The sequence below is a fragment of the Apium graveolens genome, unplaced genomic scaffold (genome assembly GCF_009905375.1).
Source record: "Apium graveolens cultivar Ventura unplaced genomic scaffold, ASM990537v1 ctg6595, whole genome shotgun sequence".
In the NCBI taxonomy this organism is placed as follows: domain Eukaryota; kingdom Viridiplantae; phylum Streptophyta; class Magnoliopsida; order Apiales; family Apiaceae; genus Apium; species Apium graveolens.
Genome location: NW_027419619.1, coordinates 71,782 through 132,757, shown reverse-complemented (window position 1 = coordinate 132,757; position 60,976 = coordinate 71,782). Strand labels below are relative to the sequence as shown.

The 60,976-nt window shown below is 33.0% G+C and overlaps 4 protein-coding genes across 4 annotated transcripts; 2 read left to right on the top strand and 2 right to left on the bottom strand.

Annotated features, from left to right (window-relative positions):
- Positions 1-12,787: 12,787 nt before the first annotated feature.
- Positions 12,788-14,260, bottom strand: LOC141703385 (uncharacterized). The gene has a single exon (XM_074506915.1). The coding sequence runs from the start codon at positions 14,258-14,260 to the stop codon at positions 12,788-12,790; it is 1,473 nt and encodes a 490-aa protein (XP_074363016.1).
- A 4,076-nt stretch (positions 14,261-18,336) lies between these two features.
- Positions 18,337-20,642, bottom strand: LOC141703384 (uncharacterized). Its single transcript, XM_074506914.1, has 5 exons — positions 20,184-20,642; positions 19,842-20,076; positions 19,351-19,652; positions 18,665-19,243; positions 18,337-18,525 (listed from the first exon to the last, which is right to left on the bottom strand). Exons 1-5 carry the CDS (start codon positions 20,640-20,642, stop codon positions 18,337-18,339), a joined length of 1,764 nt encoding a protein of 587 aa, XP_074363015.1.
- Positions 20,643-28,777: 8,135 nt separating this feature from the next.
- Positions 28,778-29,242, top strand: LOC141703383 (F-box protein PP2-B15-like). The gene has a single exon (XM_074506913.1). It carries the CDS (start codon positions 28,778-28,780, stop codon positions 29,240-29,242), a length of 465 nt encoding a protein of 154 aa, XP_074363014.1.
- A 5,256-nt stretch (positions 29,243-34,498) lies between these two features.
- LOC141703382 (putative F-box protein PP2-B12) lies at positions 34,499-38,108 on the top strand. The gene is made up of 3 exons (XM_074506912.1): positions 34,499-34,750; positions 35,800-35,906; positions 37,664-38,108. Exons 1-3 carry the CDS (start codon positions 34,499-34,501, stop codon positions 38,106-38,108), a joined length of 804 nt encoding a protein of 267 aa, XP_074363013.1.
- Positions 38,109-60,976: the final 22,868 nt, after the last annotated feature.

The window sequence follows — 60,976 nt, the reverse complement described above, 5'->3', positions numbered from 1 at the left end:
TCTCCTCACTTTGGCAAAAAATTATGTTTTTTGGTTCTTCTACTAAAAATATCTCAGTCTTTACGAAAATTTTAGGATTAAATTTATGAGTGAGCTCACTTTAAATGTTAATGTGCAAAACTTAACAAAAAAATCCCTTAATTGGCAGTAGAAATATGGACCATGGAAGTCTCTTCACTTCATAGTTACAAATTTCAGAAAACCTCCCTGTTATTCTATGCAGGGCACCATTCTTTTATCCATGTCTGTGTATAATAACTCGAGACTCTCTTGATGTCCTTTCGTGATACACACCCAACCCAGATCATTCATTTTCAAGATAACAAGGGAATTAGCATCCACTTCTTTAAGACACCATGGGTTCATTAATAAACCTGCAGTCGGAAAACTTGTACTTATTAACGCCTCTCGAAACATGGCATTATTCAAATTTAATGAAATAATCCTACTGCCCTGCCCATTTTCCACCAGCCAGTACAATGTTCCTTTAGCATACACTACATTGTGTTCCCTTATCGTAAAAGGTGCACTACATTGTGTTCCCTTATCGTAAAAGGGGCACCTGGACAAGAATCGCTGATAATTTTCCAAGAATTACTTCTCAGGCTATACAAATCAACACAATATGCCACTTTGGTATGACTAAGTTTCACAACCTCGTAGTCGTTTTTCTCTTTATCAAACCAAAATCCAATAGTTTCGTAGGCATCTTCACGATAACACTTCTCTCGAAACTTAGGAAGAATTTTCCATTTCCTAACAAAAGGATTCCAGGGATAGATATTTCCACGACTTTCACGAAACTCAGTACAGCTAATCACTCCACTGCAGCGGCCATGCACAGTGACATGTTCTAGTTCACGGGAAAGACTAATGTTACACAATTCCTAGATGGTTTAGTATCAGAATATAGTGAATAATTACTAAAGGATTCACAAGGTGAAGTGTGCTGGCATAACAAGTACTTGGTGTTATTTGGATTAGAGAGGTGAGTGTTGATAAATTGAGATTATTTAATTAAAAAGTACTACCATAGTTTACAAATTAAGGTGCATCTTAATATTGATTTTGTGTATGGTAATTTTACAAGAATCTATTCTGTGATTTCTTCTGGTATGTAATGGCATAAAGGTTTTGTAGCCATTAGCAAAACAGAGGTTTAGTGAAAAATTAACTGAATCCTAAAACCCTAAGCCTAAAATTAACATGTAATAACCTTATTTAACATTCAATCAACAGAACAAAATGCAGTAGTCCATCCATATATCAAAATTAAAATGCAAAACTTTAAATTTTAACTCATTTATTTTAGAAAAGATTGGAAGATTACTGGATCACAATTAAAAGATCGAAACTCCAACTGGACATGTAAAAATTGTAATCGAACCTGAATCAGTAAAACTAAATTTAGGTTTTTAAACTGAAGCCGAACCAATTATACAATTACAGTCTTCAATTTATATAACCGAAAATATACAATTTTGATTCCAATTTCATTCAAAAACCGATCCGAACTAGTTCGCGCTCCCCCCAATGCATAACATATCGAGAGGTGGAGCCTTTTAGAAAATGGGATCCAATACTTACTCATCTCTCATCTCCAAAAATCTAGCAAAATGTTAAATCCAGGAAAAGTACAATGTTCCTTTAGCATACACTACATCGTGTTCCCTTATCGTAAAAGGGGCTCCTGGACAAGAATCGCTGATAATTTTCCAAGAAAAAGTTATCGGGAAAAAAAATTCCGAGAAAAGTTTCTCAGAAAAAATTTCCCTCCCGATCCCGAGAAAATTTCCCGGAAAAAAAATTCTAGAAAAAATTTTCTTGGGAAAAAATTTCCGTCCCAATCTCGATAAAATTTTCTGGGGAAAAAAATTCGTGAAAGAAATTTCAGCAAAACTTTCATTTGAAGTGACAAGTATTTAGTTAGTATTTCAAATTCTAATTTTAAACTTGTTCTTTAATTGCGTTTGATTTGAATAAATTAAGCCCTTGTTATTTTTCGCCATATTTCTTTAAACCCTGGTGGCAACCATGATTCTAGATTCTCGGCACCCTTGGGAATTACCCAAATGAATTTTGTGTTTGATGCTTCGAGAGCAAATGCAATTTCAGTAAGTTGAGCATCAGAAAATCTGACCATACTACCGAAACTTAAGTAGAGAACAGAGTCAGGTTTTTGTTTATCTAGCATAATGAAATACAGGACCTATGTGCCATGACTTACTTTTCTTGATTTTAGCATAATGATCTGCATAAGCAGGCTCAATTTCATGAAAAGTGTTGAGAACCATACCGTAGGTGTTTTGCTCAGACTCTTCGATTGATTTGATCAGTTCACCATACCTGGTTTTGATCTTGACATGTTCTGGCAGTTGACATCTTGTCATCTCTATTTTGTGTGGGAGATTCGGAACCAATAAACTCTCTGTATCACACTCAACAGCTTCATAAGGAGCATAAACAGAGAGACTATGTGTTACACAAAGATAGCATAAACCTGATGGATTAAACTCTACATTCTCAGAACTTGCTCAGAAAGAGTTTTGAATAAAACCATAAGAGATTCTAGCACAAGGATATAGTTTGAGGTAAATGTCCAGGACAAGTAAGGATCATTCGAGGTAGCTATGTTCTCATAGTTTCATGTCAAACACTTTCAATCAAAACACTCTAGCTGTGTGCATGACAACCTTTCCTGACTACAATGTGGCAACTATCACTACTACAGCGATGACATTGTCGCCCAGTGAGAGATCTGATCAGACCATTGTACAGCTAACATTGACAAAGTTATAAATACTCATCACCAACAACTACTTGGAATTTAAATGCAGCACTCTGCATCCGGAAACAATTTTGGGATCCCCAGCGTTGCTCCTATCTAAAACCTTACAAAAATACTTGACCTCGCCTTATCACACCAAAAATGTTCAGGAGCAACAATAACTTCAATTGACATTCTTTTTTCTAAGTACCTGTATCAAGTGAGTCACCGATATAAAAACGGACCCAAATGAGTCACTCATTTGAAAATTTGTATAAAAAAACATCACTCTATCGTTAGTCGAAATTTTTAAAAGTAATATATATCGAGTTTCACACATTTTTTATGAATGATATTACATCCAAATGAAAGATTCTGAGTTCTAATATTTTAAATAATATTTTTAGATTTTTAAAAAATTGTCTACTATTTATTTTTATTTAAATCAAATAAAACAATCAAAAATTAAAAATAAATAGTTGATAAAATTTTAAAAATCTAACAATATTATCTAAAATAGTAGAAATCGGAACCTTTCATTTGGATGTAATATCATTCACAAAAAATGTGCACAACTTAATATATAATACTTTTATGAATTTTGACTAACGATAGAGTGATAATTTTGATACAAATTTTCAAATGAGTGATTCATTTGAGTCCATTTTTTATCGGTGACTCACTTGATACATTTGGACAGAGTACGTGACCTAGTTGATAATTAACCCTCATAAATCAATTCTATCACAAGTCCCAATTTTATCATAGGTACATATTTCGTCATAGGTACATATTTCGTTATAAGTAAAGATTTCGTCATAAGTATACATTTCGTCACAAATTGAAGCAAAATGTCGCAAGTTAGGGAAGTGGAGCCCACTTTTAGTGGGCTGATAATTACACTTTCGACGGAATATACCGTCGTTTTATCTTTAATTTACGACGATTTGTATGTCGTAAGTTATCATCTTGGGCCCACAAGCTTGCCAGGATTTATTTAAAACAAAAAATGAATAAAATCATAAAGAACAATCGTCCCAAATAACCCAGAATTCCGTCATAAGTTACCCAGAATTCCGTCATTAAATTCTCTCTCTAGAAGCAGTATCCTGCTATTTTTTCTGATTCCATCCTTTTTCGGCTTTCAAATTGAATTCTAAACCTGTCCAATCACAAATCCCAATCTATATACAATTGTAGCACAATTCAACACCAAAATATATAAAAATATGCAAAACCAATACTAAGAAATCATCCACACATTTAAACCAACCTAAATATGAAAGATACCATACTTTACATTTATATTATCAGAAAACCATTTCGACTATACAAAAAGTTAAAACAATCCGACATTAGCTTAGATCATCTTACAAATTCCCATAAATTTAGTTCACAAGGATAATTCAAATTATCCTGCAAAACATTCATAACCCATTACATCGATATTTAACCCCTAATTATAAGACCGCCACGAGAGACTACGTTATAAGGCACACTCATATCTCGGTCATTGTCATCATCGGATTCTGTCCTTTCACTGCCCCCACCATCATCAACATCATCGTCGTCGGCCGGGGCCTTTCCCTAAAATATACATAAAAATGTAACATTAAAATCCAGGTCCGTCATACAAATATATATTCCAAGTTGAGTACGAAAAAGAGCACGGTAACGAAAAAGATGATCAGTTTGATCAGAATGATATTAACTTCTCTGGCACTTCAAGTAACGAATGGCCTCTTTATCAAACCAAAATCCAATAGCCTCTTTGGCTTCTCTAGAATAACACTTTTCTCCAAACTTAGGAAGAACTTTCAGTTTCTAACAAAAGGGTTCCAGAGATAGATAAGTCCACGATATTTGCGATTTTGGTAAAGCTTGGTATAGCAAACCACTCCATTGCAGCAACCATGCACCTTAACATCATTAAGCCCACAAAGAAACTCTGATTTCGCACAATTCCTATATGCTTCACTATTAGAATAATGAATATTCGTTGCGATAAGGTGAACTGTGGTATAACAAGTACTTGGTGTTATTTGAACTAGAGAGATGAGTGTTGATGAATCGAGATGATTTAATTAAAAAATACCATATTTTACAAAATGAGGTGCATGTTAGTATAGATTTTATGCATGGTATTTTCACAAGAATCTGCTCAAAGACTTCTTCCGGTAGGTAATGGCCTAAAGGTTTTGTAGCCATTAGCAACTGAAGGTATTTGAAAAAATGGCTAAAAGCCTAAAACCCTAGCCTTTGTGTCCTAATAACTATAGTCTGTATATAACAGGGTTTGGTATTCTTGTTACCATAAAAAAATTAGGAATTTTGGAATTCTAACCTTATTTAATAATCAATCAAAGGAAAAAAATACATGCAATAATCCATCGATATATCAAAAATTTAATGAGTAGTGCTAGGTGTCCCAAATTTAAATAAAGGGAAAATTAAAAATGCAATCGAAAAAATTGTAAGGGGTTCTTCTGACACCTGTTGCCCGCATATCCACACGAACATCATTCGATTGCAACAGAAAAAATTATAAGGGGGTCGTCTGACACCTCTTGCCCGCGTATCCCAATGACACGAACATCACTCGATCGATTTCATTCTCAGTTTTTTATATATCTTTTGACTCTTCAACAGAAGAATCCATGCCAATCAGATATTCTTTAAGACATAGATACTGATATAAGTTTTTCATATAATTACTTTTACAAATCAATGCATTATCATGTATTGGATACAATGCATATAACACATTACAAAACTTAAGATATTTAAAGGAGCTTTGTCTACATGTGCAACAAACTATGATCTATTAAGGATCATAATATATGCCATGATTTTCCTAAAGATCAGAAAGCTGAATCTCACTGTGACCTATTAAACTCGTCATCTCTTCATTCCCATGTTGATTGGCCATGGATGTTTAGTAAATTTTCTCAATGATTTCTTTCTTCCTCGGGATTAGCCATGCAAATTGGTTTTCTCCATATTAAAAGCGCTCTGCAAGGTAAAAGCCAAAACTATAAACATCACTTTTCTCGGTCAGTTGGCCTGAATGTAAGTATTCAAGGTCCAAGTATCCTAAAGTACCCTGGACTAATGTAGTTACTTTGGTTTGATCCATGGGTACCAACCTCAAAGCTCCACAATCTGAAATTTTAGATACATTATTATCAGCCAGTAATATGTTAGCTAATTTAACATCTATATGAATTACAGGTATAGAAGCTGCAGAGGAAGATATGACAGGGCACCGGAAGATTCAGCAGCAATTCTCGACCAATTATCCCGTGATAAGCAGGACGCGCCTCCATCAATATTGTGGAGATGATCTAATGTTTCATACTAACAAAATAGCGCAAGAAAATGTATTTCATAATGGTTGAAGAAAACGGTAAGCTGGGATATGTCTCAGCCTCCTTTCCTGAGATGTTATCAAAACTGCAGCATTTTATTCTGAAACAGAAATTTTAAGACTCACTGGCACAGAAGAGTTGTGACTAAAAGAAAGAGACATGAACATGGGATGCACTTGGTGGGGATAGAATAAAATGTTGGAGAAAAAAATTTAAAGCCTCAAATATATCAGGTTCCCTTTTCTCTTTCTACTTTATCTACGTGATTTAATTTCTGAAAATTATTTTACTGAAGCGGAACATACGTTAAAAAACAGACTCGATAAGCATTCGTATAATCCAATAGCCGAATTAGAATATTTTTACGAGGTGACCTCAAATAACTCTCATGCTTACACCTTAAGTGGCAGTAGAAATATGGACCATGGAAGTCACTTCACTTCATAGTTACAAATTTCAGAAAAGCTCTCTGTTGTCCCTATAATGCAGGGCACCATTCTCTTGAGTATTCTAATTCCAGTAACAAGCGTTTCGTTTATGTTCTCAGAACTTGCACGCTGAGCATGGGTTTTGAATAAAGCCGTAAGTATTCTATTGCAAGGATAAACCTGCAGTTAGAGAAATCCTTGACAAATCAGAATCATTGTAGGCCAATTAACAAAAAAATCATATGACTATCATATCTTTGGGTAGATGAAACAGAGTGTATTTGCATAGAAGGTAATCAGGTCAAATGCTCACTCTTTACGCTCATCTAGGAGCACAAGAGTCTCAACTGAAGGTTCACTCTCATCCAGGAGCACAAGAGTCTCGACAAAAGGAAGGGCTGAGAAAAGATCACTGCTGGTGAAGAGAAAATCTCTCAAATGCTTGGCAGCGAAATCATATGAAACTATCGGGGGCAGCTGGAACTTATCGAAACCAACTCGAGATAACAAGGGAGTTATCATCCTAGTGAAGATAACAAGGAAGTTATCATCAATCATCGCAAGATACAATCCATTAGTCCCAGATACAATCCAATACTGCAAGATACAATCTAGTGCAATGTTCCATTAACATACACTGCTACATTGTTCTCTCTTATCGAAAAAGGGATACCTGGACAATAAGCTCAGATGATGAGTCATTAGATGTTTCAGCCTTTTTTAAGAACTGAAATACCGGACCTATGTGCCATAACTTACTTTTCTTGATTTTAGCATAATGATCTGCATATGCATTCTGATTCCAATTACAAATGTTTCGTCTACATTCTCAGAACTCGCTCAGCAAGGGTTTTGAATAAAACCATAAGAGATTCTACCATAAGGATATTGTTCGAGGTGGATATCCAGAACAATTAAGGATCACTAGAGGTAGTCATAGTTTCATGTCAAACACTTTCAATCAAAACACTCTAGCTGTGTGCATGACAACCTTTCCTGACTATAATGTGGCAACTATCACTAATACAGGGATGACATTGTCGCCCAGTGAGACATCTGATCAGACCATTGTACAGCTAACATGGACAAAGTTATAAATACTCATAACCAACAACTACTTGGAATTGAAATGCAACACTCTGCATCCGGAAACAATTTTGGGATCCCTAGTGTTGCTCCTATTTAAAACCTCACAAAACTACTTGACCTCGCCTTATCACACCAAAAATGTTCAGGAGCAACAATAACTTCAATTGACATTCTCTTTTTAAGTACCTAAGGCTTATATTTAAAACACTTTCCGCCTGACTTAATAAGAAAGTGGCACTTAGAAGAAATTTAGGGAACAACACGGTTGGGATCATTTACTGTGGCCACAAACTTGTTGGAAACATCAAGTGAAGGTGATGAAGTATGGGAAGAAACTGATAACTCCGGAACAAGATTATCAGCCTCAAATGACAACCACAGTAGCACTGCTGCAAGTGATGTGCAAAGCCCAAGTATGTCTAGCTCAGCCTCTGGGAGAGAAATGTCAATAGGGGGCACTTCAAACTCTAATAGGTCCATATCGAGCTCAGAATCTGATGATGAATCTCGAAGGTACATGCCACTAAGTGAGATTTACGGTGAAACCGAACCCATTGATTTGGAAAGTGAAGAATTGTATCTAATGGGGTTAGATGAGGCAGCAAATTACACTCAAGCAGCTAGGGGAGCTGAATGGAAGAAAGCTATGGAAATTGAAATGGATGCAGTAGAGAGAAATGGAACCTGGGAGTTAACAGAGCTGCCTCAAGGTTGAAAACCCATTGATCTGAAATGGATATACAAGATTAAACGAGATGCAAACGGAAATATTATTAAACATAAGGCAAGGATTGTAGCCAAAGTATGTGTGCAGAAATAAGGCATAGACTTCGATGAGGTTTTTGCACCAGTCACGCGAATTGAGACAATAAGCCTACTGATTTGCTCATGTTGCAAAAGGGAACTGGGAGGTTCACCATCTTGACGTCAAAATGGCTTTTTTGAACGGGGAAATCAAGAAAGAGGTCTATGTTAGGTGACCCGAAGGTTTGTCAAACCAGGACAGGAACATCTTGTTTACAAACCCTTAAAAGCTCTATACGGTCTTCGTCAAGCTCCCAGGGCTTGGTACTCAAAATTGAACAAATGTTTGGAGGAGTTGGGCTTTGTCAGGTGTGCTTATGAGCAGGCTGTGTACACAAAAAATGGGGGAAAGGAAGTGATAATAATTGGCATCTATGTCGATGATATTTTCCTAATAGGAGCAAATGTTGCAGCCATCACAGAGTTCAAGGAACAAATGGCAAGTAAGTTTGATATGTGTGATTTTAGCAAGCTAACCTACTACAAAACAGACGGGGTACGCGAAGAAAATTCTTAACAAAGCTGGTATGTTGTACTGCAGCCCGACTAAAGTTCCGATGCATCCCAAGGAAATCATCAACAAAGACGAAGGCGGAAAAGAAGTCAACTCTACTGAGTTTAAAAGTATAATTGGAGGTTTGAGATATCTTGTCCACACCAGACCTGATATAGCATATTATGTGGGCATTGTGAGTAGGTTTATGGAGAGACCAACTCTTCTACATCAGGCTGCAGCAAAACTTATACTTCACTATGTAAAAGGGACATTGGATTTCGGTTTAATCTACTCACAGGACAGTGACAACGAAGTTTTGGTCGGATACTCAGAAAGCGATCTTGCTGGTAACGTGGAAGACAGAAAAAGCACTGGGGGATGGTCTTCTACCTCAATGGTCTTCTACCTCAATAAAAGCTTGATAACATGGGCCTCACATAAACAGAAATGTGTGGCACTCTCATCCTGTGAGGCCGAGTTCATGGCAGCTACTGCAGCGGCTTGTCAGGCTATTTGGTTGGGAAAGCTGTTGTCTCGAGTTACTGAACAAGACATTGGTCCAGTTACGTTGTTTATTGACAATAAGTCTGCAATAGGCTAAAAATCCGGTGTTTCACGGTAGAAGCAAACACATAAATATTTGGTATCATTTTATACGTGAATGCGTGGAGAATGGGGAAATAATTGTGAAGCACACGTGTACTGAAGAACAAAGGGCAGATTCTCTCACCAAAGCCCTGACCTATGTTAATTTTGAAATTATGAGGAATCTGCTTGGAGTAAAGAAATGCATTCAGAAAAGTTTAGATTAAGAGGGAGTTTGTTGGAATTTAATTTTAACTTGTCCTTATTCATGAACTCTAGTTGATAGTTGTTAGTTTAGTGTGTGCTTAATGTTGTCCGAGTCTTCAGTTTCTGGTGAGCATAACGAGATAAAATAGGAGCATTACAAAATAAGATGTTAATGTTTGAGTTTGTTTAGGACTTTCAATTTTCCAGATCTTAGTTTGTAGGAGTCACTTTCTTATTATTTTTCATTATATATTGTAATTGCTTTAACATAATAAAAAATAGTAGTTCGGCAAAATACTTGTTTTCTCCAGTCATACACAAACACACACGTATATATATAGTATATTGCTTACATTGTGCCAACAGCAACTATTAACAATATTTGTTATGGAACGAACCCTTCTTTAATATATGTTTCATTCTTCAAACAAAGGCAGGATTACAAAAGTAGTCCATAATTACTGTAAATGAAGTGCATTCATCCAGTATAAAGGTAGCAAGGAATTTGGCCATATGATAAGAGCATGAGCATCTCAGCAGCACCTCACTTTAGCAAAATAAATTTTTATGTTTTTCTGGTTTGTCTATTAAACAAATCTCAATCAACGAAAATTCTAAAATTAATTTTATTAGTAAGCTCAATTTAAATGTTACTGTGCAAAATTTAACACAAAATCATGTGAACGATTAAAAATGGATTATAGTTTCCTGAGACATTTCCAAAACTGCAGCATTTTGTTCTCAAACAAAATCTTAAGACTCACTAGAGAGTTCTGATCGGGGGAGATTCTAGTAAAGGGCCATCGAAGAACATGCGTCCTCCCTAAAGAATTCTTTTACGTTTCTTAACCATTTAAAATTTTAAGAACATATTAAAGTGCCCACATTAAAATAAATAAAACAAGAGGGTGTCATCCAAAATTTACTCGGTGCACCACGAAGTAAATATTTTCAGATCCACCCCTGGTTGTGACTAAAAGAAAGAGACATAAACATGGTATATATTGTTGGGAATATTACTATAGGCGCAACAATGGGACAGTTATATATAACAAATTAACATGAACAGGCAAATTCAACCAAGTAACGAAACAAACACAAAGGCACAAACAATATATAATTAGAGACCGAATTGACAAGAAATTAGAGAAAATGACTTAGCCCTATGAAGCTTTATTAGAATTAGAGAATCAACTGAGTCGCCAAGCCCTCAAGAAGACTTGACTGTTCTTGAAGATATTATTGCCCCACTTATATTGTGATGGGTTGCCACAATATGACTTACAGGATAAAACAGCTCAGAGCGATCCGTTCACAGATACGAGAAGGCTCAACAACGATCAGCACCTCAATTCACCAATAAAATCAATGAATATATGTATATATATGTGGGAGAGAGCCAGAGAGATGATGTTCAAGGGTTTCTATTTATTTTCCCCAATCTATCTCCCTCTCAGATTTTCAAACACTTCAACTTTTGCTCTTCTCTACAAAAGTAACGTATGTAATCTGATCTATTATATATTGTATAAGAGTCTAATTATTATTAAAATAATAATAATCTTCACTCAAATATTAATATTTAATATACTTATTTATACAAAACATGTTTATATAGTTTTAGCAATTGGCTTCCAGTTCAGCCCCTGAGCATAAGCCTCGGGCCCTAAATAAACCAAAACTTTTCAGCACCTCAGGACCTGAACATCTAGCCTCGGGCCCTGAACATTCCAGAATTGTTTTCAGCATACCATCAGGTCCTGAGCTTCCAACCTCAAGCCCTGAACATTGCAGAAACTTATCTCAGAACATCATCAGGTCTTAAACCTCTAGCCTCAGGTCCTGAACATTGCATAAATTTCAAAATATGCTTCTCAACTAAAATCGAAACAACTCTTGTACAAATAAGCATTCTTGCTCTTAATTCTACATGGATTTCACTAAGAAAATATCTTAGATCCAAATATGAAAGTTTATGTCCTTATAGCAAGGAACAACCTCCACTTGTTATTAACCAGAAATTACGTCAAGAAGACATATTACATATGTCTTCAAATTTCCATTTTCTAACAATCCCCCACAAATTCATACAAAAATGCATATCAGATTTTATCATGACTTGTTTTTCAGAGTCGGTACCCTTCCGAGTTTGAACCCTCATAAGTCCCCTACTTCGATGGCTACCGTATATAGATGGAATGTTTCACCTTGAATCTCTATCCGTTTGGTGTAACCACACTCCATAGACGACGACAAGTCAAAAGGCTATGGTGCAGATCTACGGCTTTGAGACGATATGGTCTTGTCTCGATCCTGTTCGTTGAATGCTTCAAGGAATAACGATTTCCTCTAATTGCGACCACACAATTGCATTCGCTTAGCTGGGCATCTCCAAAGATGTAATGCTAACATCTCGTCTTTCAACTTGACCCCATTCAGAGTTTACAAATTCTGACACACTATTTGGTCCATCAGAATTTATCAAATCCTGATCCAAAACTGTTACAATCAGAATTTGTTAAAACTCTTGCTAACTAGCGGTCCAAGTACCTCTTAAGGTTTATAGGGGATAGACTCAGATACATAAGTATCTAAAAGTATATGGTAGATGTACTACCAATTCAACCTTATAATTTGTTATTACCACATTGAATACACTTCGAGGGATCTCCTCTCGGGTGTATTGGGTTCCCGCTATTGATGAATTATGATGGGTTATCAGTCCCATCCCCAACCTCGACTTAAGGACTACAGCATGCTCAAGCCCTTTAGTCAGTGGATCAGTTATATTATCAAGAGGTCCTATGAACTCTATAGCAATAATCCTATCAGACACAAGACCCCTTATAGACTTTAGTCTAACTTGGATGTGTCTCTTTGTTTTAGCATTATACTTTACACTTCTAGCTTTGTCGATAGTTATAAGGCTATCATAATAAACAGAAATGGCAGGAAGCGGAGGGGGAAACTGTATTTGCCCCATAATCTCTTGGTTTTTTCTTATGTGACTTTCTCGGAGGGGGAAACTGTATTTGCTCACACATCACCTTTGCACGCCCCCTGAATGTCGAGCACAAACTGATCGCCTCTCTACACTTCCAAATTTAGTACTCCTTCTTAGAGGATCATCTGCATCTAAAAAATATTGAGCAGTGCCATAAAAACTTATTTTCCCACCATATTTGAGTTGTTTACCTTGTACTTCTCCCATACAAACTGGACACGATAACTTACCTTTGGTGGACCATCCGCTAAGCATGGAAAGTCCAGGGAAGTCACTAATAGTCCACAAAAGTACCGCCTTCATGATAAAATTTGTACGTGAGAACATGTCATATGTTTCAACTCCAGTATTCCACAGCACTTTCAATTCATCAATCAATGGCCTAAGATAAACATGCAAGTCTTTGGTTGGATCTGTCGGCCCAGGAATAAGAAGAGGCATGAACATATATGGAGCCTTTGTACACATAGAGGGAGGAAGGTTGTACACAACAACTACCACGGGCCATACCGTATACTCCTTCGCGTGCTTGTCGCGAAAAGGGTCAAATCCATCTGTAGAGAGCCCGAGTCTTACATTTCGAATCTCTTTTGAAAATTTTTGAAATCTCCGATCAAATTGTTTCCATTCATCTCCATCCGATGGGTGACTTAATTCACCTCCAATTGCAATTCTATCATGGTGCCATCTCATACATTTTGCAGTAGTCTCGGCCATGAATAGACGCTGCAATCTCATGGTAATAGGAAAGTAACGCAAGATTTTTCGTGGAATCTTCTGTTTTTTAGGATCTTTCTGCTTCTGGTATCTGTCTCCATTGCATATATCACACTTTGTCTTGTCACCATGTTCCTTGTAAAATAACATGCAATCATTCTCGCAAGCATCAATCTTCTCATATTGCATATGCAATCCTTTAATCATCTTTCGCATGGTGTAGTACTTTTGGGGCAATTTATGATCACTAGGCAATACTAATCCAATAAGATGAAGCAAATCATCAAAGCCATTATTACTACAATTATGCTTATTTTTCCACTCAAGTAACTTCATTGAGAACTCCAATGTTGTAAAATTGACATTGTTTGGATAAATTGGTTCAAAAGCAATATTCACCATCCTGTAAAATGATTTTGCTGTTTCGTTTGGTTCTTCAGAATTCTCGCAATCCTCAAAATCGTTATCATCATGTGCATCATACATGTCGTCGTCTCTGTATCTAGAACTCGTTCCAACCTCGACTTGTGATATATCTTTCTCCCCGTGACAATCCCATATAGTATACCATTGCATGATACCATGTCGATACAAATCAATTTTCACGGTATTAGGCAACTTAAAATACCTATTTCGACAATCTTGGCACGGACATCTTATAAGAACATTATCTTCTTCTTCACCATGTTCTATAGCAAATTTAATGAAACGATCCACTCCAGCCTTATATTCTTCCGTTATATATTTTGCCTCATTAAATCGATTACGACCAATCCAACTACGATCGAATGCCATCTACAAATGCAGACATATACGTAATTATTTACCACTAACAATATCAATATATTGTTTGTCAAATAAAATAATATCAACATATTACACTATGTATCATCATCCTATCAATAAAGTTAGTACACAACAATTATTTGATATTTATGAACAAATTCAAATTAATCAAATCATTTCTACATATGTTAAAGGTATGCAATTATGAAAAAAACAATGACTTATAAAATTCATAAAATACAACAAAAAATAATCGATAATTTTACTTACTTGATGATAATGGATGATTACATGAATGCAAAATGGGGTGAAAGAAGGGAGAGGATGAAGAATTGCGGCTGCTGGAATGAAAGAGGCAGTAGGGTTGCTAAAATGGATATCCTAAATTCAACCGAATTAAGTTGTGATAAACAGGCGGCTAAATTTAATTGAAAGCGGTTGTATTTAGAAATTTAACCGAAAGTGGTTGTATTTAATGTTCAACTAAAAGCGGTTGTATTTATTATAGACAACCAACCACTTGCGGTTGAATTTAGCAAAATAAATTACAAAACAATAAAGTTTTGTAAAAATAATCAAAAATCGTTAAACTAATGTAAAAATATTAAAAACTAATTACAAGATCTAGAATTAATATATTATTGTCTATTTACATATTTTAACAATATTGAAAATATTAATTTTATTTTTCTGATTTTTTTTAGAAAATTATTTTTAAAATTTTGAGCTGATATTTGGCTCCAATTTTTCCCTCTAACTGTTTTGGCGGGAAAATTTCATTGGCGGCATAATTTCCCTCCAATTTTTCTAGAGCGGCTAAATTCAACCGTTTGCCATTGTAAAAGGTTCCGGTTGTAATTGTTCGGTTGAATTTAGGAGAGGCTAAATTCAACTGCAAGAGGTTGAATTTAGCCGCGCGGCTAAATACAACCGTTTCCGGTTGTAATTGATTGCGGTTGTATTTAGTCGGTTGTAATTGTTTCTAAATTCAACCGCCTAAATACAACCAGTTTTTAAATATGACTGTGTGCGATTGAATTTAGTCGGGCCCTATTAAATTCAACCAGATATGGTTGTATTTGATTCCGGTTGTATTTGTGCAGTTGTATTTAACCTTATTTTCTTGTAGTGTAGCATTTGTTACATTATTTTTTGATTTGATTTTGGTTGCATATATTACAAAGAAAATCAATTTCAATCCGGTATCAATCCGGTATCTGAGAAATCTGAATCAATAAAAAATAAATTATATTTTTTTATGATACCATTTTGTCAAAATGTTAATATCAACGGAAATAGGTGAATTAAATTAACAAAAAAGCAATTTCATGATTCATTAATCAACCAAAAAGCAAAATAATTAGCATATCAAATTGTAAATGATGAAAGATGATGATGACGGTGAAGGATGATAGAGACACGATGGGTGTGGATAATGAGAGAAAAGACGGAGGATCATATTGTTGAAAAAAAAAGGATAGAGAAAGTGTAATAATGAAAAAAACACCGTATTTTAATTTTTTTCATTAATTTTTTAAAATTAATAATATTTTTTCTATTAATGTGAATTTAAAGATCTAGATGTAGAGTTTAAGAAAAGTTAAGGTAGTCATTGACTTATGTGTTTATTTTATTAAACATCTAAATATTAAATTTCTTAATTTTAAAATAAAAAAAGGATAGTAAATAAATGTGAAGATTGAGTTTTTTACATGATTTTTTCATAATTTCATGAAAAAGATCTCGAGACTAGCCTCCAAATCCTTATTTTTTGCAAAGACAATTGATAATTGTAGGTCGGTTGTGGTTAGGTGTGTAGCAAGGGTAAAATGCTAGTTTAAATAATAGTAGAATAATGTAATTTTTTTCTATTCTATTTATAATTGAATAAGGATATTATTGTATCACTTATTCTACAATATATAATATCGTCTTTTTTTAAATATATATTTTTAATGGTTGAGATTGTTTTGATGATAGTAATAAAATTTGGTTCAGCTGGTTAAAGAGAGGATCTTGGTCACATGTTCGAATCTGATATGAGGAGAATTTATAATTATGCCTCATGTCGCTTAAATGCGGTTTACCTTGGTTCACGTGGTTTGCAGGCTATTGCGTGAGCCCGTAGGGTTTATCCACTGCGCACCCAAAGGGTAGTGGGTGCGGGTTAGCTATGATAAAAAAAGTTGGATAAGAAGTTGTAACGTTTATTATATACATATAAGTTGAGATTATTACCGTATAGTGTATAGTACCAAAATTTCCAAAAGTTGAATAAGAAGTCAACTATGTATTAATTATTATATACAAGTTGATCACCCATGCCAGGTTAATTTGTTTAGATAATTTTTACATATCATAATAATATGTGTGTTATATCAAAATTTCTAATTTTTACTCAAAAAACTCAACCCAAACTGTCTAGTGGTGGGAAGGACCGCCCAATATACCCAGTAACACGAATATGTGTAATACGTGTACTGAATGTATATCATTAAGATATATATTTTGTATATATTATGCATAAATATGCCAAACATGCATGTTTTTATAATTGTTTTCTTAATATAGAATACACATGTTGAACACATTTGTATTCAATAAACTCAAAATTTTAGTTGTGGTGATCACGCATAAAACATGTGTATAGTTAAAACAAAATATTAGTACGCATAAGTTGGCCGGTATTTAACCTTCACTCTAGGGTAATATGTATTTTCGGAAATCCGGTTTTAAAAGTAGCATAGTACGTGTTCTCATTCTACATCACCATTATTATGTATATATGTTATCTATTATAGTATAATTGATTATTAAAAAAATAAGGGAATTACAATATAATTCTAATAATCCTATTAATTTATCGAAAAACAATTTAGAATTGGACAAACCATATAAAACTAAAGGTAAAATAAAGGTGAGAGCAAAACAGGAATTAAAGTCATTGTTAATTTTATTTTTTATTTACAATTATTTAAGAAAAAGTATAAAAAATTATAATATACATGTGTTAAATACATTATTTGCATTAGAATTATAATTAAATATTATAAATATATAATTTCAATAATTTTATTATTTTATTAAAAAAAATACTCCAGGGTTATATTATAACGACTCATGTATTTTTTAATTATTTAAATAAGTAATTGTGGGATATTAATTAAGTAAAATATGTGTCTTGGTTTTGGCAGCAGTATGTTGATATATACTATTTGTCTGTGATTTGTTAGTATAAAGGATTGGAATGTGTAGTTAAAAATTGAGTTATATTGTTCTGTTTTATTTTTAAAGGTGATTTTATTAGAGTTTTAAAACTCATAAATATTTGAATTGTCTCTAAAATTAGTTTTATGATTTTATAATTTCAATACTTATTTTTGGGATTTTACAAAATTTAGATATCAATATTGTATCAATTATTTAACCTTGTATGATTTTCTGATTGTATTTATTTTGTAAAAATCTGTATTAAATTCTAGAATTCTTTAAAAAATTATGAAATTCATATTTATGTAAGTTTGAAATATTCCGAGAATTTTAAAATTATTTCGGGAATTTTTGGAGTTAGTTTCACTCGCGCGTTGATTCGTTTAATTGATAAAAGCGGGTATAAATTACATTTTAGAAATTATTTTAAAATTTCGAAATTTATGTTTTTATTAAATTTGGAATATTTATAACATTTTAAGAATATTTTCGTGATTTTCTGAATTTGTTTTAAGTGCAGCTCGGTTCGTTAATTGTGAAATACGGGTACGAGTTGAGTTTCAAAAGTGCTTTAAAAATTATGGAAATTTTATTTTTTTAGTTTCGGGATTTTTTATAAAATTTTAAAACTATTTTTATAATTTTCTGAGTTTATTTTTGTGCAACTTGGTTCGTTAAAATTACGAATACGGGTCAAAAAATCAGGCAAGAAGGACACGTGTTTGATTTTCAGGCTGCGTGTCTCTCATTTTTATACGTGTTTACAATTGAGTGTTGGCATATAAAAAAATAGAAACAGAACTGGTAAATGATAAACATCCTCATCTCTTTCCTCACTCAATCTATCTCGCCTGTCTCTCTTTCTCTCTACAATCTCATCTCTCTCTTAAATCCCTTCTCTCTCCTGTTTTTCTTTCCTCTATTTTGCCCCTCCCCGTCCTCTCTGTTCGCCGCTCCTGTTTCATTTTTCCGGCCGCCTCTCCGGTGTTCAGGTTGCCGCCTTGGTTCGCTGTTTTTCCGGCTTGTTTCCCATTCGCAGTTGTGTAGTCAAGATAGTCCGAAACCTGCTTTCCAGCAACTAGGTTTCTAAATAATTATTGGTTTTAAACAAACCATACATTTACTGTAGTCAGGCATTCTGTGAGCTAACCAAACCTTTGTTGGAACAATTTTTGATTTTACCTTCCATAAAAATAATTTTACCTTTTCAGGCACCTTGTATTTCCAAATTTGTTCCCATTCATTGCCTTTCTCTACTTCACTGTTGATCAGTAGTTCATAAGCTACTCTAGTATTGTATGTATCCTTAACTGGTACCCAAATAATTCTGTCCTTTTTAGCAAAGAAGCTCACTGCATTTACTATATCTTCAAGCTCCTTCAGATCCTCTAATTCCCAAATTGTCAACTTCCTTTTCCAAAATACCTCACCACTCCTATCATAACAATCCCATAAGGTCTTAAAAATGTTTACTTCTTTCTGTTGTAACTTAGAAAGACTGTACAACCTAGGGAATCTTTCCATTATGGTTATATCTTTGTACCAAAGATCTTCCCAAAAAAGAGCTGAATCCCGATCAGCAACTTCCCATCTCATAGATCTAGGTCCAAAAAAACCAGATTCAGAGTGTTTAGCAACTGCCTTTATTATGCCCTGTACCATTATTAAGCATGATTTCTGTTTTCCTAGCAACTCTAACCCCTCACTCTGACCACAACCATACATGCCTCTTAACCATACATTCCATGCCATCTTTCTCTCAGCTTGCCATTTAAACCACCACTTACAAAGCAATAATGAGTTCCTAATCTGCAATGAACTCGGGCCTAATCCTCCTTGTTTCCTTGATTTGCATACTGAGCTCCAAGCTACTAAATGCATCTTTTTACCTTTCTCTTCTCCATCCCCTGAAGAGTTTCCCCAAAAAATTCCCTTCCAATTCTTTCTAGTTGATTACATACTCCTACCGGTACTTTGTGTAATGTAAACCAATAGATAGGTAAACTATCCAAAGTAGACTTAACCAAAGATAACCTCCCAGCTTGGTTCAAACTATCTCTCTTCCAGTTGGCTAATTTACTCCTAAACTTCTCCACCAATGGTTTCCAAAAAACTTTCTTTCTTGAGCTAACACCAATTTGACTCCCTAAATAAACCAAAGGCCAAGATCCTAATTTGCAACCCAACCTTTCTGCCATAAAATTAAGTTATAAATTTTGAATGTGACAGGAGTATATGCTACTTTTTTGGAAGTTCTTCTTCAAACCTGATAGCAACTGAAAATATTGTAATACTTTTTTTATTCCCAGAATGGATTTCTCATTTCCTTGTAAAAATACTAATGTATCATCAGCATACTGCAGATGAGTAATTTTCTTACCTTCCTTTCCCAACTGTAAGCCCTCAATGATTCCTTGCTCACTTGCTGCATTTAACATACTGCTTAGTACCTCTCCCGTTAAATTAAAAAGCATGGGAGAAAGAGGGTCCCCTTGTCTAATACCATTAGACATGCTGAATTCTTTAGTAGGTGTACCATTAACCAGCACAGATATCCTTATTGACTTAAAAAAATCCTCCATCCACTTAATCCATCTGATCCCCAGGCCCAAACACTTTAGAGTTTGAACAAAAAACTCCAATTCACTGAGTCAAAAGCCTTCTCAAAATCCAATTTTAAGATCAAACCTTTATTCTTTGACTTCTTCATACTGTGGTAGACCTCATTTACTATGAAGATGCTTTCAGCAGCCCGCCTACCCTTTACAAAACCAAACTGATTTACCCCTACTAACTTATCATAAACTGTACTTAGCCTATTTGCCAACACCTTAGTTAAAATTTTAGCAACACTATTTATTAAGCTTATAGGTCTAAACTCACTTGGCTTATTTGGTACCCTGACCTTAGGAACCAGAGCTATGAATGAAGAATTAAAGCCTTTAGGAAGACATCCAGTATTAGCAAACCAATTAAACCCTTCCAACACTTTATCCTTCAGAAAAGGCCAAAACTCCTTAATATACTTCATGTTTAATCCATCTGGCCCAGGAGCTTTATCACTACTGAATGATTTCAATGCAATTATTATCTCCTCCATACAGAAATCTCTCTCCAAAAACAAAACTTCTTCCTTATTTAACCTCTTATCTATAAGTGACCCCACCTCCAAACATTCCATCTTTTTTGAATTGAATATAGCTGTAAAGTACTTGTAAAAAATCATTCTGACCTCCTGAGCTTCAGTTACAACCTTTCCATCCACAACAATTCTATCAATTTTATTTCTGCATCTCCTTTTCTGAATCACTTTATTAAAAATTTTTGTATTTTTGTCCCCCTGCAGATTCTAATTATTCCTTTCTTTCTGCCTTAGCATTGAATCCCTTTTCCTATAACTATCAGCTAATTCTACTTGGCACCTAACAACTTCCTCCCCTCCAACATGACTACCATCTAAGCATTCCATTCTGTTTTCTAGCTCTTTAATCTTAATCTCTAGCTTATCCTTAGCTCCTTTGCACCATTGTTTCATTCCCAACTTAAATTTTTTTAACATAACTTGAATATTCACTTGCATTCTAGCTTCTTTACCTAGCTTCCAAAAATTTTCCATTTTGACCCTAACCTCTTCATCATACAACCACCAATTAAACACCCTAAAAGACACTGGATCATTCAGAATTTTACAAGCATACATCAACAAAGGTCTATGATCCGATATCATCCTATTAATTACCATAACTTCCCAGTTATCTCGAGCATACCAATTATCATTAACCAGAACTTTGTCTAACTTACTACACCTTCCAAAAGGACCAAACCAATTAAAACTTTCATTTATCAACCGAATCTCACGCAAATTATTATTCTTAATAAAATCTTTAAAACCCTGCACATATAATCTTCTATATGTGCAATTGACACTCTATTTTTCGTCCATAATACTATTAAAGTCCCCAAGCACACACACCAAATCATTTTCTGTGATAAGTAAGATTTTTGATATCTCATCCCAAAATTGCCTCTTACCTTTTAAGTTTAAAGGACCATGCACATTGACTATATGAAAAACTTCATCTGTTAAGATGCATTTGAGCTGAACCAACTGCCAAGTTTTTCCTAAAGCCGAGCCTAAATTTTTATAACACAAATTATCCAATGCTAAAATCAATCCCCCTGACAAACCTTCTGAATTCTGTATAAGCCATCCTACCTTACCACTGTCCCAAATGGATTTCTCCCAAAATTTCTTCCATTCCATACATTTTGTTTCCTGCAAACACAGTATATTAACTCTTCTAGATCTGATTATATCTTTAACCATTCTTCTCTTCACACCATTACACAACCCTCTACAATTCCAAGATATTATTCTTATATCTTTTACTGACATAATGGTTTACTTTTACTACAGTACAACTTCTTTATTACTTCAATCTTACAATTCTCCTTTTTGCAGCTGCTCTGCTATCCCAATAATAACTTTCTCTCTATCCCCTTACACCTTTAGCCCCATTTGTTCAGCACAATCTATTATTTCTCTAGCAGCTTCTTTCTTTTTTACCTCTTTGTTTCCTGACAAAGTCACAAAACTACCTCCAAACCCTAAATAAGGGCCTAACCTATTATTTCTCCCAAGATACTTCCTACATCCTAAATTAACACCTCCTTTCAAGTCAAAAGGATTGTTAAATTTTTTACCTTTCTTTTTAGCTCTACCCACTCCTTTGACTTTGAGCTTAACAATTTCATTACACAAAGTACCTTGTGAAGTACCAGTAAAAACAGCATACTCTAAACTATTAGACTTTTCCACTATGTTCTTTGTCTCTCAAGACTTCAGCTCACTTAAAGAATCCTTACTAGTTCATTTAGAGTTTGTTCTAACCACTTCTTCTGTAGCTTGACTATTTAACAAAACCAACATCCCCTCATGCACTTTTCCATCCACCTCCAACACCTCCACCCTTTTACCCAATTCAAGTTCCTGAAGAACACCTATATTTCCTTTCGAGTAGCCTTGACTCCCCTTACTTACTGCTACAGCTTTGGATTCCACAGTCTGACTAGTACTCACTTCCCTATCTACTTTTAAGTCCTTATCTTTTGACTCTATTCCACCATGCTCCTTCATAACTTTTGATATAATCCCTCCTTCAGATAAACTAATTGAACCCATTTTATTCTTCAGCTCCTTCCCATTTTCAATTTCAACAAATTTAATTAGATAAAGCTTTCCCTTCACTAATATATTCATGGACTCTTCAATCTTTTCCCTTCTTGTAGTAGATATACAAATGACTGGATTAAAAAACTCACTCTCATTATCTTTCTGATAGAACCAACTAATCCAATCCCCAACCATCTCGTATAGCCCTTCAAATTTTCTTCTAACCACACATTCATTGGGATCCCATAGCTTTGTAACCATACTGTCCTGGGAACAACCAGATCCTCATCTTTAAATTTTCTCAGACTCCTAAACTATTTCTCAAAAAGCTTATCTGCATATTCTTCCCACCCCTTGTCATGCATACTAGCTAATAAGAACTTTCGAGAAGTTAATCCCACTACATTGACCTGTTATATCCCTTCTCCTCATAAATTATTTTGCAACGAGCTCGCTGATTCATCAGTTCTTGAGAAAGTCACTTTGGTATCATATAAACCCTCCTCAACATCTTTATCTACTACTGCTTCAATATATTCAAACATTTCAACCCCCAACTCCTTCTCCTGATTTCCATTTTCATGCTTATTTCCAACCTCAGCATTCACTTTGACCACATCCTTCTTAATATTATTATAGTCATCCCTATTTCTTTTCTGATTTGACCCAACCACATTATTTTTGTACACCCTAAAACCTCCTTTTCCTTGATCTCTACTAACCTTTTTTCATTAAGACTCATACGAATATTAGATCCTAAACCCCCCTTTCCCTTCACATTAAGAATAATTGTAGCGGCTTCAAGCTCCGAAGTTGTCTTGACAAAACCATATTTTTTCCCTCTTTTGTCCCTTTTTCTAGGCAGAATTATATCCAAAATAACCCCTGAAACCCTCAAGCAATTCCAAATTTCCCTAGCTTTGCACTCTCCCAGGATATTATACGGAAAAATCGTGAAACATGACTCCATTCTTGCTTTCCCTGCCTTTTTCTTCCTTTGCACCATTTGCCACTCCCCCTCATCCACAACTCTTTTGACATCCACCATCTTGTCTATCTCATTCTTTAATGCTTGCGCATAAGTCTTGACATTTCCCCTTTCCCCTTGAATTTTTCCTTCACTTCTACTCTTCTCCTTCCATTCCAACCCTCCCCTAGCTTTCAAGCTTCTCCAATGGATCTGATTTAAAGCTTCCGTTATTGCCTGTTTATCGCTTTCAAAAAAACTCTTACTTGTTTCCTTGTCTAGAATATCCTTGTATGCCCAAATGAAATGCTTAAGAATCTGCTCTCCAGCTTAACCTTCTTGCTTGTCTCAGCACTAAACCCCTTCTTAGCTACCTTCAACTCACCTTCCTTAGTCCCCTCATTTTGAAATTTTTTCCCGTTGGCAGCAACCCCATAGCTGTTAATCTTTGAGAGAGAAGACATTTTTTTGTTCAAGTTGTTAATCGTGATCGTCCAGAGTAAGCTGTTATTGAAATTAAAAAATTGGAAAATGTAAGATCAATCGAATCCGGCATAATAGTGTTTTTGCTCTATTAATCTAAGTTTAAAAAAAATAATTTGCCATGTTGTTATACTTGTAAGTATATAGTGTGTACTAAATTTTAATTGGTAGAATTGTTTTATGATTTGATGTTTATCATTAGGTTAAAAAAATGGTGCAAAAAGAGATATTATAAATAATAATCTATAGACAAACACAAGTAAATATAAAATATTATAATTAGAGAAAATAAACTCACAAATTTGTAGAAATTACACTTAACAAGTTTTTTCTATCTTATTACAATAAACATAAAATTACTAGATCAAATATACATATTTGTAAATATTTTTTAGATAAACATACATATGTGTATATTTATTAAATCTTATAACTAAGATCTAAAAAAATAAACTTGAGATTGTTGCATATAAATATTAATAGAGTTCAAATTAAAACATAGTAATATTTAAAATTAATTATGTGGTTAGGTTTGGACTAAACATATAGTCATTGTTTTTTTAATTGAAGAACATTTGCACACTGCACGGATTTTAAATATTGTATTTTTCTTTAATATTTTACATCTATTAAATTACAATTTTCAAAGTAATTTTTTAAAAAAGTAAAACTTCTAGAGCAAAAGAAAAACATTATCTTACAATGTAAGGGGCGTGTCGTTTTTACAATAATGTTTATATCATAAATAGTCAACTATTTATTTTAATATTAACCATGACACAACTATTATTTTATTATTTAATGATTTTTTAACCTAAATTTTTTCTCCAAGCATTTTTTTATAATGATTTTTAAAAAACTCTCCAAGCAGTTTATGTATAATAGTTTAACATTTTTTAGAATCATAAGTTTCAAAAAATTTCAAAAATGTAACATCGACTTTGTTAATTCAACTAACATAAAAGTTTTCTTAATCGAAATTTAAGTACGAGATACAATTACGAAATGATATATTTTCGGTATAAAATTTTCACAAATAAATTTTGCATTTTATAATAATATTTCTTTTTTTAATAAATCATACAAATTTTAAATTTCTTATAATTTTTTAAATTTACAGAAAATCATTATTTTTCATATTTTTGTATATTGCAAAATCATTATTTGAAAAATCAATAGTTTTTAATACTTTTGATTATTGCAAGAAATTTACATGTGCGAAGCACCGGGAAGATTACTAGTTAAAATAATTTGTGAACATTTTATTTTCCAATGAGCTGTGTAGAAAGGTCATCAAAATTTTGGACCTTAAAAAATATGGGTCAAGAGAAGTCACTTATATGGACCTTGAGGGGGTCACACTTTTTATTATCCCTCCTTTTGGACCATATCTGGTCACCTAGTTTAGGTATCGGCCCGTTTAGCTTAAATCTAGAAACATCTAAACCTTTCTGGTAGGTAGAGTAAAGATAATAAAAAACAAATTATTTCATTACAATGAACTTTAGGACAGATTTGGGGAAGAAAATCATAAATCACAAAAGAACTAAGATTGAGCACCTTAAGGAGAATTACCTATCGTTAATATTATCATTCACATCACCCAAGGATACATGTAGAGCTTCAGGTGTTTCAAAATTGAGGGCTGCCAGTGATTGGGATGAGTTATGGAACAAATTTTTACCACCTGATATTAATCAAATTCTCAGGAGATCAATCTCCACCTTGACTTACACCACTAAAAAACAACTTTATTTTTTTCTCTGTGACTATGCTATCCTCCTGGACTATGGCAATGTGGTAATTCTCTCAATTATTTCTCGATTTTATTATTTGTTTACTAACTTTATTTTGGTGTATTGTTTTTAATATTTAATATTTAACATTTTGATATATTTTTATGTTTTTATATCCTTGTCTATTAATTGTATTTCAATTAAGATAGTTTTTTTTTAAATATTAGATCCAGTATTTTTTCTCTTAATATAAGTTTTAATTAAAATAGTTATATGTGTTTATTTTATATGTATGTAAAATAATAATAATTATTAAATATAATTTCAATAATTATTTCATTAATGTAAAGTTTTGTAATAAGGTTTTTAAAAATAAAATAGGTATACTAAAGATTTAAAGATGTATTACTGTTAGAAAAGATTATAAATAAAAATTAAATATGTGTTTAATTAACATTAAGATACTTATACATATTTTAATTAAAATATGATTATAAAATAATTGTTCCCCGTGAAAATTAGTTTTAAAATATAAAATATTATTTTCTTTAATATTTATTTGGATTCCATTATTGGTATTTAATTAAGTGCTTATCATATGTCAAAGTTGGAAAATAATATATAGAAACAACTGAATGAAAGCTAAGATTATTCTTTTTAAGACTGGGATGGGATGACCAAAGTTTACCATGTGTATTACTCCATATATTTAAATTTTCTCATATATTTAAATTTATTCCCTGTCATTTTTGCATTTTACATATTATAGATGTACCCTGATTAATGTAAGGACATAAAAATTTAAATATTTCTTTATTTGTAATTAATGTTCTAAATTGACATATTTTCTTCAATTTCTCCATTAAAAAAATTAGTGTTTAGATGAATTATTTGTAACTATATGATTATTTATAACTATATGATTGGGAGTAAAGATTGGATAGTTGACAACCAAAAATTTACAATAATTTATCCAAAAATTATAAATAAGTATTAGAAGTTAGAACTATTCATGATAATTTTTGAATTACTTATGTATTTATATCATGATAAAAGAGAATGGTTCATAATCTTTTATTTAAATTGTCTAATTACTTGATCTCATTATTGTTCTAACAGAGTTTTTGGTTTGATAAAGGAAGGGGAAAAAATGTTTAATGGTAGCTGCTAGGCAGCTTGCCATTGTTCCTTGGTGGTGGCTGTGGTTATATGATAGTAACTCAAGATATGTCAATAATTATTGTTGCATTATTTACATACATGCAAATGTACATTTTGCTAAATACTAATCTGGTTCTAGCTACAAATACTTGTGTATCACTCTATATAATCATAGTAACTTTGTTATAAGTATTTTCTTTCTAGTATGACAAACTAATAAGTGTGGGAATTATGGTCAATGGTTGTAGCAAGAGGATTCACTATAGTTGGGAAGTGTTAGCTTGTGTGTTGAGTTGTACAATAAAGTATTATATTTTCTGCATAACTCAATTGAAAAGAAGCATTTAGGTATCAGGGTGACAAGACAAATTAAGGGGTTGTTTAGAGTCACAACCCACAATACCAAATTTTTTAAAAATTATGTATATATTATAAATTTTGCTTAATATTTTGATAAAAGATGTTATTAAAAGTATAAAATGGAATGCTTTTTTTGAAAATAAAGTAGCAAAACAATATTATGAAGGGTATTTTTCAAAATATTCACATTTTTGTCTATTAATAATAACATTTTAATAACAAAATTTTGAGCTAAGACCAAACCTTTTTGTTAAAATTTGCAATCTCTTTAGGTATTGGCTTTTTTGGGCAAAAAAATAACAGAAAATAGTAAAATAGTAATGCTAATAAAGGTGATTAAATACAGCATTATGCATATTTATTTCCTATATGAATGCAAATAAGAAGTCTATATTACATGTAGCCTATTACCTTAAATAATTTGAACAACTTCAACTCACCAGTCACACCCAACAAGCTAATTACAATTTAAAGATAAATCTAAACAATTTTATTTTAACTATTCTCGGTCTTCATTCGTGAATTCAAGTCAATTTTATGAAATGCAGGTCACATGACATTATCTTGTAAAGGATGTAAATCACTTTAGAAAATTACTGTTAAAAAGGATAGTATTGATAGAGAAAGTGTTAGTTCACAAAATAAATCTTTATTAATATTTTTGATATGCACATATTTTGATATTTAATATTTTATAATATTATTGATATACAAATATTTTATGAAAAAATAATATTTTAGATGTGTTTTAATAGTAGCATTAAAACTGCAAGGTCGTATTTTTTCAAAAGCATACTTCCTCCACCTTTTTGGTAAAAACACTTTTCTAATGAACAGATTTTAAAATTTTAATAAAATAGGATTTGAGCTAATTTTGAGCATAGTTTTGTGTGCAACAACTCCAAATTAGGGGTGTAATCGAGTTGAGCCGAGTCCTAGACTGTGGCTCGGCTCGAACTCAATAAAAATAGTTCAGGTTCGAGCTTTGAACTCGACCGGGCTTTTAATTTCAAGTAAAAAGTTCGGTAGGCTCGAGTTCGGTTTAAAAACTCGAATTTATTTCACTAAATATTAATAAAAATTTGAAATAGGATGGTTCGGGTCAAGTTCGATTAAATAATAAATAAATAATATATAAAAAATATAAAAATATTTTTATAATAAAAAAACTGAAAATAATAGGGACTCAATAAGGCTCGACCCTTACGAGCCGAGTAATCGGAAGTTCGAACTCGACTTGGTTACAAATTTGAAAAACTTGAGCTCGAACTCGTGCTCGGCTCGATTAATTCCTAGCCGAATTGGAATTTTTCACGAGCCGAGTTTGAGTTACTCACGAACAGTTTGACTAGTTTACACGTACTCCGAACGCATGGTAAGTGATGAATATGATTAAAGCCGTCCTCTCATCGCATGTATCATGTATTCATGCCTCAATGTATTATCATGTGAACAGATTTTCAGAGGAGGTTGATGTACTTGACAAGGGGCGGTGTGTTGATATTCGTGGAAAAATGAAAATTGGAATGTTGTCTCCTCACACCACGTATGAAACATATCTTGTCTTTAAAATATATGAGGATGCCTGCGGACTTGATTCGGCAAAGACATCCATTAGATTTGTTAATGAAAGAGAGGAGGTGCCTGATGATGAAGCTAGCACAGGTTATCCTGATCTAAGAACATCTGCACACAACATTGAGCAACGAAATGGAGAGCTTAGTCGGTGGAGGAAGGACGAATGGATGGAGATTAAGATCGCAGAGTTTGAGACTGGTGCAAGAGATGATGATGATGAGGTGGAGACGCGATTTATGTCAACTGATACAAATGTACTCAAGGCTGGCCTTATCGTACAAGGTTTCGAGTTTAGGCCTAAACAACCCATGGCAGTTGTTTAATGAATTTATCTGTTGGCATGCTTTATTTTGTCTTTAAAAAAAATTTTCATGTAATATGAATTATCTGTTATTTGAAGGATGTTGATGAATTATGTTTTATGTAAAATTTAAGGGTTTTAAGACATTGTTGTTTGTATTATGGTGTGTCCAATTTTAAGGCCCATATCATAACCGAATACAGTTTCCTTTATTTAGGCCATCTCCAATTATAAATTTATTTTATAATACTTTCATCTCCAATATTTCACCTTTTTAACTTGAATCACTATTTTATTTCCAATCATGACTTTAAATATAATTTCAAATTTATTTCAAACATCATTATAATTACATACAGCGTACACAATCCCTCATTACACATCATGAGGTATGTGTTATTTTATTATTTAATATAGCATAATAACTCGTGCGAGGCATGGGTCATTTTCTAGAATTATAATGTTCTTCATTATTTTTTTTATATGTAAATCTTGTACAATGTCTAACTTATATCAAATACAAGTTTTGTTTATCAATGTGTATTATTTTAATAAAAGACAATAACAAAATAGATATGTATTACGATATCATAAAAAGATATCATAAATAGATAAATATTCATAAATGAATTGTGATATGTATATTGGTTTTCATTAAAATAAAATAATATATAAAAATTACCTGGCCTGGCTAAACAAAATTATTTTATTGATCAAATCTTAAATAAAAATTAAAAAAACTAAAAATAATAAAATAAAATAATAAAATAAAACATTATATAATTACCCATCCTGGCTAAATAAAATTATATTATTGAAGAATCAGGCTAAAATAAAATAATATATATTATTGATCCCACTAAAAACATTATATTATTGGACCGGACTATAACAAAATAAAAATTTGAAAGGAAATCTGCGGAATCAATATAATGTCATCAAACTAAAATAAAATTGCCTCAGTTGGTTAAAAAAGGGATTACTATTCTCTTGGCCACCAATTAAACACCCTAAAAGGCACTGGATCATTCAGAATTTTACAAGCATACATCAACAAAGGTCTATGATCCGATATCATCCTATTAATTTCCATAACTTCCCAGTTATCTCGAGCACACCAACTATCATTCACCAGAACTTTGTCTAACTTACTACACCTTCCAAAAGGACCAAACCAAGTAAAACTTTCATTTATCAACCCAATCTCACACAAATTATTATTCTTAACAAAATCTTTAAAACCCTACACATCTAATCTTCTATATGTGCAATTGATACTCTCTTTTTCATCCATAATACTATTAAAGTCCCCAAGCACACACACCAAATCATTTCCCGTGATAAGTAAGATTTTTGATATCTCATCCCAAAATTGCCTCTTACCTTTTAAGTTTAAAGGACCATACACATTGACTATATGAAAAACTTCATCTGTTAAGATGCATTTGAGCTGAACCCACTGCCAAGTTTTTCCTGAAGCCGAGCCTAAATTTTTATAACACAAATTATCCAATGCTAAAATCAGTCCCCCTGACAAACCTTCTGAATTCTGTATAAGCCATCCTACCTGACCACTGACCCAAATGGATTTCTCCCAAAATTTCTTCCATTCCATACATTTTGTTTCCTGCAAACACAGTATATTAACTCTTCTAGATCTGATCATATCTTTAACCATTCTTCTCTTCACATCATTACACAGCCCTCTACAATTCCAAGATATTATTCTTATATCTTTTACTGACATAATGGTTTACTTTTACTACAGTACAACTTCTTTACTACTTCAATCTTACAATTCTCCTTTTTGCAGCTGCTCTGCTATCCCAATAATAACTTTCTCTCTATCCCTAACACCTTTAGCCCCATTTGTTCAGCACAATCTATTATTTCTCTAGCAGCTTCTTTCCTTTTTACCTCTTTGTTTCCTGACAGAGTCACAAAACTACCTCCAAACACTAAACAAGGGCCTAACCTATTATTTCTCCCAAGATACTTCCTACATCCTAAATTAACACCTCCTTTCAAGTCAAAAGGATTGTTAAACTTTTTACCTTTCTTTTTAGGTCTACCCACTCCTTTGACTTTGAGCTTAATAATTTCATTACACAAAGTACCTTGTGAAGTACAAGTAAAAACACCAGACTCTAAACTGTCAGACTTTTCAACTATGTTCTTTGTCCCTCCAGACTTCAGCTCACTTAAAGAATCCTTACTAGTTGATTTAGAGTTTGTTCTAACCACTTCTTCTACAGCTTGACTATTTAACAAAACCAACCTCCCCTCATGCACTTTTCCATCCACCTCCAACACCTTCATAACTTTTGATATAATCCCTCCTTCAGATAAACTAATTGAATTCATTTTATTCTTCAGCTCCTTCCCATTTTCAATTTCAACAAATTTAATTGGATAAAGCTTTCCCTTCAATAATATATTCATGGACTCTTCAATCTTTTCCCTTCTTGTAGTAGATATACAAATGACTGGATTAAAAAACTCAATCTCATTATCTTTCTGATAGGACCAACAAATCCAATCCCCAACCATCTCGTATAGCCCTTCAAATTTTCTTCTAACCACACATTCATTGGGATCCCATAGCTTTGTAACCATACTGTCCTGGGAACAACCAGATCCTCATCTTTAAATTTTCTCAAACTCCTAAACTATTTCTCAAAAAGCTTATCTGCATATTCTTCCCACCCCTTGTCATGCATACTAGCTAATAAGAACTTTCGAGAAGTTAATCCCACTACATTGACCTGTTCAATCCCTTCTACTCATAACTTATTTTGCAACGAGCTCGCTGATTCATCAGTTCTTGAGAAAGTCACTTTGGTATCATATAAACCCTCCTCAACATCTTTATCTACTACTGCTTCAATATATTCAAACATTTCAACCCCCAACTCCTTCTCCTGATTTCCATTTTCATGCTTATTTCCAACCTCAGCATTCACTTTGACCACATCCTTCTTAATATTATTATAGTCATCCCTATTCCTAATCTGATTTGACCCAACCACATTATCTTTGTACACCCTAAAATCTCCTTTTCCTTGATCTCTACTAACCTTTTTTCATTAAGACTCATACGAATATTAGATCCTAAACCCCCCTTTACCTTAACATTAAGAATAATTGTATTGGCTTCAAGCTCCGAAGTTGTCTTGACAAAACCATATATTTTCCCTCTTTTGTCTCTTTTTCTAGGCAGAATTATATCCAAAATAACCCCTGAACCCCTCAAGCAATTCCAAATTTCCCTAGCTTTGCACTCTCCCGGAATATTATACAGAAAAATCGTGAAACTTGACTCCATTCTTGCTTTCCCTACCTTTTTCTTCCTTTGCACCATTTGCCACTCCCCCTCATCCACAACTCTTTTGACATCCACCATCTTGTCTATCTCATTCTTTAATGCTTGCGCATAAGTCTTGACATTTCCCCTTTCCCCTTGACTTTTTCCTACACTTCTACTCTTCTCCTTCCATTCCAACCCTCCCCTAGCTTTCAAGCTTCTCCAATGGATCTGATTTAAAGCTTCCGTTTAAAGATCTCAGCACTAAACCCCTTCTTAGCTACCTTCAACTCACCTTCCTTAGTCCCCTCATTTTGAAATTTTTTCCGGTTGGCACAACCCCATAGCTAGCTGTTAACCTTTGAGAGAGAAGATATTTTTTTGTTCAAGTTGTTAATCGTGATCGTCCAGGTTACAGTAACCTGTTATTGAGATTAAAAATTGGGAAATGTAAGATCAATCGAATCAGGCATAATAGTGTTTTTCTCTATTAATCTAACTTTAAAGAAAAATAATTTGCCATGTTGTTATACTTGTAAGAATATAGTGTGTATTAAATTTTAATTGGTAGAATTGTTTTATGATTTGATGTTTAACATTAGGTTAAAAAAACGGTGCAAAAAGAGATATTATAAATAATAATCTATAGACAAAGACAAGTAAATATAAAATATTATAATTAGAGAAAATAAACTCACAAATTTGTAAAAATTGCACTTAACAAGTTTTTTCTATCTTATTACAATAAACATAAAATTACTAGATCAAATGTACATATTTGTAAATATTTTTTAGATAAACATACATATTTGTATATTTATTAAATCTTATAACTAAGATCTAAAAAAATAAACTTGAGATTGTTGCATATAAATATTAATAGAGTTCAAATTAAAGCATAGTAATATTTAAAATTAATTATGTGGTTAGGTTTGGACTAAACATATAGTCATTGTTTTTTTAATTCAAGAACATTTGCACACTGCACAGATTTTAAATATTTTATTTTTCTTTAAATTTTACATCTATTAGATTATAATTTTCAAAGTAATTTTTTTAAAAAGTAAAATTTCTAGAGCAAAAGAAAAACATTATCTTACAATGTAAGGGGCCGTGTCGTTTTTACAATAATGTTTATAACATAAATAGTCAACTATTTATTTTAATAGTTAATGATTTTATTATTTTATTATTTAATGATTTTTTAACCTAAATTTTTTTATTATTTAATGATTTTTTAACCTAAATTTTTTTCTCCAAGCGTTTTTTTTTAAATTTTTTAAAAAAAACTCTCCAAGAATTTTATGTATAATAGTTTAACATTTTTTAGAATCATATGTTTCAAAAAATTTCAAAAATGTAACATCGACTTTGTTAATTCAACTAACATAAAAGTTTTCTTAATCGAAATTTAAGTACGAGATACAATTACGAATTGATATATTTTTAGTATAAAATTTTTACAAATAAATTTTGCATTTTATAATAATATTTCTTTTTTTAATAAATCATTCAATTTTTAAATTTCTTAGAATTTTTTAAATTTACAAAAAATCATTATTTTTCATATTTTTGTATATTTCAAAATCATTATTTGAAAAATCAAAATTTTTTAATACTTTTGTATATTGCAGGGAATTTACGTGTGCGAAGCACGGGGCTAGTTAAAATAATTTGTGAACATTTTATTTTCAAATGAGCTGTGTAGAAAGGTCGTCAAAATTTTGGACCTTAAAAAATATGGGTCATGATGGACCTTGAGGGGGTCACACTTTTTATTATCCCTCCTTTTGGACCAGCTGGTCACCTAGTTTAGGTATCGGCCCATTTAGCTTAAATCTAGAAACATCTAAACCTTTCTGGTAGGTAGCGTTAAAAATAAGGGAGCAAAGATAATAAAAAACAAATTATTTCATTACAATCAACTTTAGGACAAATTTGGGGAAGGAAATCATACATCACAAAAGAACTAAGATGGAGCACCTTACCGAGAATTGCCTATCGTTAATATTATCATTCACATCACCCAAGGATACATGTAGAGCTTCAGGTGTTTCAACAGAATTGAGGGCTGCGGGTGATTCGGATGAGTTATGGAACAAATTTTTACCACCTGATATTAATCAAATTCTCAGGAGATCAATCTCCACCTTGACTTACACCACGAAAAAACAACTTTATTTTTCTCTCTGTGACTCTGCTATCCTGCTGGACGATGGCAATGTGGTAATTCTCTCAATTATTTCTTGATATTATTATTTGTTTACTAAGTTTATTTCTGTGTATTGTTTTTAATATTTAATATTTAACATTTTGATATTTTTTTATGTTTTTATATCCTTGTCTATTAATTTTATTTCAATTAAGATAGTTTTTTTTTAATATTAGATCCAGTATTTTTTCTGTTAATATAAGTTTTAATTAAAATAGTTATATGTGTTTATTTTATATGTATGTAAAATAATAATAATTATTAAATATAATTTCAATAATTATTTCATTAATGTAAAGTTTTGTAATAAGGTTTTTAAAAATAAAATAGGTATACTAAAGATTTAAAGATGTATTACTGTTAGAAAAGATTATAAATAAAAATTAAATATGTGTTTAATTAACATTAAGATACTTATACATATTTTAATTAAAATATGATTATAAAATAATTGTTCCCCGTGAAAATTAGTTTTAAAATATAAAATATTATTTTCTTTAATATTTATTTGGGATTCCATTATTGGTATTTATTTAAGTGCTTATCAAATGTCAAAGTTGGAAAACAATATATAGAAACAACTGAATGAAAGGTAAGATTATTCTTTTTAAGACTGGGATGACCAAAGTTTACCATGTGTATTACTCCATATATTTAAATTTTCTCATATATTTAAATTTATTCCCTGCCGTTTTTGCATTTTACATATTATAGATGTACCCTTATATCTTCAAAGACTGGTCAATGTAAGGACATAAAGATTTAAATATTTCTTTATTTGTAATTAATGTTCTAAATTGACATATTTTCTTCAATTTCTCCATTAAAAAAAATTAGTGTTTAGATGAATTATTTGTAGCTATATGATTGGGAGTAAAGATTGGATAGTTGACAACCAAAAATTTACAATAATTTATCCAAAAATTATGAATAAGTATTAGAAGTTAGAACTATTCATGATGATTTTTGGATTACTTATGTATTTGTATCATGATAAAAGAGAATGGTCCAAAATCTTTTAATTAAATTGTCTAATTACTTGATCTCATTATTGTTCTAACAGAGTTTTTGGTTGGATAAAGGAAGCGGAAAAAAATGTTTAATGGTAGCTGCTAGGCAGCTTGCCATTGTTCCTTGGTGGTGGCAATGGTTATATGATAGTAACTCAAGGTATGTGAATAATTATTGTTGCATTATTTACATACATGCAAAGGTACATTTTGCTAAATACTAATCCGGTTGTAACTACAAATACTTGTGCATCACTCTATATAATCATAGTAACTTTGTTATAAGTATTTTCTTTCTAGTATAACAAACTAATAAGTGTGGGAATTATGGTCAATGGTTATAGCAAGAGGATTCACTCTAGTTGGGAACTGTTAGCTTGTGTGTTGAGTTGTACAATGTAGTATTATATTTTATGCATACCTCAATTGAAAAGAAGCATTTAGGGATGAGGGTGACAAGACAAATTAATGGGTTGTTTATAGTCCTAACCCACAATACCAATTTTTTTAAAAAATTATGTATATATTATAAATTTTGCTTAATATTTTGATAAAAGTTGTTATTTAAAGTATAAAATGGAATGCTTTTTTTGAAAATAAAGTAGCAAAACAATATTATGAAGGGTATTTTTCAAAATATTCACATTTTTATCTATTAATAATAACATTTTAATAACAAAATTTTGAGCTAAGACGAAACCTTTTTGTTAAAATTTGCAATCTCTTTAGGTATTGGCTTTTTTGGTCAAAAAAATAACAGAAAAGAGTAAAACAGTAGTGCTAATAAAGATAATTAAATACAGCATTATGCATATTTATTTCCTATATGAATGCAAATAAGAAGTCTATATTACATGTAGCCTGATCTGTTACCTTAAATAATTTGAATAACTTCACCTCACCGGTCACACCCAACCAGCTAATTACAATTTAAAGATAAATCTAAACAATTTTAACTATTCTCGGTCTCCATTCGTGAATGCAAGTCAATTTTATGAAATGCAGGTCACTATGACATTATCTTGTAAAAGATGTAAATCACTTTAGGCAATTACTGTTAAAAATTGTAGTATTGATAGAGAAAGTGTTTGTTCACAAAATAAATCTTTAATAATATTTTCGATATGCACATATTTTGATATTTAATATTTTATAATATTATTAATATACACATATTTTATGAAAAAAAAATATTTTAAATGTGATTTAATAGTAGAATTAGAACTACAAGGTCGTATTTTTTCAAAAGCATACTTCCTCGTCCTTTTTGGTAAAAACACTTTTTAAATGAGCAGATTTTAAAATTTTAATAAAATAGGATTTGAGCTAATTTTGCGCAACAAACTGTAGTTTTGTGTGCAACAACTCCAAACTAGGGGTGTAATCCAGTTGAGCCGAGTCCTAGACCGTGGCTCGGCTTGACCTCAATAAAAATAGTTCGGGTTCGAGCTTTGAACTCGACCGAGCTTTTAATTTCAAGTAAAAAGTTCGGTAGGCTCGAGTTCGGTTTGAAAACTCGAATTTATTTCACTAAATATTAACAAAAATTCGAAATAGGATGGTTTGGCTCAAGTTCGATTGAATAATAAATAAATAATATATAAAAAATATCAAAATATTTTTTTAATAAAAATAACTGAAAATAAAAGAGACTCAATAAGGCTCGAACCTTACGAGCCGAGTAATCAGAAGTTCAAACTCGACTCGATTACAAATTTGAAAAACTCGAGCTCGAACTCGAGGTCGGCTCGATTAATTCCCAGCCGAATTGGAATTTTTTACGAGCCGAGTTCGAGTAACTCACAAACAGTTTGACTAGTTTACACGTATTCCGAACGCATGATGAATATGATTAAAGTCGTCCTCTCATCGCATGTATCAGGCATTCATGCCTCAATGTATTATCCATGTGAACAGATTTTCAGAGGAGGTTGCTGTACTTGACAAGGGGCGGTGTGTTGATATTCGTGGCAAAATGAAAATTGGAATGTTATCTCCTCACACCACTTATGAAACATATCTTGTCTTTAAAATATATGAGGATGCCTGCGGACTTGATTCGGCAAAGACATCCATTAGATTTGTTAATGAAAGAGAGGAGGTGCCTGATGATGAAGCTAGCATAGTTTATCCTGATCCAAGAACATCTGCACACAACATTGAGCAACGAAATGGAGAGTTTAGTCGGTGGAGGAAGGACGAATGGATGGAGATTAAGATAGCAGAGTTTGAGACTGGTGCAAGAGATGATGATGATGAGGTGGAGACGCGATTTATGTCAACTGATACAAATGTACTCAAGGCTGGCCTTATCGTACAAGGTTTCGAGTTTAGGCCTAAACAACCCATGGCAGTTGTTTAATGAATTTATATGTTGGCATGCTTTATTTTGTCTTTAAAAACTTTTCTCATGTAATATGAATTATCTGTTATTTGAAGGATGTTGATGAATTATGTTTTATGTAAAATTTAAGGGTTTTAAGACAATGTTGTTCGTATCATGGTGTGTCCAATTTTAAGGCCCATATCATAACCGAATACAGTTTCCTTTATTTAGGCCATCTCCAATTATAAATTTATTTTATAATACCTTCATTTGCAATATTTCACCTTTTTAACCTGAATCACTATTTTATTTCCAATCATGACTTTAAATATAATTTCAAATTTACTTCAAACATCATTATAATTACATACAGCGTACACAATCCCTCCATACACATCATGAGGTATGTGTTATTTTATTATTTAATATTGCATAATATTGCATTATAATGTTCTTAATTGGTTTTTATATGTAAATGTTGTACAATGTCTAACGTATATCAAATACAAGTTGATTGTTTATCAATGTGTATTATTTTCATAAAAGACAATAACAAATTACACAATGTTTCAAATATAAACCATTAAGCAAAATATATATATATATATTATTGTATGTGTTGTATAATTTACATTAATGAATGAATATAAATAGGGTAGTCATTGTACGTTTAAAACGAAACGATTATACTTAATCTGTAGAATGCCGTTAGTATGTTTACAAATAAAAAGTTAAAAAATAACATTTATGTTGAATACAGAGTTAACCAAAAATTTTGAATTTTATTTAAATAAACTACATGTACGGGCTATATTATTACTGAGTTCACTACTAACTTATAATTAACTTACTCAATTTAAAATGATAAAAAATGCATAATTGAAGTCAGGATGACTTGCAATCATAATATACAATAATGTAAAATTTACACTATTGTTAATATAAAAGTTGATTTATTAAAAAAATGTTCATTTTTGAAATTCAACGTATATATGCATGGAAAAATATTAGTTTTTTATTTACACTACGGTTACCAAAATAACACTAAGTTATATGTGTGTGAGAGCATGTATATTGTCGTATGCTACATTTCTTAATAAATTACGATGATTTCAATTATTTATATGCTAAATATCTGATTTATGTACATTTTTAATCACTATTAATATCTAGTGAGATAAATGATTACTTAAATAACATGCATTTATAATTATTCAAAAATTAAAATTATGTAATAAATAAATTGCAATAATTTATATATGGTATTCATATTATCACTAACAAACAATCTATAACTAGTTTTTACGCAACTGAGTATCAATCATGGTTGTAATATAAAAATAAATTATATATTATAAAGACTTATTATTGATATTCATGATTTATTTCAAGGATTCGAAGGAAAAATTATAATTATATCATTATTTAAACTGTTTTTAAGTTCCTTTCATTACTACTCTAATATTTCTTCATATAATAATTTAAAAATCTTGTATTCTATTATCCTAAAATTAAGTATTTTTCAATTTGATAAAATTTTATAAATATTAGTTGAACTGGTTAATTCATTCAAATTAGTGAATAATATATTTTTTTTTCTTTAAATAATATAAAATACATTGAATCAAATGTCACAATATAGTCTAGATAAAACTTTTATTTAAATAATTTAAAATATAAAAATAATTCAAAATATTTGTACAATATTATCTTAATCAATGAATATTAATTATCTAGAAGAATTCTTTTTAAAAAGCTAGTTTTTTTAAAGTAAAAAATAAATAATAAATCGATTTAATATATCATCGTAGTTTTAAAAAATTTTGTGAGGTCTCATATCAAATTTCAAATATTTTTAAAATCGGGACAAGTACCAAAAATAATAATGTGCTACCAGTGAAGTTAATAATTTTAATATAAATAATCAATTGTCTTGATCTTATAAACACCTAAAACACATTAATTTATATTAACATAAAATATATATAAAAAAATTACATTATTGGTAAGATATTCTCGCCGAACTTGTAATTTAAATTTACTAAATGTAGAATTGACGATGTTTTTCGGCCGAGTCATGTATTCAAATTTCGGATATTTTTTGAAGAATGGGCCAAGTTCTAATTTTAAATTGGAATAAAATAAAATATTTTGACTCACTATAATTCGAACTCATCTAAATATGTAATACCATTATAGATTATTTATATATAAGCGTTCTATTTTCAATATTTTATCTAAAAATAATATATGTACATTTTAATTACTTTTTATAATAATAAAATATGTTAAAAATATATGAGATACATTTTCAAAGTCAAAAAAAAAAGATAAATGAATAAAATATTAATTCATTTATGTACTATATCTAATTCTATATCCGAAATTTAATTCTTTAAAATTAACTGTACAAATAATAAAGTAACTATCTTGTTTTTGCGGAATTCAAGTAAATATCTTTAAAGTTAAATAAAATATTCATTTAGCAAACTTACATATTATGTGTATGATAAAAAACATATGTGAGATTATGGTGTAGTGGTATGAGGTTATATAGATGAATTAAATATCTCGAGTTTGATTTCCACAAAACACATCTTTTTTATAAAAATTAAAAATAGGGGTAGTTTAGTCTTTTCAATGAGAATTTTTAATCTCACTAATTATCCTTGTTCTCCTATTATATATAGAAGAGATTTACATACGTTTATTAGATTTCTGAAATAAGTTTCCTGAAGCTAAACATACGTTAAAAAAACAGACTCGATAAAGTATTTGTATAATTCAATAGTCGAATTCAAATATTCTTACGAGGTGACCTTAAATAACTCACCTATTTATACCTTAGTGCACTACAAGAAAAACGTCAATGGACAACGGTTATGTACTGATATGAAAAATGCAAAAAATTGATATTTTCGTGGGTGTAGTAAAAAATCTTATTTTTCGCATCGGTTCTTGGTGGCACTAGAAATATGGACAGTGAAAACTGATTTGGCCCCATGAGCATCTTATTCAGAACTAATATTAGTTTGAAATCTTCCCAAACAACGTTTTCAGAATCTTAACCATTTTCTGCCATCCAACCACATTCATGTCACTCTCATCTCTCATCTAGGAGCACAAGAGTCTCAACCAAAGGATAGGCAGAGAACAGACTTTCGCTGGTTAAAAACAAATCAGTCAATTGATTGGCACCAAAATCGTATGAAACTATCAAATTTCTGGGTTGCTGAAACTGAGTAAATTTGCTTATATGAAGGAGAGCTTCACCGTTATTTCTGAAACCTAACAGACAAAAGTAATTACTAGAACTCTCATTCACATCCGTATATAACAATTCAAGAATCTCATCATATACTTTCACTATACAAACACAACGAAGACCATTCATACAAACACAACGAAGACCATTCATGCAGAAGACAGGGGTGGCCCTGGCTATAGGTGACCAAGACTTGCGCCTAGGACCCCTACACTCAAGAGCCCCAAAAATATTTAACTTCTTCAAGTAAATATATATGAATTTTCATGGTATATGTATATTAGGGCCCCGTAAACTGATACCATATACCTAAGACTGAAAAATTAGTACCTTTAAAGCCACTTGAAACATGCTTCTACTCAAATTTATCGAAACAATCTTCCAGTGTCTCGACTTTTCTTCCGCCAGCCAGAGCAATGTTCCTTTAGTGTACACTACATTGTGCTCCAATATCGGGCATAAATGGACACCTGGACAAGAATCACTTATAGTTTTCTAAGAATTACTCCTCAGGCTATACAAATCAATAGAAGATGCCACTTCAGTCTAACTAATTTTCGCCACCTCGTAGTCGTTTTTCTCCTTATCAAACCAAAATCCAATAGCTTCTTTGGCTTCTCTAGAATAACACTTTTCTCCATACTTAGGAAGAACTTTCAGTTTTCTAACAAAAGGGTTCCTGAGATAGATAAGTCCGCGATCTTTGCGATTTTGGTAAAGCTTGGTATAGCAAACCACTCCATTGCAGCAACTATGCACCTTAACATCATTAAGCCCACAAAGAAACTCTGATTTCGCACAATTCCTATATGGTTCACTATAATAATATAATGAATATTCGTTGCGATAAGGTGAACTGTGGCATAACAAGTATTTGGTGTTATTTGGACTAGAGAGATGAGCGTTGATGAATCGAGATGATTTAATTAAAAAAATACCATAATTTACAAACTGAGGTGTAGGATAGATTTCATGCATGGTATTTGCACAAGAATCTGCTCAAAGACTTATTCCGGTAGGTAATGGCCTAAATGTTTTGAAGCCATCAGCAACTGAAAGTTTATGAAAAAATAGCTAAAAGCCTAAAACCCTAGCCTTTGTGTCCTGACACCTCTTGCTCAGTTATAAGGGGGTCGCATGACACCTCTTGCCCGCATATCTCAATGACACGGATATCATTTGATTTCATGCTCAGTTTTTTATATATCTCCTCACTTTGGCAAAAAAATTATGTTTTTTGGTTCTTCTACTAAAAATATCTCAGTCTTTACGAAAATTTTAGGATTAAATTTATGAGTGAGCTCACTTTAAATGTTAATGTGCAAAACTTAACAAAAAAATCCCTTAATTGGCAGTAGAAATATGGACCATGGAAGTCTCTTCACTTCATAGTTACAAATTTCAGAAAACCTCCCTGTTATTCTATGCAGGGCACCATTCTTTTATCCATGTCTGTGTATAATAACTCGAGACTCTCTTGATGTCCTTTCGTGATACACACCCAACCCAGATCATTCATTTTCAAGATAACAAGGGAATTAGCATCCACTTCTTTAAGACACCATGGGTTCATTAATAAACCTGCAGTCGGAAAACTTGTACTTATTAACGCCTCTCGAAACATGGCATTATTCAAATTTAATGAAATAATCCTACTGGCCTGCCCATTTTCCACCAGCCAGTACAATGTTCCTTTAGCATACACTACATTGTGTTCCCTTATCGTAAAAGGTGCACTACATTGTGTTCCCTTATCGTAAAAGGGGCACCTGGACAAGAATCGCTGATAATTTTCCAAGAATTACTTCTCAGGCTATACAAATCAACACAATATGCCACTTTGGTATGACTAAGTTTCACAACCTCGTAGTCGTTTTTCTCTTTATCAAACCAAAATCCAATAGTTTCGTTGGCATCTTCACGATAACACTTCTCTCGAAACTTAGGAAGAATTTTCCATTTCCTAACAAAAGGATTCCAGGGATAGATATTTCCACGACTTTCACGAAACTCAGTACAGCTAATCACTCCACTGCAGCAGCCATGCACAGTGACATGTTCTAGTTCACGGGAAAAGACTAATGTTACACAATTCCTAGATGGTTTAGTATCAGAATATAGTGAATAATTACTAAAGGATTCACAAGGTGAAGTGTGCTGGCATAACAAGTACTTGGTGTTATTTGGATTAGAGAGGTGAGTGTTGATAAATTGAGATTATTTAATTAAAAAGTACTACCATAGTTTACAAATTAAGGTGCATCTTAATATTGATTTTGTGTATGGTAATTTTACAAGAATCTGTTCTGTGATTTCTTCTGGTATGTAATGGCATAAAGGTTTTGTAGCCATTAGCAAAACAGAGGTTTAGTGAAAAATTAACTGAAATCCTAAAACCCTAAGCCTAAAATTAACATGTAATAACCTTATTTAACATTCAATCAACAGAAAAAATGCAGTAGTCCATCCATATATCAAAATTAAAATGCAAAACTTTAAATTTTAACTCATTTATTTTAGAAAAGATTGGAAGATTACTGGATCACAATTAAAAGATCGAAACTCCAACTGGACATGTAAAAATTGTAATCGAACCTGAATCAGTAAAAACTAAATTTAGGTTTTTAAACTGAAGCCGAACCAATTATACAATTACAGTCTTCAATTTATATAACCGAAAATATACAATTTTGATTCCAATTTCATTCAAAAACCGATCCGAACTAGTTCGCGCTCCCCCCAATGCATAACATATCGAGAGGTGGAGCCTTTTAGAAAATGGGATCCAATACTTACTCATCTCTCATCTCCAAAAATCTAGCAAAATGTTAAATCCAGGAAAAGTACAATGTTCCTTTAGCATACACTACATCGTGTTCCCTTATCGTAAAAGGGGCTCCTGGACAAGAATCGCTGATAATTTTCCAAGAAAAAGTTATCGGGAAAAAAAATTCCGAGAAAAGTTTCTCAGAAAAAATTTCCCTCCCGATCCCGAGAAAATTTCCCGGAAAAAAAATTCTAGAAAAAATTTTCTTGGGAAAAAATTTCCGTCCCAATCTCGATAAAATTTTCTGGGGAAAAAAATTCGTGAAAGAAATTTCAGCAAAACTTTCATTTGAAGTGACAAGTATTTAGTTAGTATTTCAAATTCTAATTTTAAACTTGTTCTTTAATTGCGTTTGATTTGAATAAATTAAGCCCTTGTTATTTTTCGCCATATTTCTTTAAACCCTGGTGGCAACCATGATTCTAGATTCTCGGCACCCTTGGGAATTACCCAAATGAATTTTGTGTTTGATGCTTCGAGAGCAAATGCAATTTCAGTAAGTTGAGCATCAGAAAATCTGACCATACTACCGAAACTTAAGTAGAGAACAGAGTCAGGTTTTTGTTTATCTAGCATAATGAAATACAGGACCTATGTGCCATGACTTACTTTTCTTGATTTTAGCATAATGATCTGCATAAGCAGGCTCAATTTCATGAAAAGTGTTGAGAACCATACCGTAGGTGTTTTGCTCAGACTCTTCGATTGATTTGATCAGTTCACCATACCTGGTTTTGATCTTGACATGTTCTGGCAGTTGACATCTTGTCATCTCTATTTTGTGTGGGAGATTCGGAACCAATAAACTCTCTGTATCACACTCAACAGCTTCATAAGGAGCATAAACAGAGAGACTATGTGTTACACAAAGATAGCATAAACCTGATGGATTAAACTCTACATTCTCAGAACTTGCTCAGAAAGAGTTTTGAATAAAACCATAAGAGATTCTAGCACAAGGATATAGTTTGAGGTAAATGTCCAGGACAAGTAAGGATCATTCGAGGTAGCTATGTTCTCATAGTTTCATGTCAAACACTTTCAATCAAAACACTCTAGCTGTGTGCATGACAACCTTTCCTGACTACAATGTGGCAACTATCACTACTACAGCGATGACATTGTCGCCCAGTGAGAGATCTGATCAGACCATTGTACAGCTAACATTGACAAAGTTATAAATACTCATCACCAACAACTACTTGGAATTTAAATGCAGCACTCTGCATCCGGAAACAATTTTGGGATCCCCAGCGTTGCTCCTATCTAAAACCTTACAAAAATACTTGACCTCGCCTTATCACACCAAAAATGTTCAGGAGCAACAATAACTTCAATTGACATTCTTTTTTCTAAGTACCTGTATCAAGTGAGTCACCGATATAAAAACGGACCCAAATGAGTCACTCATTTGAAAATTTGTATAAAAAACATCACTCTATCGTTAGTCGAAATTTTTAAAAGTAATATATATCGAGTTTCACACATTTTTTATGAATGATATTACATCCAAATGAAAGATTCTGAGTTCTAATATTTTAAATAATATTTTTAGATTTTTAAAAAATTGTCTACTATTTATTTTTATTTAAATCAAATAAAACAATCAAAAATTAAAAATAAATAGTTGATAAAATTTTAAAAATCTAACAATATTATCTAAAATAGTAGAAATCGGAACCTTTCATTTGGATGTAATATCATTCACAAAAAATGTGCACAACTTAATATATAATACTTTTATGAATTTTGACTAACGATAGAGTGATAATTTTGATACAAATTTTCAAATGAGTGATTCATTTGAGTCCATTTTTTATCGGTGACTCACTTGATACATTTGGACAGAGTACGTGACCTAGTTGATAATTAACCCTCATAAATCAATTCTATCACAAGTCCCAATTTTATCATAGGTACATATTTCGTCATAGGTACATATTTCGTTATAAGTAAAGATTTCGTCATAAGTATACATTTCGTCACAAATTGAAGCAAAATGTCGCAAGTTAGGGAAGTGGAGCCCACTTTTAGTGGGCTGATAATTACACTTTCGACGGAATATACCGTCATTTTATCTTTAATTTACGACGATTTGTATGTCGTAAGTTATCATCTTGGGCCCACAAGCTTGCCAGGATTTATTTAAAACAAAAAATGAATAAAATCATAAAGAACAATCGTCCCAAATAACCCAGAATTCCGTCATAAGTTACCCAGAATTCCGTCATTAAATTCTCTCTCTAGAAGCAGTATCCTGCTATTTTTTCTGATTCCATCCTTTTTCGGCTTTCAAATTGAATTCTAAACCTGTCCAATCACAAATCCCAATCTATATACAATTGTAGCACAATTCAACACCAAAATATATAAAAATATGCAAAACCAATACTAAGAAATCATCCACACATTTAAACCAACCTAAATATGAAAGATACCATACTTTACATTTATATTATCAGAAAACCATTTCGACTATACAAAAAGTTAAAACAATCCGACATTAGCTTAGATCATCTTACAAATTCCCATAAATTTAGTTCACAAGGATAATTCAAATTATCCTGCAAAACATTCATAACCCATTACATCGATATTTAACCCCTAATTATAAGACCGCCACGAGAGACTACGTTATAAGGCACACTCATATCTCGGTCATTGTCATCATCGGATTCTGTCCTTTCACTGCCCCCACCATCATCAACATCATCGTCGTCGGCCGGGGCCTTTCCCTAAAATATACATAAAAATGTAACATTAAAATCCAGGTCCGTCATACAAATATATATTCCAAGTTGAGTACGAAAAAGAGCACGGTAACGAAAAAGATGATCAGTTTGATCAGAATGATATTAACTTCTCTGGCACTTCAAGTAACGAATGGCCTCTTTATCAAACCAAAATCCAATAGCCTCTTTGGCTTCTCTAGAATAACACTTTTCTCCAAACTTAGGAAGAACTTTCAGTTTTCTAACAAAAGGGTTCCAGAGATAGATAAGTCCACGATATTTGCGATTTTGGTAAAGCTTGGTATAGCAAACCACTCCATTGCAGCAACCATGCACCTTAACATCATTAAGCCCACAAAGAAACTCTGATTTCGCACAATTCCTATATGCTTCACTATTAGAATAATGAATATTCGTTGCGATAAGGTGAACTGTGGTATAACAAGTACTTGGTGTTATTTGAACTAGAGAGATGAGTGTTGATGAATCGAGATGATTTAATTAAAAAATACCATATTTTACAAACTGAGGTGCATGTTAGTATAGATTTTATGCATGGTATTTTCACAAGAATCTGCTCAAAGACTTCTTCCGGTAGGTAATGGCCTAAAGGTTTTGTAGCCATTAGCAACTGAAGGTATTTGAAAAAATGGCTAAAAGCCTAAAACCCTAGCCTTTGTGTCCTAATAACTATAGTCTGTATATAACAGGGTTTGGTATTCTTGTTACCATAAAAAAATTATGAATTTTAGAATTCTAACCTTATTTAATAATCAATCAAAGGAAAAAATACATGCAATAATCCATCGATATATCAAAAATTTAATGAGTAGTGCTAGGTGTCCCAAATTTAAATAAAGGGAAAATTAAAAATGCAATTGAAAAAATTGTAAGGGGTTCTTCTGACACCTGTTGCCCGCATATCCACATGAACATCATTCGATTGCAACAGAAAAAATTATAAGGGGGTCGTCTGACACCTCTTGCCCGCGTATCCCAATGACACGAACATCACTCGATCGATTTCATTCTCAGTTTTTTATATATCTTTTGACTCTTCAACAGAAGAATCCATGCCAATCAGATATTCTTTAAGACATAGATACTGATATAAGTTTTTCATATAATTACTTTTACAAATCAATGCATTATCATGTATTGGATACAATGCATATAACACATTACAAAACTTAAGATATTTAAAGGAGCTTTGTCTACATGTGCAACAAACTATGATCTATTAAGGATCATAATATATGCCATGATTTTCCTAAAGATCAGAAAGCTGAATCTCACTGTGACCTATTAAACTCGTCATCTCTTCATTCCCATGTTGATTGGCCATGGATGTTTAGTAAATTTTCTCAATGATTTCTTTCTTCCTCGGGATTAGCCATGCAAATTGGTTTTCTCCATATTAAAAGCGCTCTGCAAGGTAAAAGCCAAAACTATAAACATCACTTTTCTCGGTCAGTTGGCCTGAATGTAAGTATTCAAGGTCCAAGTATCCTAAAGTACCCTGGACTAATGTAGTTACTTTGGTTTGATCCATGGGTACCAACCTCAAAGCTCCACAATCTGAAATTTTAGATACATTATTATCAGCCAGTAATATGTTAGCTAATTTAACATCTATATGAATTACAGGTATAGAAGCTGCAGAGGAAGATATGACAGGGCACCGGAAGATTCAGCAGCAATTCTCGACCAATTATCCCGTGATAAGCAGGACGCGCCTCCATCAATATTGTGGAGATGATCTAATGTTTCATACTAACAAAATAGCGCAAGAAAATGTATTTCATAATGGTTGAAGAAAACGGTAAGCTGGGATATGTCTCAGCCTCCTTTCCTGAGATGTTATCAAAACTGCAGCATTTTATTCTGAAACAGAAATTTTAAGACTCACTGGCACAGAAGAGTTGTGACTAAAAGAAAGAGACATGAACATGGGATGCACTTGGTGGGGATAGAATAAAATGTTGGAGAAAAAAATTTAAAGCCTCAAATATATCAGGTTCCCTTTTCTCTTTCTACTTTATCTACGTGATTTAATTTCTGAAAATTATTTTACTGAAGCGGAACATACGTTAAAAAACAGACTCGATAAGCATTCGTATAATCCAATAGCCGAATTAGAATATTTTTACGAGGTGACCTCAAATAACTCTCATGCTTACACCTTAAGTGGCAGTAGAAATATGGACCATGGAAGTCACTTCACTTCATAGTTACAAATTTCAGAAAAGCTCTCTGTTGTCCCTATAATGCAGGGCACCATTCTCTTGAGTATTCTAATTCCAGTAACAAGCGTTTCGTTTATGTTCTCAGAACTTGCACGCTGAGCATGGGTTTTGAATAAAGCCGTAAGTATTCTATTGCAAGGATAAACCTGCAGTTAGAGAAATCCTTGACAAATCAGAATCATTGTAGGCCAATTAACAAAAAAATCATATGACTATCATATCTTTGGGTAGATGAAACAGAGTGTATTTGCATAGAAGGTAATCAGGTCAAATGCTCACTCTTTACGCTCATCTAGGAGCACAAGAGTCTCAACTGAAGGTTCACTCTCATCCAGGAGCACAAGAGTCTCGACAAAAGGAAGGGCTGAGAAAAGATCACTGCTGGTGAAGAGAAAATCTCTCAAATGCTTGGCAGCGAAATCATATGAAACTATCGGGGGCAGCTGGAACTTATCGAAACCAACTCGAGATAACAAGGGAGTTATCATCCTAGTGAAGATAACAAGGAAGTTATCATCAATCATCGCAAGATACAATCCATTAGTCCCAGATACAATCCAATACTGCAAGATACAATCTAGTGCAATGTTCCATTAACATACACTGCTACATTGTTCTCTCTTATCGAAAAAGGGATACCTGGACAATAAGCTCAGATGATGAGTCATTAGATGTTTCAGCCTTTTTTAAGAACTGAAATACCGGACCTATGTGCCATAACTTACTTTTCTTGATTTTAGCATAATGATCTGCATATGCATTCTGATTCCAATTACAAATGTTTCGTCTACATTCTCAGAACTCGCTCAGCAAGGGTTTTGAATAAAACCATAAGAGATTCTACCATAAGGATATTGTTCGAGGTGGATATCCAGAACAAGTAAGGATCACTAGAGGTAGTCATAGTTTCATGTCAAACACTTTCAATCAAAACACTCTAGCTGTGTGCATGACAACCTTTCCTGACTATAATGTGGCAACTATCACTAATACAGGGATGACATTGTCGCCCAGTGAGACATCTGATCAGACCATTGTACAGCTAACATGGACAAAGTTATAAATACTCATAACCAACAACTACTTGGAATTGAAATGCAACACTCTGCATCCGGAAACAATTTTAGGATCCCTAGTGTTGCTCCTATTTAAAACCTCACAAAACTACTTGACCTCGCCTTATCACACCAAAAATGTTCAGGAGCAACAATAACTTCAATTGACATTCTCTTTTTAAGTACCTAAGGCTTATATTTAAAACACTTTCCGCCTGACTTAATAAGAAAGTGGCACTTAGAAGAAATTTAGGGAACAACACGGTTGGGATCATTTACTGTGGCCACAAACTTGTTGGAAACATCAAGTGAAGGTGATGAAGTATGGGAAGAAACTGATAACTCCGGAACAAGATTATCAGCCTCAAATGACAACCACAGTAGCACTGCTGCAAGTGATGTGCAAAGCCCAAGTATGTCTAGCTCAGCCTCTGGGAGAGAAATGTCAATAGGGGGCACTTCAAACTCTAATAGGTCCATATCGAGCTCAGAATCTGATGATGAATCTCGAAGGTACATGCCACTAAGTGAGATTTACGGTGAAACCGAACCCATTGATTTGGAAAGTGAAGAATTGTATCTAATGGGGTTAGATGAGGCAGCAAATTACACTCAAGCAGCTAGGGGAGCTGAATGGAAGAAAGCTATGGAAATTGAAATGGATGCAGTAGAGAGAAATGGAACCTGGGAGTTAACAGAGCTGCCTCAAGGTTGAAAACCCATTGATCTGAAAACCCATTGACTCAGTAGGTGTACCATTGATCTGAAGATTACTGGATCACAATTAAAAGATCGAAACTCCAACTGGACATGTAAAAATTGTAATCGAACCTGAATCAGTAAAAACTAAATTTAGGTTTTTAAACTGAAGCCGAACCAATTATACAATTACAGTCTTCAATTTATATAACCGAAAATATACAATTTTGATTCCAATTTCATTCAAAAACCGATCCGAACTAGTTCGCGCTCCCCCCAATGCATAACATATCGAGAGGTGGAGCCTTTTAGAAAATGGGATCCAATACTTACTCATCTCTCATCTCCAAAAATCTAGCAAAATGTTAAATCCAGGAAAAGTACAATGTTCCTTTAGCATACACTACATCGTGTTCCCTTATCGTAAAAGGGGCTCCTGGACAAGAATCGCTGATAATTTTCCAAGAAAAAGTTATCGGGAAAAAAAATTCCGAGAAAAGTTTCTCAGAAAAAATTTCCCTCCCGATCCCGAGAAAATTTCCCGGAAAAAAAATTCTAGAAAAAATTTTCTTGGGAAAAAATTTCCGTCCCAATCTCGATAAAATTTTCTGGGGAAAAAAATTCGTGAAAGAAATTTCAGCAAAACTTTCATTTGAAGTGACAAGTATTTAGTTAGTATTTCAAATTCTAATTTTAAACTTGTTCTTTAATTGCGTTTGATTTGAATAAATTAAGCCCTTGTTATTTTTCGCCATATTTCTTTAAACCCTGGTGGCAACCATGATTCTAGATTCTCGGCACCCTTGGGAATTACCCAAATGAATTTTGTGTTTGATGCTTCGAGAGCAAATGCAATTTCAGTAAGTTGAGCATCAGAAAATCTGACCATACTACCGAAACTTAAGTAGAGAACAGAGTCAGGTTTTTGTTTATCTAGCATAATGAAATACAGGACCTATGTGCCATGACTTACTTTTCTTGATTTTAGCATAATGATCTGCATAAGCAGGCTCAATTTCATGAAAAGTGTTGAGAACCATACCGTAGGTGTTTTGCTCAGACTCTTCGATTGATTTGATCAGTTCACCATACCTGGTTTTGATCTTGACATGTTCTGGCAGTTGACATCTTGTCATCTCTATTTTGTGTGGGAGATTCGGAACCAATAAACTCTCTGTATCACACTCAACAGCTTCATAAGGAGCATAAACAGAGAGACTATGTGTTACACAAAGATAGCATAAACCTGATGGATTAAACTCTACATTCTCAGAACTTGCTCAGAAAGAGTTTTGAATAAAACCATAAGAGATTCTAGCACAAGGATATAGTTTGAGGTAAATGTCCAGGACAAGTAAGGATCATTCGAGGTAGCTATGTTCTCATAGTTTCATGTCAAACACTTTCAATCAAAACACTCTAGCTGTGTGCATGACAACCTTTCCTGACTACAATGTGGCAACTATCACTACTACAGCGATGACATTGTCGCCCAGTGAGAGATCTGATCAGACCATTGTACAGCTAACATTGACAAAGTTATAAATACTCATCACCAACAACTACTTGGAATTTAAATGCAGCACTCTGCATCCGGAAACAATTTTGGGATCCCCAGCGTTGCTCCTATCTAAAACCTTACAAAAATACTTGACCTCGCCTTATCACACCAAAAATGTTCAGGAGCAACAATAACTTCAATTGACATTCTTTTTTCTAAGTACCTGTATCAAGTGAGTCACCGATATAAAAACGGACCCAAATGAGTCACTCATTTGAAAATTTGTATAAAAAACATCACTCTATCGTTAGTCGAAATTTTTAAAAGTAATATATATCGAGTTTCACACATTTTTTATGAATGATATTACATCCAAATGAAAGATTCTGAGTTCTAATATTTTAAATAATATTTTTAGATTTTTAAAAAATTGTCTACTATTTATTTTTATTTAAATCAAATAAAACAATCAAAAATTAAAAATAAATAGTTGATAAAATTTTAAAAATCTAACAATATTATCTAAAATAGTAGAAATCGGAACCTTTCATTTGGATGTAATATCATTCACAAAAAATGTGCACAACTTAATATATAATACTTTTATGAATTTTGACTAACGATAGAGTGATAATTTTGATACAAATTTTCAAATGAGTGATTCATTTGAGTCCATTTTTTATCGGTGACTCACTTGATACATTTGGACAGAGTACGTGACCTAGTTGATAATTAACCCTCATAAATCAATTCTATCACAAGTCCCAATTTTATCATAGGTACATATTTCGTCATAGGTACATATTTCGTTATAAGTAAAGATTTCGTCATAAGTATACATTTCGTCACAAATTGAAGCAAAATGTCGCAAGTTAGGGAAGTGGAGCCCACTTTTAGTGGGCTGATAATTACACTTTCGACGGAATATACCGTCATTTTATCTTTAATTTACGACGATTTGTATGTCGTAAGTTATCATCTTGGGCCCACAAGCTTGCCAGGATTTATTTAAAACAAAAAATGAATAAAATCATAAAGAACAATCGTCCCAAATAACCCAGAATTCCGTCATAAGTTACCCAGAATTCCGTCATTAAATTCTCTCTCTAGAAGCAGTATCCTGCTATTTTTTCTGATTCCATCCTTTTTCGGCTTTCAAATTGAATTCTAAACCTGTCCAATCACAAATCCCAATCTATATACAATTGTAGCACAATTCAACACCAAAATATATAAAAATATGCAAAACCAATACTAAGAAATCATCCACACATTTAAACCAACCTAAATATGAAAGATACCATACTTTACATTTATATTATCAGAAAACCATTTCGACTATACAAAAAGTTAAAACAATCCGACATTAGCTTAGATCATCTTACAAATTCCCATAAATTTAGTTCACAAGGATAATTCAAATTATCCTGCAAAACATTCATAACCCATTACATCGATATTTAACCCCTAATTATAAGACCGCCACGAGAGACTACGTTATAAGGCACACTCATATCTCGGTCATTGTCATCATCGGATTCTGTCCTTTCACTGCCCCCACCATCATCAACATCATCGTCGTCGGCCGGGGCCTTTCCCTAAAATATACATAAAAATGTAACATTAAAATCCAGGTCCGTCATACAAATATATATTCCAAGTTGAGTACGAAAAAGAGCACGGTAACGAAAAAGATGATCAGTTTGATCAGAATGATATTAACTTCTCTGGCACTTCAAGTAACGAATGGCCTCTTTATCAAACCAAAATCCAATAGCCTCTTTGGCTTCTCTAGAATAACACTTTTCTCCAAACTTAGGAAGAACTTTCAGTTTTCTAACAAAAGGGTTCCAGAGATAGATAAGTCCACGATATTTGCGATTTTGGTAAAGCTTGGTATAGCAAACCACTCCATTGCAGCAACCATGCACCTTAACATCATTAAGCCCACAAAGAAACTCTGATTTCGCACAATTCCTATATGCTTCACTATTAGAATAATGAATATTCGTTGCGATAAGGTGAACTGTGGTATAACAAGTACTTGGTGTTATTTGAACTAGAGAGATGAGTGTTGATGAATCGAGATGATTTAATTAAAAAATACCATATTTTACAAACTGAGGTGCATGTTAGTATAGATTTTATGCATGGTATTTTCACAAGAATCTGCTCAAAGACTTCTTCCGGTAGGTAATGGCCTAAAGGTTTTGTAGCCATTAGCAACTGAAGGTATTTGAAAAAATGGCTAAAAGCCTAAAACCCTAGCCTTTGTGTCCTAATAACTATAGTCTGTATATAACAGGGTTTGGTATTCTTGTTACCATAAAAAAATTATGAATTTTGGAATTCTAACCTTATTTAATAATCAATCAAAGGAAAAAATACATGCAATAATCCATCGATATATCAAAAATTTAATGAGTAGTGCTAGGTGTCCCAAATTTAAATAAAGGGAAAATTAAAAATGCAATCGAAAAAATTGTAAGGGGTTCTTCTGACACCTGTTGCCCGCATATCCACACGAACATCATTCGATTGCAACAGAAAAAATTATAAGGGGGTCGTCTGACACCTCTTGCCCGCGTATCCCAATGACACGAACATCACTCGATCGATTTCATTCTCAGTTTTTTATATATCTTTTGACTCTTCAACAGAAGAATCCATGCCAATCAGATATTCTTTAAGACATAGATACTGATATAAGTTTTTCATATAATTACTTTTACAAATCAATGCATTATCATGTATTGGATACAATGCATATAACACATTACAAAACTTAAGATATTTAAAGGAGCTTTCTCTACATGTGCAACAAACTATGATCTATTAAGGATCATAATATATGCCATGATTTTCCTAAAGATCAGAAAGCTGAATCTCACTGTGACCTATTAAACTCGTCATCTCTTCATTCCCATGTTGATTGGCCATGGATGTTTAGTAAATTTTCTCAATGATTTCTTTCTTCCTCGGGATTAGCCATGCAAATTGGTTTTCTCCATATTAAAAGCGCTCTGCAAGATAAAAGCCAAAACTATAAACATCACTTTTCTCGGTCAGTTGGCCTGAATGTAAGTATTCAAGGTCCAAGTATCCTAAAGTACCCTGGACTAATGTAGTTACTTTGGTTTGATCCATGGGTACCAACCTCAAAGCTCCACAATCTGAAATTTTAGATACATTATTATCAGCCAGTAATATGTTAGCTAATTTAACATCTATATGAATTACAGGTATAGAAGCTGCAGAGGAAGATATGACAGGGCACCGGAAGATTCAGCAGCAATTCTCGACCAATTATCCCGTGATAAGCAGGACGCGCCTCCATCAATATTGTGGAGATGATCTAATGTTTCATACTAACAAAATAGCGCAAGAAAATGTATTTCATAATGGTTGAAGAAAACGGTAAGCTGGGATATGTCTCAGCCTCCTTTCCTGAGATGTTATCAAAACTGCAGCATTTTATTCTGAAACAGAAATTTTAAGACTCACTGGCACAGAAGAGTTGTGACTAAAAGAAAGAGACATGAACATGGGATGCACTTGGTGGGGATAGAATAAAATGTTGGAGAAAAAAATTTAAAGCCTCAAATATATCAGGTTCCCTTTTCTCTTTCTACTTTATCTACGTGATTTAATTTCTGAAAATTATTTTACTGAAGCGGAACATACGTTAAAAAACAGACTCGATAAGCATTCGTATAATCCAATAGCCGAATTAGAATATTTTTACGAGGTGACCTCAAATAACTCTCATGCTTACACCTTAAGTGGCAGTAGAAATATGGACCATGGAAGTCACTTCACTTCATAGTTACAAATTTCAGAAAAGCTCTCTGTTGTCCCTATAATGCAGGGCACCATTCTCTTGAGTATTCTAATTCCAGTAACAAGCGTTTCGTTTATGTTCTCAGAACTTGCACGCTGAGCATGGGTTTTGAATAAAGCCGTAAGTATTCTATTGCAAGGATAAACCTGCAGTTAGAGAAATCCTTGACAAATCAGAATCATTGTAAGCCAATTAACAAAAAAATCATATGACTATCATATCTTTGGGTAGATGAAACAGAGTGTATTTGCATAGAAGGTAATCAGGTCAAATGCTCACTCTTTACGCTCATCTAGGAGCACAAGAGTCTCAACTGAAGGTTCACTCTCATCCAGGAGCACAAGAGTCTCGACAAAAGGAAGGGCTGAGAAAAGATCACTGCTGGTGAAGAGAAAATCTCTCAAATGCTTGGCAGCGAAATCATATGAAACTATCGGGGGCAGCTGGAACTTATCGAAACCAACTCGAGATAACAAGGGAGTTATCATCCTAGTGAAGATAACAAGGAAGTTATCATCAATCATCGCAAGATACAATCCATTAGTCCCAGATACAATCCAATACTGCAAGATACAATCTAGTGCAATGTTCCATTAACATACACTGCTACATTGTTCTCTCTTATCGAAAAAGGGATACCTGGACAATAAGCTCAGATGATGAGTCATTAGATGTTTCAGCCTTTTTTAAGAACTGAAATACCGGACCTATGTGCCATAACTTACTTTTCTTGATTTTAGCATAATGATCTGCATATGCATTCTGATTCCAATTACAAATGTTTCGTCTACATTCTCAGAACTCGCTCAGCAAGGGTTTTGAATAAAACCATAAGAGATTCTACCATAAGGATATTGTTCGAGGTGGATATCCAGAACAAGTAAGGATCACTAGAGGTAGTCATAGTTTCATGTCAAACACTTTCAATCAAAACACTCTAGCTGTGTGCATGACAACCTTTCCTGACTATAATGTGGCAACTATCACTAATACAGGGATGACATTGTCGCCCAGTGAGACATCTGATCAGACCATTGTACAGCTAACATGGACAAAGTTATAAATACTCATAACCAACAACTACTTGGAATTGAAATGCAACACTCTGCATCCGGAAACAATTTTAGGATCCCTAGTGTTGCTCCTATTTAAAACCTCACAAAACTACTTGACCTCGCCTTATCACACCAAAAATGTTCAGGAGCAACAATAACTTCAATTGACATTCTCTTTTTAAGTACCTAAGGCTTATATTTAAAACACTTTCCGCCTGACTTAATAAGAAAGTGGCACTTAGAAGAAATTTAGGGAACAACACGGTTGGGATCATTTACTGTGGCCACAAACTTGTTGGAAACATCAAGTGAAGGTGATGAAGTATGGGAAGAAACTGATAACTCCGGAACAAGATTATCAGCCTCAAATGACAACCACAGTAGCACTGCTGCAAGTGATGTGCAAAGCCCAAGTATGTCTAGCTCAGCCTCTGGGAGAGAAATGTCAATAGGGGGCACTTCAAACTCTAATAGGTCCATATCGAGCTCAGAATCTGATGATGAATCTCGAAGGTACATGCCACTAAGTGAGATTTACGGTGAAACCGAACCCATTGATTTGGAAAGTGAAGAATTGTATCTAATGGGGTTAGATGAGGCAGCAAATTACACTCAAGCAGCTAGGGGAGCTGAATGGAAGAAAGCTATGGAAATTGAAATGGATGCAGTAGAGAGAAATGGAACCTGGGAGTTAACAGAGCTGCCTCAAGGTTGAAAACCCATTGATCTGAAATGGATATACAAGATTAAACGAGATGCAAACGGAAATATTATTAAACATAAGGCAAGGATTGTAGCCAAAGTATGTGTGCAGAAATAAGGCATAGACTTCGATGAGGTTTTTGCACCAGTCACGCGAATTGAGACAATAAGCCTACTGATTTGCTCATGTTGCAAAAGGGAACTGGGAGGTTCACCATCTTGACGTCAAAATGGCTTTTTTGAACGGGGAAATCAAGAAAGAGGTCTATGTTAGGCGACCCGAAGGTTTGTCAAACCAGGACAGGAACATCTTGTTTACAAACCCTTAAAAGCTCTATACGGTCTTCGTCAAGCTCCCAGGGCTTGGTACTCAAAATTGAACAAATGTTTGGAGGAGTTGGGCTTTGTCAGGTGTGCTTATGAGCAGGCTGTGTACACAAAAAATGGGGGAAAGGAAGTGATAATAATTGGCATCTATGTCGATGATATTTTCCTAATAGGAGCAAATGTTGCAGCCATCACAGAGTTCAAGGAACAAATGGCAAGTAAGTTTGATATGTGTGATTTTAGCAATCTAACCTACTACAAAACAGACGGGGTACGCGAAGAAAATTCTTAACAAAGCTGGTATGTTGTACTGCAGCCCGACTAAAGTTCCGATGCATCCCAAGGAAATCATCAACAAAGACGAAGGCAGAAAAGAAGTCAACTCTACTGAGTTTAAAAGTATAATTGGAGGTTTGAGATATCTTGTCCACACCAGACCTGATATAGCATATTATGTGGGCATTGTGAGTAGGTTTATGGAGAGACCAACTCTTCTACATCAGGCTGCAGCAAAACTTATACTTCACTATGTAAAAGGGACATTGGATTTCGGTTTAATCTACTCACAGGACAGTGACAACGAAGTTTTGGTCGGATACTCAGAAAGCGATCTTGCTGGTAACGTGGAAGACAGAAAAAGCACTGGGGGATGGTCTTCTACCTCAATGGTCTTCTACCTCAATAAAAGCTTGATAACATGGGCCTCACATAAACAGAAATGTGTGGCACTCTCATCCTGTGAGGCCGAGTTCATGGCAGCTACTGCAGCGGCTTGTCAGGCTATTTGGTTGGGAAAGCTGTTGTCTCGAGTTACTGAACAAGACATTGGTCCAGTTACGTTGTTTATTGACAATAAGTCTGCAATAGGCTAAAAATCCGGTGTTTCACGGTAGAAGCAAACACATAAATATTTGGTATCATTTTATACGTGAATGCGTGGAGAATGGGGAAATAATTGTGAAGCACACGTGTACTGAAGAACAAAGGGCAGATTCTCTCACCAAAGCCCTGACCTATGTTAATTTTGAAATTATGAGGAATCTGCTTGGAGTAAAGAAATGCATTCAGAAAAGTTTAGATTAAGAGGGAGTTTGTTGGAATTTAATTTTAACTTGTCCTTATTCATGAACTCTAGTTGATAGTTGTTAGTTTAGTGTGTGCTTAATGTTGTCCGAGTCTTCAGTTTCTGGTGAGCATAACGAGATAAAATAGGAGCATTACAAAATAAGATGTTAATGTTTGAGTTTGTTTAGGACTTTCAATTTTCCAGATCTTAGTTTGTAGGAGTCACTTTCTTATTATTTTTCATTATATATTGTAATTGCTTTAACATAATAAAAAATAGTAGTTCGGCAAAATACTTGTTTTCTCCAGTCATACACAAACACACACGTATATATATATAGTATATTGCTTACATTGTGCCAACAGCAACTATTAACAATATTTGTTATGGAACGAACCCTTCTTTAATATATGTTTCATTCTTCAAACAAAGGCAGGATTACAAAAGTAGTCCATAATTACTGTAAATGAAGTGCATTCATCCAGTATAAAGGTAGCAAGGAATTTGGCCATATGATAAGAGCATGAGCATCTCAGCAGCACCTCACTTTAGCAAAATAAATTTTTATGTTTTTCTGGTTTGTCTATTAAACAAATCTCAATCAACGAAAATTCTAAAATTAATTTTATTAGTAAGCTCAATTTAAATGTTACTGTGCAAAATTTAACACAAAATCATGTGAACGATTAAAAATGGATTATAGTTTCCTGAGACATTTCCAAAACTGCAGCATTTTGTTCTCAAACAAAATCTTAAGACTCACTAGAGAGTTCTGATCGGGGGAGATTCTAGTAAAGGGCCATCGAAGAACATGCGTCCTCCCTAAAGAATTCTTTTACGTTTCTTAACCATTTAAAATTTTAAGAACATATTAAAGTGCCCACATTAAAATAAATAAAACAAGAGGGTGTCATCCAAAATTTACTCGGTGCACCACGAAGTAAATATTTTCAGATCCACCCCTGGTTGTGACTAAAAGAAAGAGACATAAACATGGTATATATTGTTGGGAATATTACTATAGGCGCAACAATGGGACAGTTATATATAACAAATTAACATGAACAGGCAAATTCAACCAAGTAACGAAACAAACACAAAGGCACAAACAATATATAATTAGAGACCGAATTGACAAGAAATTAGAGAAAATGACTTAGCCCTATGAAGCTTTATTAGAATTAGAGAATCAACTGAGTCGCCAAGCCCTCAAGAAGACTTGACTGTTCTTGAAGATATTATTGCCCCACTTATATTGTGATGGGTTGCCACAATATGACTTACAGGATAAAACAGCTCAGAGCGATCCGTTCACAGATACGAGAAGGCTCAACAACGATCAGCACCTCAATTCACCAATAAAATCAATGAATATATGTATATATATGTGGGAGAGAGCCAGAGAGATGATGTTCAAGGGTTTCTATTTATTTTCCCCAATCTATCTCCCTCTCAGATTTTCAAACACTTCAACTTTTGCTCTTCTCTACAAAAGTAACGTATGTAATCTGATCTATTATATATTGTATAAGAGTCTAATTATTATTAAAATAATAATAATCTTCACTCAAATATTAATATTTAATAT

What these genes read in the sequence shown, in the direction of transcription:
- LOC141703385 (XM_074506915.1), bottom strand. Translation starts at nt 14,260, where the DNA reads ATGGCATTCGATCGTAGTTGGATTGGTCGTAATCGATTTAATGAGGCA.
- LOC141703384 (XM_074506914.1), bottom strand. Translation starts at nt 20,642, where the DNA reads ATGGAATGTTTGGAGGTGGGGTCACTTATAGATAAGAGGTTAAATAAG. An exon ending in CTTACAGTTGGGAAAGGAAG is followed by an intron (nt 19,653 to 19,841) that starts GTAAGAAAATTA and finishes ATTTTATGGCAG; the next exon opens with AAAGGTTGGGTTGCAAATTA. An exon ending in AATACAAGGTGCCTGAAAAG is followed by an intron (nt 18,526 to 18,664) that starts GTAAAATTATTT and finishes GCTGGAAAGCAG; the next exon opens with GTTTCGGACTATCTTGACTA.
- LOC141703383 (XM_074506913.1), top strand. Translation starts at nt 28,778, where the DNA reads ATGTATTATCATGTGAACAGATTTTCAGAGGAGGTTGATGTACTTGAC.
- LOC141703382 (XM_074506912.1), top strand. Translation starts at nt 34,499, where the DNA reads ATGGAGCACCTTACCGAGAATTGCCTATCGTTAATATTATCATTCACA. An exon ending in TGCTGGACGATGGCAATGTG is followed by an intron (nt 34,751 to 35,799) that starts GTAATTCTCTCA and finishes TTGTTCTAACAG; the next exon opens with AGTTTTTGGTTGGATAAAGG. An exon ending in TTATATGATAGTAACTCAAG is followed by an intron (nt 35,907 to 37,663) that starts GTATGTGAATAA and finishes CCATGTGAACAG; the next exon opens with ATTTTCAGAGGAGGTTGCTG.